The sequence below is a fragment of the Petaurus breviceps genome, unplaced genomic scaffold (assembly GCF_028583685.1).
Source record: "Petaurus breviceps papuanus isolate PSGF00001 unplaced genomic scaffold, PetGlider_PUasm1.0 90683, whole genome shotgun sequence".
In the NCBI taxonomy this organism is placed as follows: domain Eukaryota; kingdom Metazoa; phylum Chordata; class Mammalia; order Diprotodontia; family Petauridae; genus Petaurus; species Petaurus breviceps.
Genome location: NW_027187308.1, coordinates 5,773,569 through 5,833,253, shown reverse-complemented (window position 1 = coordinate 5,833,253; position 59,685 = coordinate 5,773,569). Strand labels below are relative to the sequence as shown.

At 38.2% G+C, this 59,685-nt stretch overlaps 1 protein-coding gene across 4 annotated transcripts; it reads left to right on the top strand.

Moving 5' to 3' along the window:
* The first annotated feature begins 9,042 nt into the window (after positions 1 to 9,042).
* On the top strand, positions 9,043 to 54,880 carry NXPE3 (neurexophilin and PC-esterase domain family member 3). Of its 4 annotated transcripts, XM_069065312.1 has the most exons (8): positions 9,043 to 10,445; positions 13,794 to 13,928; positions 17,063 to 17,164; positions 18,526 to 18,804; positions 36,262 to 37,016; positions 38,747 to 38,820; positions 47,822 to 48,028; positions 54,271 to 54,880. In XM_069065312.1, the coding sequence occupies exons 4-8, from the start codon at positions 18,712 to 18,714 to the stop codon at positions 54,819 to 54,821; spliced, it is 1,680 nt and encodes a 559-aa protein (XP_068921413.1). In that variant the 5' UTR covers positions 9,043 to 10,445; positions 13,794 to 13,928; positions 17,063 to 17,164; positions 18,526 to 18,711; the 3' UTR covers positions 54,822 to 54,880. The 4 variants fall into 4 exon arrangements, with proteins under 4 accessions (XP_068921413.1, XP_068921412.1, XP_068921414.1 ...); XM_069065311.1 differs by lacking the exon at positions 17,063 to 17,164; XM_069065313.1 differs by lacking the exon at positions 17,063 to 17,164 and having other exon boundaries at positions 13,794 to 14,041.
* The last annotated feature ends 4,805 nt before the right edge of the window (positions 54,881 to 59,685 follow it).

Below are 59,685 nucleotides of genomic sequence, written 5' to 3'. Positions count from 1 at the left end.
CTAGGATGGTGAAATGTCAGTTTAAAAAAACAGCTAGGATCATCCTGAAGAAGGAAGAATGTAATACTGCATTTTTCTGATTTAAAGGACTGTCACATGGAAAGAGAATTAGATGAGTTTTGTTTAGCCTTGGAGGGCAGATTTAGGAGCAATGAGTGGAATTAAAAAAAATTTTTTTTTAAATTCATTTACTTTTTGTTTACAACGTAATTCAGTTCCACAGTCCCTTGAGTTTCAAATTTTCTTTACCCCCGTCTCCTCCCGCTTTTCCTCCCCCCCTCCCCATAGTGGCATGCAATCAAATATAGTATCTATAAATACCTTCACATTAAACATTAGTCAGGTTGTAAAGAAGGATTATAACCAATGGAGTGAACAATAAGAAATAAGAAACAAAACAAAACAAAAAAGAGCAAGTAGCTTTCTTCAGTCTGCATTCAGACTGTAGTTCTCTCTCTAGATGTGGACATCTCTTTCCATCATGAGTCTTTTGGAGTTGCCTTATAAATTTGCATTGCTGAGAGGAGCCCAGTCTATCAAAGTTAGTCATCACAGATACGATGTGTCTGTAACTGTGTATGATGTTCTCCTGGTTCTGCTCTCCTCACAATGAGTGGAATTTATAAAGAGTTAAATTTAGGGCATGAGATAAAGAAAACTACTTAATAGTGACCTAAAAGTAGACTGGACTTCTTCAGGAAGTAGTAGGCTTCCTCTTCCCTGGTGGTCTCCAGGCAAAGGCTGAAAGATCACTTGGTGAGCATCTTGTAGAGGGGACCTTTTTCATGTATGATTTGGCAAAATGGTGCCTCCCACCTCAGTCCTCATTCAACTCTTAAGATTCTGTGATAATGCAGGAAATACCAGTCCTAAAATCTGAATCCAGTTTTTTTTTTTTTTTTGCCTTTTGGAGGGCAGTTGGGATTAAGTAACTTGCCCAAGGTTATACAGCTGGTTTGTGTATGTGTGTGTGTGTGTGTGTGTGTGTGTGTGTGTGTGTGTGTGTGTGAGAAGTGTTTGAGGCCAGAACCGAACTCGGGTCCTCCTGACTCCGGGCCAGCGCTTTTCTCACTGTGCCACCTAGCCACCTCTTTGAATCCAGTTTTCTAACAGCCTACTGCTCTTTTCTAGGTGACATTGCCGGTAGGTAAGACATTTATAAATAAATGTTTAAAATTGTGTTTTATTGATAGAATTTGGGTCTAGGAATTTGTGGTATCATGAGCCTGCTGAATCCCTGGATTCCCACTTCTCTTCCATCAGCCCTCCCTTCTCTACTACAACCTCCTTTCTACCAGCCACCTAGAATCAAGCATCGGACAGTCCAACCCACACTTCACCCTCTACAAGCCCTGATGTGGTGGTCATGCTCCAGTGAAGGAAAGCCCTTATTTTCTGAAGCAGCCCATTTCCCTTTTGGATAGCTCCACTTACTTGGGAGTTTTTTCTTATATGTAGCCTAATTCTGACTCCATAATTTCCACTCATTACACCTAGTTTTGTTTGAGACCAAAGAGAACAAGTATAATCCCTCTTGCCCCATGTTAGTCCTTCAAATACTCAAATCTACTTTTCTCCAGGCTAAATGTTCCCAGTTACTTCAAGAAATCTTTACATGGCATGGTTTCTAATTTCATAATCCTGATTGTCCAACTTTAATTGCTCCAGTTTCTCTATATACTTTCCAAAGTGTGGCTTCAGGAACTGAACAGAACACCCAGGGCAGAGAAGAATATAATGCCTCACTAGTTCTGGATGTTACTTTTCAGCACAGCCTGCAGATACTGTTAGAACTTCCACTGTTGCTTCACAGTGAACTTGTAGTCTACTCAAAACCTCAAGATATTTTTCATAAGAATTGCTTCCTAACCAACTATCACTCATCCAGTCCTTGTAAAGTTGATTTTTTGAATCCAAGTGTAGAACTTCACGTTTATCTCTATTAAATTTCACCTTTTTTAGGTTACCCCACTGTTCTAGCCTGTTAAGAGTTTTTAGATCCCAGTTCTGTCATCACTATGCTCTCCAGCTTTGTCATCTGAAAATATCACAAGTATACATTTTATGGTTTCATATGCAGAGCTCTCAATCCTATTGACTTTGACTCCAAAATCTATTTATTTTTCTACTGCCAGTATACCTTCTCTTGACCTAGACCTTCTGTTGGAGTGGATGCATGTTTGTATTACTTTTCTGCTACCCCTGAAGTCAGAGTACAAGCCATCCAGTCTTTTAAAAGGAAAGTTTTAGCAGGAAACCATAGATGTTTTAATTTGTTAAAAAAACAAATTAAAAAAATATACAGATCTCTAACATTGAGGAATTGCTGCTGGGCCTATACCAGTCAGGGCACTGTGACTCTCTTATCCACTAAGGGGACCCTCTTCTCTGGACCCAGGCACGCAGTCTTAATTGGATTCACTCCTGGGGAGTATGGTCTCTAATAAGAAAGTTTAGGTTGCCTTTTCTCACATTTTTTGGGCTCCTTAAATGCTCCCATCCGAGCATCGTGGAAACAAGTTTACTTATAACTTAGAGTTATAGTTGATGTCTAGAGTTTCCCCCAAAAGAAGAGAGTAAAAAAGTACCAAGTGTATGATATAAATCAGTTATTACATGTACATTTTATTCTTATAAACAAAAAAGTGCCAAACATTGAAAACAAACAAAAAAGAAAAGCCCTTACATTACAATATTTTCAAAAAACCCTCCCTTCTACTGCCAGTGCACTTTCCCTCCAAAGACAGGGTTTTATCAAGATATGAGACCATTTGGTCAAATTCCACTTGGTCTTTATGCCAAATAGCTCCTAAATTCCATATAAAGCAGAGGTAATACTAGATTGCACTAGATATTTTCAGCAATTCCTTGAGCTATTATGTAATTATTTCTCTTATTTTGTACATGAACACATAGTTCATTTAAATCAATAGACAAACAAAACCAATGCAACTCAAATTAGAAGAGAAGCAAGAAATTGGAAAACAATCTTGGCAGTAAATTTCTCTGATAAGCATCTCATTTTTAAGATATATAGGAAACTTAATTCAAATTTGTAAGGATAAGCTCTCTTCCCAAACTGACAAATAATCAAAGGATTAAAATAAGCAATTTCAGAGGATGAAATCTAGGCCATAAATAGCTATATGAAAAATGTTCTAAATCAATAATTGCAAATGCAAATTAAAACAACTCTGAGATACCACCTTACATTCGTTAATCATATTTGCAAAGTTGGCAAAAAAAAAAATGACAAAGGCCAGAGGGACTAAGGGAAAATAGCTACATTAATGCATCATTAATGAAGTCGTGAACTCATCCAGTCATTCTGGAAAACTACTAAATTTTGTATGTCCTTTGGCCCAGCAATGCCACTTTGTTGTTGTCCCATCATGTCCAATTCTTCATGACCCCATTTGGAGTTTTCTTGGCAAAGATACTGGAGTGGTTTCTGTTTCCTTCTCCAGCTCATTTTACTGATGAGGAACTGAAGCAAATAGGGTTAAGTAATTTGCCCAGGATCACCAGCTAAAAAGTGTCTGAGGCCAGATTTGAACTCAGGAAGATGATTCTTCCTGATTCCAAGCCCAGTGCTATATTCACTGTCTTTTAAACTACTCCCTGAGGTTAGCAGGATCCTCATCATTGACCCAAGTCTCTGACTTTGACCTCCTTTGAACCTAGGTTTATGTCCCAAAGAATCCATTAATAATCATTACAAAAAGAAATATGATTAGTCTCTCATGTCCTGGTTAAAAGGCAGATTAAATTCCTGAAGGTTTAATTAGCTACCTATATGGTATGGGTTCCAAAAGAGTTTAGGTTCTAGAGGCTAAGATTCTGGGAAATGACAGATCTCTAGAAAAGTGGTGAGCAGCTAAAACTCTGGGTACTGATTGAACTTTCTCTTATTGTGGAGAGAAAAAGTGCTGAGGATCTTTTTTTTACTCTTGTGACTAGGCCTGCCTTTCCTACTAAAATAGCTCTCTCTGGTCTCTAGGCTAAAAAAGAGATTTTATTTTTAATTGAATGAATTGTGTCCTCTTCCTGACTAGTAAAAATAAACAGGTCATGCATGGCAGAACTATAGTTTTGAATGGATGCAGACCCACAGATTACCTTGCATCTAGGGTAGTTTTTCTGGGGGGCCTCCTCCTTGTGGGGGAGAGGGAAGCACCTAAACTGAGGCCCAGTTGAACACAGCTAGTGCATGAAGAGGGGATGGAAACAGCAGAGGTGAAAGACTCAGAAAAAAAAAGCAAGGAGCCATAGAGACATGCAGTGCCCAATTCAAATGTGACAGAACCGGTGGGGAGCAGGTCCAACAGAAATCACATACTGACATCACTAAAGTCCTCATTGACCCTGTAGAAGCTGAAAAATGAGCTGCCTCTCAATGTGTATACTTTGGCCACATGTTTTTTCCCATGTTCTTCCAAGTGTATGCTCTGGCCACACATGTTCCCCATATATGTACCTTCCATTCATTTACTCTAATCATAGGTGTTCCTACATGACAAGACGACCCTTGCCCCAAATAAAATAAGCAGAGATATATCCAAGTAGAGACAGGAAGGATTTATTAAATTATTTCTTCTTGCAAGAAGGGTGGTCTCACTACTAGAGGCAGTCTAGTAGGAGAGGCAAAATACAAAATGCAAAGCTTCGTTATATACCCAAAAGGCCACCCCTTCTCCCCCCACTTTGTACCGTCCTGTTCCTGTTAATCAGAAACTGAGGCGCACAATCTAACCACAAAAGAATCTGCTGGCGTTTGCAGATGAAATGTCAGTAATATCAAAATGCAGAAGGTACATGTCTAGCAGACATGAAAACAGACAAATATGTCATCAGTATCAACTTAGATATGAAAGCTGACAATAGTTTATGAATCATGGGAATTTTAGGACATGGTGACCTGCCCAGAGTTCCACAATAGGAGTTCCGAGGACATGGTGACCTGCCTGGTAACCTGCCCGGAGTTCTGCAATAGAAGTTCCAATTTTATAGTTGTACAGGTCAGATGGTGGTCCATAGAAACAAGTCTGGAACACTTGGGCCTGTGGTTAGATTTGCAGGGTCTGTGCTTTCCCCTCCTATGCTTAGCTAAGCTTAGCACCAGCCCAGGTTACTAAGTCTTTGGTACTTTATTACAATTCTATTCAGATTTCTGGAATGTTACCTGAGAAGCTTTCACTTTTATTCCATTCATTCCTTATATTTGACCCTCCATTGATACACCTTGGCCAATATGTGTGCTATTTCACATGTGTTCCCTCTGTGTGTGTGTGACCACTCTTTATACTTGTGGCATATATATTTGTGGGAGGTCAGAAAGCCAAGCACGCACAGCTCTCCTGAGGACTGCTGCTGTGAATAGCTTTAAGGTTCTGATCACATAGTATAGTGAGCTCTCTATTTATTTAGCAATAAACTAAAGCAAACCATTCACAGAAACCAAAATTCAACATTCACAAATGATATTTTATTTAACAACTTATTACTAAAGTGATCACGTTGTCTTAAACAAAAGATATCATTCAGTCTGAATTAATCAATATAAAGTACTCATCCAAAGGCTTCTTTCATCTTGATTAGAGACTGGCTTCCACTCATCTTTAACTCAGTCATCTTTGAGGAGCAATCATCTTTAAGAGGTACAAAGTACAAAGGTCTCCCACCCCTAGGTCACAGGAAGTCATAATCTTGTCAGTCAGCACTAAGTACCCAAGGAAAGATCTTTCATCTTCACTTGAGGCTGACTTCCAAACTCCATGGCTTCTCTTCCATGCCCCCAGCTCTTGCCATTACAGAGGTTGTGCCCCACTTTATGTGGGAAATATTTAGGCAGCTGGGTGGTTCAGTGGATAGAGTGCTGGCCCTGGAGTCAGGAAGTTCTGAGTTAAAATATAACCTTAGATACTTATTATCTGTGTTATTCTGGGCAACTCATTTAACATCTGTATGCCTCAGTTTCCTCATCTGTCAAGTGGGGATAATAATAGCACCTAAATCCCAGAGCTATTACAAGGATCAAATGAGATAACAATTATAAAGTTCCTCACATAACACCTGGGACATAGTAGGTGCCATATAAATGCTAACTTTATATCTATATATAAATGCCTTGATTGCCACTTTTCTTACTGTGCTCTTTCATTAAATATTTTTTTCACCAAATGAATTGTGTCCTCTTGCTGACTAGTAAAGATAAATATGGTGGGGGCTGAACTGTGGTTTTGAGTGGATGAAGACCCACAGATTACCTTAAATCTAGGGCAGTTTTTGAGGGGCCCTATATATGAGGAGTAGGGGTGCTACATGTAAGACATGATACCCACCTCATGGAGATTACTGTCTAGTAGGGATTTGAGGCAAATACAGATACCAAATAAGGTATAATGTTACACAGTAACATTTTATATACAGTAAGTATATCAGATACTTACAAAATGAAGGGCTATGTAAGGCCTGAAGGGATAGGTTTTGCTAGAAAGACGTAGCATTTGAGTTGAAGCCTTAAAGGGAGATTAGGAATTAGGTAAAGTGGGAGGAATAGGAATGAGCAACGGCCCAGGTAGGAACCTGCAGGGTGGCAGAAAGGGCCAGAAAGTAGCTTAATATGGCTAAGTATAGAGTGCCTAAGAGTAGAGCAATATGAGATACCACAAAGCACCACAGCCAACCTGGTGATGAGATGCTCTGAATTTCACCAGGTTGCTTCTCAGATTACAGGCACACACAGTTGTTTGTCACGGGATCTATACTAGAAACGTTTTCAGGTTGTGGGACCTGTCAGAATTTGTATTCTTCTCTCATAGCCTTAAGGATCTGGAATTATATCCATGCCATAATGGAGCCTCAGAGGAGGACTTTAATGGAAGCTAATTATTACTGGTTCTAACCAATTAGAAGCTACAGAGAAGGGAGGAAGATTACATGCTGTATGTCAACAATGGCACCGTTGAATGTTATAGTAGAAAGAAAGATTATTAAAGCAGAAGATAATCCTCCTTGGGTTATATGTTACTTCTTTTCTGAAAGAAAAAGAATAGCTATCTATACACTAACCCATACTGGAGTATTTTGTGCCACTGAACATCAGGAGCTGAGGAAAAAGAAGTTAGGAGAGAAGAAAGGGAATAGAAAAGGCAAAGGGATGTATCACAGGGACCTTGCAGGGACTCCAGACCCTCCCTGGTCTGGAGAGAAAGGCTCATTTCTAGATGACAGCTCTGCTGGGCAATTATTTGTGAGGTAGTGGGTTCCTGAATCCCACCCCCTCAAACCCTTTGGAGGGGGTGTCTTCAAACAGATTATATGAGGGAAATAATTATTGTTATAAAGGCTATGACTTGACTAAATCCTTAGCCTTGTGAGAACTGCACCCCTAATATCAGAGATAGACCCCTCTAAGACCATCAATAGGATCCTGCTCTCAGGTGGAAAGTCATTCCGTCTTGCTGGGAAAACTGAAAAGCAGTCAAGCAGAAGTCACCTTAACCTATTGGTTTAGTTTTTACAACAGGAAGCAATTATAAAGGACCTTGATACTTCTGAAGATAAATGTGACATCTTAAGTACAAAAGACCAAGAAGGGGGATATAAAACAAATAAGGGGCAGTTAGGTGGCACAGTGGATGAAATGCCAGGCCTGGAGTTGGGAAGATTTATTTTCATTAGTTCAAATCTAGCCTCAGACAGTTTCTAGTTGTGTGACCCTAGGCAAGTCACTTAGCCCTATTTGCCTCAGTTTTGTCATCTGTAAAATGAACTGGAGAAGGAAATGGCAAACTACTACCAGTATCTTTGCCAAGAAAACCCCAAATGGGATCAGGAATCAGACATGGCTGAAAACAACTGAACAACAAAACAAATACATTATGGCTCTTATTTTTGTGATGAAAGGTATCTCATGTAGTATACTTAGAGTTGACTTTCTTGGTTCTCTTTGGCCACACTAGGAGCTTTGGGACCCACTTCTGGCTTTGTGGTGACTCAGAACTGATGATCATATGACACATCATACATGGTATAATGTATTTCGTTGGTCCCTATCCCACCCTGGCCATTGGTAATAGCAGGGGTAGGGTGCTGTGACAGTTAAAAAGAGAGACAGACTGCCTGTAAGTTGTATGCTCTGTCTCTAGACTCTCCATGAAGGGGGTGGATGGAGTGGGTTGAGTTCTTTCCTTTCATCCTACTATTATTCCCATTTGGAGCAACTCAGCTAGGTGATTTCCAGTCTGGGACTGACTGCCTTTTTCTATTTGTTTCCTTTCTTGAGTAGGTGATCAAATATTCTCCTTGAGGTAGATGTGTCCAGGTTGAGAAATGACCCTGAGGATTCAAGAGGTCTAGAGGTCCATTTTTGAAGCTGACTAATGGCAAGGAAAGTTTCTGCTTTGGAAGGGATGACCATAGACAAGAATAGGAATGGTGCAAGGCTGGCTGCTTTTATGCAAATTGTTTGAACATTGCAGAGCCCAAGTATAATATAAAATGCTTAATCAACTGTACTTTATGTTCTGATGAGGTTTACATGTCAGTTTCTCAGTTGATTATAACAGTAGTCGAGTTAGTGAATCTTGCTTTAAGTGATTTTGTTGAATGCATGCTCTGAATCTTGTGTTTAGCATTTTTTTTTTTTTGTGTACGGAAGTAAAATGCCTATCCCATACCTGATTCATACTGCAGACTGAGTACCTTTCTACACTCCCATTTGGGGAAATCTTGAATATGAGCCTAAACTTAAACTTTAAATAATTTGACCCCTCAGCAGGAAGGGTGAAGCTAGGAAAAAAGAGGACTTAGCATTCTTCTCATTAGAGGGAGAACTTTCCCTGGGACTGAACCAAGTGGGGACAATGTCCCTGGATCTACTGTAGAGAGGACCTTTAGAGAAGGTGAGTAGGTGCTTTTTCCAGAATCCTGTGAGCCCAAGAGATGTTTCTCAATGTTAGAGTTCATTAAGATTTATATTATGTAATAATTTAAAGACAAAAATGTTTTGATTTTGTAGTGCTACTTGTACTATTATATGCTATTAATACTTCTTAGTGTTTGTTAGTATTTATCTAGGATTTTTTTTTAATTGCTTGAGGATTAAAAAAGGTGCCTCAGCCTGCACGGCAAGAATTGTTGAAGTAGGACCTAGAAGGGGGTAAGAGGGAATGTTATAAAGAAAGGAGATGAGCACACAAGCTTAGGTTAGCATAGCCTGGGCAGAGGACCACTGCAGCAGGCTGATTTTATTAGCACTATTGATGTCATAGCAACATTCCAAGATTATACAAAACATAAGCAGATATAATCAGAGGCATGTAAAGATTACAAGGGTACACAATTTTTAACTTTATAGGCCTTTGTCCTATCTTCAAGATTAAGTGGCTCATAGAGTTTGTTCAGAGAGTTCCCTGTCCAGCTGCATTCCCATACAAACATACTTGACTCCACGGTCACGTCTCTGCTTTTGCAGGGAACATGTTCCTCACCTACAGCTTTTGCTGTTTATGAGTATAGTGGGATCAAGCTATGGTCCTCCGGTTTCCCGCAAAAAAGGATTTAGATACAGTTTGCCTAGTCCTCTAGGTACAGTTTCTGGCCAGAATCTAGCAAGAGTAAACAACAAAGAAAAGAAAAAAGAAGACAGCCGCTGAAGAGGACGGGCTTCAAATCAAAAGAAGATGCTGTTTCTTCACGTGTAAAACAGAGACTTCAAAGGTGCTCTTCGAGCTCTAAGCATGACTTGACCAGTCACTTGTGCTCGTTTTGGGAGACAGTGGGAAGGGGGTTAAAATAAAAAGCTGCTAGTTCTTATGGAGACACATACAACCAGGAGATGCATTTCTTTCGGAAATTAATGACTCTCCCCGCCGGTCAAGCACAAGCAAGTTGTCCACCCTGAAGTCTTCCGCGGGTGAGAATGAGATGAAGCACACACCCGGAGCCCAGAGAAGGGAAAGAGAGAGCTACTACCATCCAGAAGCAAGTCGTGGCAGCAGCGGCTGCAGGAGGTATGAGGCTAGTAGCTAGGTGGGGAGCAGCTGATAAATGTAGTTCCAAGGAGAGGAGGGAAGGCTTGCGGATTCTTGGGGTGGCGGAGAGAGGGGCAGCAGCAGCAGCAGCGAAGCCTCAGTTCGACTGACTGTACTCATAGATCTTCACCCATTACTGTCAGTCACCACCCCAGGCTCCGCCTCTCCCGAACCCGACCAATGCTAGACTGCGGACGGGTGAGGGGAGACGTATTGGGGTCACAGCAGCTGAGGTACCTGGAAGTAGAAGGAGGCTGGAGGCTGGGGACGTTCTGGGTTGACCCTGGACGCGACCCTGGTTGGTTTTGCGATACTCGAGCTTCCCAGCAGTTATGTGAGGGGCTGCAGGATGGATGGGAGCTGGGGACCCCCCAGCGGCGGCGGCGTCTGCAGCGGCTGCTCTAGGTGGTGAGTAGAGGGTCCCCAAGAGCAGATAAAGAGCTTTCCTTGAACGGTCTCCCCCCCCCCCCCCATCCCCATGTGTAAACTCCCTGAGTTTTCCAGCCCCTTCTACTGTTTCCTTCTCTATATCCCTCCCTTATCGCAGCCGCTAGAGACTCGCGTTAGCTTTCTCCTTCCTCTTTATTCCGACTTTTTGTCCAGTCTCCCTGGGCTAGGGGCACAAGTAGCCCCCGGGGCCCGCTTGCTGCTGCTACTGCTGTTGCTATTGGGGTTGCTGTTGCTGCAGGGCGGGCTGCGGAGGACTGCTGGTGGTTAGAGTCTCACTCTCGCCAGTGACACTCCTGCTAGGCGTGGTGTGGGTGGTTTCCTTCGATATTATAATCTTGAGAAAAGGATAGTTGCAGTGCCGGTTTTATTTACTCAGCTGGAGGAGAGGCAGGGGATGGACGTTAGGAGCTGTGGAATGAAGGCAGGCCTTAGGGCACCCTTTGGGAGGCCAGGACTTTGTGACCATCCCTCACTCATCTAGGACCTTCTGAGATGGTCTCCTTCAACTGCCTTTTTTTTTTTTTTCCTTCGGCAGCGGGAACCCCCTCTGCCTCTGTTTTCTCTAGGGCAAACACGTGCCCTTGCCCACACTGTTTTTCTAAAAGCAGAGTTGTCCCTTGAGGGAAGCAGGGTTAGGGGATGCTGTTGATGATAGAGAAATTTGAAGGAGTGTGTCTGAGTCAGTGCAAGAGTGTGTCAAGGGAACTGAGCAGGGGAGAGCTGTGCCATACTAGAAGATATGGATTGGAAGTATCCTTGACTTACCTTTGTCAGGTCCCATACGTACCAACAACAGTCGACCTGCCTCTTCTACATTTTTTCTTGAGACCTTAGGATAAGCTTGCTGCCAATACCAGCAAGGACTCCTAAAACCCTGCTCAAGTTTAATTGACCTTATTCCAGAAAGTGGGAGGCAAATTATATTGTTATATCTCCTTCCCCCCCCCCCCCCAAAGTGCTGTGCTATAGGATTTAGAATTGGAAGGAACCATAGGGATCATTTCTTCAACTCTTCAACTCCTCCCCCCCCCCACTCCTTTTACAGAAGAAGAAACTGAGACCAAGAGGGTAATTTAAGTAATTTCTCAGGATTACATTTATTGTCTGTAGTAGAGACAGCATTGGAACCCCAGTGTTACTGCTGCCAAGACTTCATGCTATTCCCTGATATCATTATGAAGTTGGATTGTCTAATTTACTTAGTATATTTCCTCAGTCTGCCCATTATCTTGTGTGTGTGTGTGTGTGTGTGTGTGTGTGTGTGTGTGTGTGTGACATTTTTAGGTTGGCAGTTAGGTATATTTGTAAGTTCTTTTAGAGGCACTTCATATATCCTCTGGTCCAGGGATTCTTATTTATTTGTGTATGTCATGGACCTCTCTGGCAGTCTGGTAAAACCTATGGACTTCTCAGAATAATGGGTTTAAATGCACAAAATTAAAAAGAAAAAGGATTTGAGAAGAAACCAATTATGATGAAATTCAGTTATCAAAGTATATATTAAAAAAAAAAAAAGTTCACAGAGCCCAGGTTAAGATCTCTTGCTATAGTACAACTCTTCCTGAAACACAAATCTCTTCAATGATATGTCATTCAGTCTGCTTGAAAATTTCAGTGATAGGGAGCTCACTATCTCTTTGTCAGCCCATTCTATTATTAGGCCTTGTTGTTGTTCAGTCCTGTCTGACTCTTCATGAGCTCATGGATTAAGTGATTTGCCCTTGGACACACAATTAGTGTCTGAAGCTTGATTTGAACTCAAGAAGATGTCTTCCTGATAACAGGTTGGATACACTATCAATTTCACCACCTACCTACCATTATCAGGCTTTCCTTATATTAAAATGAAATTTGTTGGGGCTGCCAGGTAGCACAGCGAGTAAGAGCAATTGACCTGGGGAGCGAATCCAGGCTCAGACACTTAGCACCCACCCAGAAACACCTGGCCGTGTAACCTTAAGCAAGTTACTTAACCCCGATTGCTTTAAAAAAAAATGAAATTTGTCTCCCTGTAACTTTTAATTGTTGGTTATTGTTCTGGCCCAACTGGATTGTCTGATCTCTTTTCCATGAAGCATTTTATACAGTTTGAAATCCTTTCATCCTAAGGGACTGCCTGAGAGGGATGGTACCAAAAAGAAGAGTGTATAATTTCCCTACAGTTTTGTTCAAGGCTGACTTTGTTTCACTCTCCAGTAGTATAGTCTCTTACCCTTCCTAATCATTTAGGTAAAATCCTAACAAAATTTGCTTTCAAGTAAAATTCAAAATATAATAACCAGATACATAGAAGAAAAGACAAGATAAATGCTGTCATAGATCAATGGTTCCCAACTTTAGGATAATACCTAAATTAAGGTCACTGGCACCTTTAAGAGTCATCTGTAAAGCCTCAAAAATCTGTAAAAGATGATAGTATCCTGGGCCATACATAGGCCAGGTGGTCTGTAACTTCTTCTCCTTTACCATTAAGGCCCTTAACCTCCCCTCAAGTTTTACAGGCACAAAAACTATTTGAGGATCCCCCAGGAATGTCCTCAATGATGCTCACTCATCTTGAAGAGGCAACCTTTGGAAGGACCACTAGAGGAGGGGCTCCTGGGATCTGATGAGACCAAAGGCTTATCATGTTCAACAGTTTTGTATTAACTTGGAAAATAGGTAGATGGCACATGCCAATTATTCAGACAGCAAGATGCCAGTAGGAACAATTATTATAGCTGATAATAAAATTATTATTTAAAAAATTTGTGGCAGCCTACAATAATGGGATCAGCACCATGGCTAGTCATAGTGGTGATTTGGTAGTAGGGACTTGGGTCAGCTCCATGGCAAGTTGGGGGCAGATTGTAGTATGTCAATTGGAGGAGGAGAGGCTACTGCCCACAGTTAGAGAATAACTGCTGCTGTGGAGCATTATGACAATTACTTTTTTTTTCTTTTGGGAGAACAACTCCAGATCCAGGATTTAGGAAGGTGAGGGGGGGGTAGAGGAACCTTCTCTGATATGAGTGTTTCTCTTTTTTCCAGAGTGCAGGACTTTGGGAATGTGCCCCCCAGAGTCATGTGTGGTTCTCTCTTGTCCCTCTCTCTGGATATCTAGTGTATTTTGGCTATTCTTGGAACTTCCTGTTGATTTTTGGATTGGTATTGGTGGTTAGATTTCCTATATACAGAAGACCTTCTTGACAAAGCCTACTTCTGATTGTCTCAAAAACCCTGCCTTGGCAAAATTTGAGAGCTTCACAAAAGATGTTTGATGATGATGATGATGATGATAACAAATTCTTTGGACTTTGCCATTAGGATGCCTCAGTTGCTGTCTCACCTTGGAACTTCCCTCAGAACCTGGGGCCTCTTCACCCTGGAACATCCATCCTTCCTCTAAGGCCTTCTCACCCTTGCATGTTTCTCTGCCATGCTGGCCCCCTTCTCCTATTGGTGAGTTCCTCCTAGGGCCTACATTTTGGAAAAGGACCCAGGCCAGCCAGTTTTCATACCCTTGGTGGTTATGCTTTTGAGTTTTTGGAATTCATCATCAGGTCCATGAACAGGTACCCACCTCATCCCCTTTACAACACTTTTTTTGTGTGTTTTCTTCCCCCATTAGAATGTAAGCTCCTTGAGGACAGAGACTATCTTTCCATTTGCTTGTATTTGTATGGCCAATATTTCTTAGCACAGTGCCTGGTACATAGTAAATGCTTAATAAATACTTGTTGTTTTGCTTCCTTGAGAGTAAGGATTTTTTCATCCTTTGCATTTATATTTACAGCATCTAGCACATAATAAGTGCTTTAAAATGCTTGTGGATTGATTGAAATATGAAAGTTTGTACTTGGTTTAAAAATCAGTTACTTAAAAAACAGTATGGGAGAAAATGACTTTTTTTGAGTAAAAATGTTCTGATGATTTTTTTTGGAGCAGTAGGAAATCAACACTGATTTTATATTTTAAAAGTTAAATGGATCTGTAAGCTCATTATTTGTACATACCTTTCAGTAGTATAGCTCATAAACGATCTATGCCTTATTATCCTATGTGACTTTTTTTCCAAGTCATACTATAAATCCTCTATGAGGGGCTGACCTCAAGATAGGGACTTTTCTCTAGATTTCTTAACATTGTATAGATACCAGTGCAGCATTCAGATTATCTCTTATTCCCCTCTATTGTTACATGACCAGTCAACCCCCTTTTCTGGTCATACATCACTTTGATATCTTTTACGCCAGTACTTACAAATAATTTATCATTGGTTATATATTGTTCTTACCATGTGTCTCTTTACTGACTTTTGGGTGACCTACAGTTTTGATTCTGCCAAGATTATAGTTATCCTTGATTTGCAACAATCTAAATATCACTGCAGGAATAGTGACATAAAAAATAAAGGTTTTCATTTTGGGGAAAAGCTTGGGATCAGTGAAAGAACTTTTCAGTTTCCCAAATGTAATCCAGAGTGGCAGTATCATGTGGTACATAGAGAATGGTCCCAGAGTCAGGAACACATTTGTTCAAGTTACACTATTAAGACATACATGCTAGTTGTGTGATGCCTGGCATGGTTCCCCAAGTAGTACTCCAGTACTATAAATTATAGAGTAGGTGCCAGTTTGCCTGGGAAGAAGGAATTTCCTTATTAACAGTTCTCTATACTAGTAAAATGGATCTTCACCACCTCTCCTGCTCCCAGCATCTAGCCTTTTTTCCTCCTATGCAATTCTAGGTCCAGCTAATTGTCCATTTGCAGTGCCTGTGTGAAGTATATTTATGGATGTATCTATTGAATGAGTTGTTCAAGCAAATCAAATAAGGTCAAGTCAACAAACATTTATTAACTACTTCCTATGTGCCAGGTACTATGGTAAGGGCTGGAGATGTCTCTCTCTGTCTTGGTCTCTCTTTGTCTCTCTGTCTCTCTCCCTGTCTCTTTCTCTCTCCCACCATCCTCTCTTCTCTTCCCTTCTCTCCATGTATATCTGTATAATTTTTAGAACTACATTGGGCAGGGGCAGCTAGGTGGCACAGTAAATAGAGTACCAGCCCTGGAATCAGGAGGATTTGAGTTAAATCTGGCCTCAGACACTTAACACACACAAAAAAACTAGCCATGTGACTTTGGGCAAGTCACTTAACCCCAATTGCCCTCCCTTCCACTCTCCCCCCCCCAAAAAAAAGAAATACATTGGACATAAATCCCATAAGGGGAGGTATTAGCATTAAAAGATATTGGAAAAAATTTCTTGGAGAAGGTGAGATTTTAGCTGAGACTTGAAGGAAACCAGGGAAGCCAGGAGAGAAAGATGAAGAGGAAGAGGATCCTAGGCATAGGGGAAAGCTACTGAAAGTGTCTCAGGTCTGGAGATTGACTGTATTCTGTGAACATTAAAAAGGCCAGTTGTCACTGTATTAAAGGGTATGTGGAGGGGAGTGATGCAAGAAGATGGGAAAGATAGAAAGGAGTTAGTTTATGAAAGATTTAAAAGTCCAGACAGAGGATTTTATATTTTATCTTGGCAATAACAGGCAGCCATTTTTGGATTGTGGGGGGCAGGGTTCAATCTGCTCTTTAGGAAAATCAGTTTGATAGTTGAATAGAGAAAGATGGACTGGAGTGGGTCAAGACCTGAGGTAGGGAGACCAGCAAGAACGCTGTTGTGACAGTCCAGGGATAAAGTGATAAGGGCTTGTACTAGAGTGATGGCAGTGTCAGAGGATAAAAGGGGGTGTATGTAACTCAGGATGTACTAGTAAAACCAATTTACAATAAGGTATTATTAAGGATGGAAATATACTAATAAGATGCATTTATTAGTACATACAAACAAATTTTATTGACCATTCAACAATACACGGTGTTATCAACCTCTCTAGGAACAAACTACCAACCTGATTTCTAAAGTGTAACATACTAGGGCTCATGAAAATATTCTTTCTCTGCTTAGCCAGAGGCTATATGTCTCTCTCCAAGGTGGTAAGTTTTCATCAATTAGCACTGTTCTCAAGTGAACAGGGGATGCTCAAACTTCTGAGTGTGGGGAATACGGGAGCCTCTCCTAGTCAGACTCAGGAGCAGGCTGATCCCTGGAGTGTCTGGTGAGTTTTTATGATTCTACTAAGGGTGTTTATAGATTACATCTAGGTTCTGATAGGTGGTCAATTACTTCAACTTATGATGACAGGAAACTATCCATCAGAGCTTTAGTTTCCTAAAATCATTAGCAAACATTTATCAGTCACTTATCACATTTGGTGGATACGCATTCATATTTGCTTACAAAATTGGGGGACAAACACTTCATTAGTTGTTTATCATATTTAGGGAACCCATGCATTGTTATTAGTTATTTAGTAAAAGAGACATATACAGCATCAATAGTTGCTTACCAAATTTTTGGAGTACAATTGTCAAACTATATCACTCAAATGTCATGTGTCATCACCAAATTATATTACTCAAGTCCTTATCTTATTACAGAAAAACAATTTGTATATAACAGCTACTTAGAAAATGGAAGCTAAAGCCAAAGAGAGCTGTTTATTCTAAATTAACATATTTATTACCATTACAGCATCTACAAGAGATATTTGGAAGATAGAACTGACAGGTCTTTGCAGCAGATTGGATATACAGAGAGTGAGGAGCTGAGGATGGTGCCCAGTTGCAAACCTAGGTGACTAGGAGGGTTGTTGTACACTCAACAGTAATACAGAAGTTATGAAGGGAGAAGGGTTTGGGAGAAAAGAAAATGAGTTCAATTTTGGACATATTGAGTTTAAAATGTTAATAGGATATCCAGTTCACAGTTGTCCAAGAAGTTGGATACATGAGACTGGATGCTGAGAAAGAGGTTAAGGCTGTATAAATAGATCTGAAAATCATCTGTACATAATATATAGATAGAAAAGAGCCTAGGACAGAATCTTGGAGAATGCTCACAGTTAATAGGCATGATGCTGGGATGCTTGCTGCTACGGTCACCAAGTTATTTCTGTTTTGTCTTTCAAGAAATCTTATATAGTTATCATGTGGGAGACAAATTTTTTGGAGTAGAGCCTTTAAGACTGAATTTTGCTCTGTCTAATCAAGGCCTTTTTATAGCCAACAACAACAAGAAAAAATCACAGAGAAATTTATATTCTCACCAGATTTTAGCCAGTGATGTGATTGGAATTTTTAAAAATGCAATAAAGATGTTGTTTATTGGATAATTTTTTTCCCTTCAGCCTGTCTCTTCCCTTATTCTACTCTAATGAGAGATCACCTCAATATATTATTCTAATGGTTTTGTAGAGGGAGGGAATAAACATTTATTAAGTGCTTACTATGAACCACAGTCTGTAGTAAATACTTGACAGATAGTATCTCATTTGGATCCTTATGAGAACCCTTTGAAGTAGATGCTGTTATTATCCACATTTTATAGTTGAGGAAACTGAGGCAGCCACATAGCTAGTAAGTGTTTGAAGCCACCTTTGCACTTACATCTTCCTGACTTCCAGGCCCAGCACTCTATCCACTACGCTACCCAACTGCCTGCATGGAAGCTCTCAGATGACTATAAAATTACTAAGGCCTCATGGCTACTAACTACCTCAGATTTGTTGAGACCTGAGCTGTCTGGATCCATATCCAGGCAATCCTTTAATCCCTGCCTACTTCAGCTTTTATGACTCATGACTCTGAAATGAAATTGATTGTTTCCTTGTTCAGAATTAAAACTTTAACATAGTTATTTATTTGATTTCTCATTTTGCCTATGCACTGTGAAATATTTTTTTTGTGACAGTCCCTCCATGATTTGTTGTAATCGTAGGAAAGTCATAACTTCTGTGCACCTCAATTTCTGCATGTATTGAATAGATACAATTGGTGCCTCTGCTCCTATGTACCTATACTGCCTTCCTCACAGGGTTGTAAAGATCAGATGAAATAATATATGGGAAAGCAATAAGCACATATAGGATATTGTTATTATTATTGCTTTAACTTCGATCTTCTGCTACTGACATTTCTTTCTTCTTTCTCCTTTAGGAGCTCTTTGAATGATATTTGCTATTTAAATCTACTATATTAATACAAGAAACTCTAAGTGTCCTAACAGAGAGAAGTAAATGTTACCTGGAAATTTGTTTGTAATCCTGAGAAACAATGACATTGACCCCTGTGGAGCAAAGACGGCATGGTGTCCACCATGACTGATGGAGACACAAGTAGACAATGTGGACGAATTTCTGCAAACCATGGTTTTTCTGCTGTCTCCTGGCAGCACTGACCATTGTGCTACTAGTCCTCAATGTTAATCAGTTAGAGGTGAGTTTCATTTCATTCCAACAGAACAGAGACCCAAAGATTCTTAGGCTATAGATTGGGTGTGTTAGAGGGCAAGGACATGGGAAAATGAAAGAGTCATCAGAGAATTTACTGTGGTTGCATTTCTTTGCTTTAAGATTTTTAAAAAATTGTATCATCAGAGGTATTCTTATGCTCCTTTCCTCATTTAGTTATATGTTCCATGTTCTATGTCATATGATTCCCTGGTTTTGTAGGTATTCAGGACCCAAGATTGACAAAACTGATTTGTACAGCAATGTGTACAGAGGTTAGAGGGACATATAGAAAACTGAGCAACACAGAAAATAGTACAAATAATTACCATATTATCATTCTGTAAAAGTGAAAGGATAGCAGGATACTGAGGGTGGAAGAAATTCTAAGATTGATGAACTGGTTTTCACCAGTGGGTAGAGTTAAAGCGTTTTCCCCTGTTAATTGAAATTCTCTTCCCCCTCAGCAATTTCTTTTTTTTTTCAATTCAATTTTTAATTTATTAATTTGTTTGTTTCCTTTTAGTTTACAGGATTCAATTCCACAATTCCTTGAATTTCACATTTTGTCCCCCTCCCTCCCCCCCCCATGGTGTCTTATAATCAAGTATAGGATTTGTAAATACTTTCACATTGTACAATGGTCAGGTTATAAGGATGGATTGTACCAGCTGGAATGAAAAATGGTAAAGAGGACATAAAATCAAATAAGAGAACGAAAAAGATCAGGTATTTTGCTTCCACCTGGATATAAATTTAGTTCTTTCTCTGGATGCACATTTTTCTCTCCATCATGCGTCTTTTGGGATTGACTTATATCCCTGCATTGTTGAGAAGAGTCCAGTCTATCAAAGTTGGTCATCACACATACGTTGTGTCTGTAATTGTGTACAAATTCCTCCTGGTTCTACTCTTCTCACTCAGCATTAGTTCTTTTAAGCCTCTCCAGGTAAATATGAAGACCACCTGCTCCCTGTTTCTTATAGCGCAATAATATTCCATAACATGCATATACCACAACTTGTTCAGCCATTCCCCAATTGATGGACACCCCCTTAATTTCCAATTCTTTGCCACAACAAAAAGAGCTGCTATAAACATTTTTGTACATATGGGTCTTTCTCCCATTTCTATGATCTCTTTGGGATACCCCTCAGCAATTTCAATCCATTTTATAGAGATCCTAAAAAAAAAAAACAGCCAAACCATACCAAATAAAAAAAAAAAAACCCAACACCAAAACCAAAATTCCGCAGCAAAGGGAACCAAAGGTGCATAGTTTTAATTTAGCTTTTGTTTTTTTTTTTAAACTACCAAGCAGAACAGTAGTAATATGTTAATGCATAGTGCATCTGTTGGAAAACTATCTTCCTTTAACTAACCATTCCTTATTTAATTTCTCTCCTTTCAATCTGGTCAAAGGTAGACAAAGTATACTCTTCTTTGTTGAATTTAGCAAAGACGCTGCTAGTCTTTATTTGGTCACCTCAGATTCTTAATTTCTTTTTTTTTTCTTCTTTTGTTGGAGGTGGGAAGGCAGGAAAATTGGGGCTAAGTGACTTGCCCAAGGTTAAATGGCTAGTATGTGTTAAGTGTCTGAGGTCAGATTTGAACTCAGGTGCTTCTGACTCCAGGGTGGGTGCTGTATTCACTGCACCACCTAGCTCCCCAATCAGATTCTTAATTTCAAGAAATTATGATCTTTCCCTGAAACTGATTGTTTTCATTCAAGAACACCTGATTATGTCTCAGATTCAAGTGAGTTGGAAGACTTTAGACTGACTGCTGCAGTTGGCCTTAGACATGAACTGTGACCTCACTTAATGTCTTTGTGCTTCAGTTTCCTCAACCGTAATAATAATATAAGTTCTTAATATTTCAAGGGAGGATTGTTATGAGGATTAAATAAGATAATATTTGTAAGGTATTCTGCACAGTGCCTGGCTTGTAGTAAGTGCTATGTAATTATTATGAATAATAATTTCTTAATATTTTATAATAGATGACCATGGGGCTATATGCTTCTATACTGTCAAGCTAGGTGACGCAGTGAACTTAGAGTGAGGAAGATCCAAGTTCCAATCCTGTCTCATATATTTTCTAGCTTTTGTTACCTTGGACAAGTCTTTGTAAGCTTCAATTTCCTCATCAATAGAATGGGGATAATAATAGTACCTACCTCGCAGAGTTGAATTTTTTTTTTTTTTGCTGTTTAGAGGGGGAAAGGTAGGGCAATTGGGGTTAAGTCACTTGCCAAAGTCACATGGCTAGTTTTTTTGTGTTGTGTCTGAGGCTGAATTTGAACTCAAGTCCTCCTGACTCTAGGGCTGGTACTCTATTCACTGTACCACCTAGCTGCTCTAACAGAGTTGAATTTTTAACTCAAATGGGTAAAATGCTTTGCAAACTTTAAAATGCTACTTAATTGCTTATTATTAATTATTGCTATTATAGTATATAAGCCTCCATTATCATATTATTAAGGTAGTGTCCTATATATCTGTTCAATGTCATCCTTAATTAGCTCCTGGCACTTAGAACAGCAATGTCAAACATGCAGCCTGCTGGCCTTATGCAATCTACAACACTCCTGAGTGAAGCCTGAACCAGATTAAAATATAATTAGTATCTAATTTTAAATGTGTTGATATATTAATTTAAAATTATGTAAATATAAACATATGCAAATAAAGAATATATAAATATAAATATATTTTATAAATAATTTACATATAGTTTCTTATTTAATCCCTCTTTTTCAATCTGGTCAAAGGTGAACAAAGGAGTTCTCTATTGAATTAAAAACATTTCTTGTTTTTATTTGGTCACCTCAAATTCTAAGTTTATATATGTATATAGAGAGTATAAATATATTTATAAAATATCATACACACATACATACACATCAGTTAGGTAGAGTGCCAGGTATAGAGTCAGGAAGACTCAGTTTTCTGAGTTCACATCTGACTTTAGATACTTACTAGTTGTGTGACCCTGGGCAAGTTACTTAACCTTGTTTGCCTTAGTTCCTCCTCTATAAAATGAACTGGAGAAGAAAATGGCAAATTACTCCAGTATTGTTGCCAAGAAAACCCCAAATAGGGTCACAAAGAGTCAAACAGGATGGAAATAACTGAGCAACAAAATTTTCATTCTCGTATTGTTTCAAGATTCCTGAACTGTATCCAGTTCCTTCCTTTCTTTTTTATAGTTTCTTATCTATTTCTGTGTTTCCTTTTAACATTTTTTCAAATGCAACTGCTTTTGCTTTCACTATATCTTTCTGCTCACACTTTTTTCTCTGCTTATTTATTTATTCATTCATTCATTTATGTATTTACTTATGTATGTATGTATGTATGTATTTCAAATGCCTTATTAACTTCTAGTTTACATCGTTCATTTCTGCAATATTTTGAGTTACAAATTTTCTCTCCGTTTTTCCCCTACCTACCACCCCAAAATAGCAATCCCACTGGATATCCCCTCTTCCAATCTGCTCTCTCCCATATCTTCTCCCATACCCTCTCTGACTTTCCAGTAGGGCACGGTGGATCTCTGTGCCCCAGTGCCTGTATATCTTATTTCCCATTTACATGTAAAATAATATTGATAATAGTGTGTGTGTGTATGTGTATGTATGTGTGTGTGTGTGTATTAAGCATTTGATTTTAAAACTTTGAATTCCAGATTCATTCCTTTCCTCCCTTGTTACCCACCCTTACTGGGAAGATAAGCAATTCAATATAGGTTGTACATGTGTAGCTATGCAAAACATTTCCATAGTAGATATATTGTAAAAGACTGACTATATTTCCCTCCCTCCTATCCCACCTCCCACTTGTTCTATTCTCTACTTTGATTCTGTCCCTTTTCAAAAGTGGGTGCTTCCAACTTCCCTCTCCCCCAGCCTGCCCTCCCTTCCATTGACTCCGCTCTCATCCCCTTCCCCCCTACTCTCCTTTAGGGTGAGATACCATATTTAGTATGTATGTCATTTCCTCCATAAGCCAAATTCAATGAGAGTAAGGTTGACCCATTCCCTTTTGACTTCCTGTTCTTCCCCTCCATTGTAACCATTTTTGCTTGCCTCTTCTATATGAGATAGTTTACCCCAATCTGTCTCTCCCCATCTTCTCTGATTATATTCCTCTCTCACCTCTTAATTTCACATTTTAAGTATCATCCCTTCCCATTAAACTGGTCCTGTGCCCTCTATCTATGTATATCTGTACACATATACACATATTCACATATGTATTCACACACGCCCATATACCCTCCTATATAGACATATATATGTATGTGTATATATATACATATATACACACACACATATTTCTATTCCCTTCAATTATTCTCATACTGAGGAAAGTTTCATAAGTTACAATTATCATTTTTTTAAAGCAATTGGGTTTAAGTAACTTGCCCAAGATTACACGGCCAGTTATTTTGTGTGGGTGTTAAGTATCTGAGGCCGGAATTGATCCCGGGTCCTCCTGACTCCGGGGCTGGCGCTCTTACTCACTGTGCCACCTAGCTGCCCCACAATTATCGTTTTTTCATGTAGGAATGTAAATAGTTCAACTTTGATAAGTTCCTCATGATTTCTTTTCCCTGTTTACCTTCTCATGCTTCTCTTGCTTCTTGTATCTGGATGTCAGATTTTCCATTCAAGTCTGGTTTTTTCATCGAGAATGCTTGAAAGTCCTCTATTCCACTGAATGACCATATTTTCCCCTGAAACATGATACTCAGTTTTGCTGGGAAGGTGATTCTTGGTTTTAATCCCAGCTCCTTTGACCTCTGGAATATCATATTTCAAGCCCTTTGATCCCTCAGTGTAGAAGCTGCCAGATCCTTTGTTATCCTGATTGTGTTCCACAATATTCAAATTGTTTCTTCCTGGCTGCTTGTAATATTCTCTCCTTAATCTGGGAATTCCAGAACCTGGCTATAATATTCCTAGGAGTTTTCTTTTTGGGATCCTTTTCAGGAGGTGATTGGTGGATTCTTTCAACCTCCATTTTGCCCTCTGGTTCTAAAACATCAGGGCAATTTTCCTTGAGGATTTCTTGAAGGATAGGTTCTTTTTTTGATCATGGCTTTCAGGCAGTCCAATAATTTTTAAATTATCTCTCCTGGATCTATTTTCCATGTCAGTGGTTTTTCCAGTGAGATATTTCACATTGCCTTCTATTTTTTCATTTGTTTGGATCTGTTTAATAGTATCTTGATTTCTCATGTAGCCACTAGCTTTCATTTGCTTCAGTTTAATTCTGAAAGAATGATTCTCTTCAGTGAGCTTTTGAGATTCTTTTTCCATCTGGCAGATTTGGCTTTTTAAGGCATTCTTCTCCTCATTGCCTTTTTGAGCCTCTTTTACTATTTGAGTTAGTCTATTTTTTAAGGTGTTATTTTCTTCATTCAGGTTGTTGACTCTCATTTCATAATTTTCTTGCATAGTTCTCATTTCTCTTTCCATTTTTTCTTCCACTTCTCTTATTTGGTTTTCAAAATCCTTTTTAAGCTCCTCTATGGCCTGTAACCAGCACGTATTTTTCTTGGAAGCTTTTGATACAGGATTTCTGACTTTACTGTCTTCCTGCTATTCTATGCTTTGATCCTTTTTGTCCCCAAAATAGTAGTCTAATATTGGATTCCTCTGTTTGCTTTGCTTCCCTCATTTACTCATGTTGCCATTCAATTACTTGACTTTTGGGCTTTTTGCCACAGTAGTACTCTGCTACCAGATAGGGGAACTTCGTACCAAATGCTGGGGTTTTATCAGCTGCTGAAGGTATTAGTTGGGTGCCCTCTCTGAAGCCTCCCCACATGCTGGTAACCTGGTCACACACCCCAGGACCTTCACCCTACCGCAATGCAGATCCAAGCAGGTTTAAGCAAGAGTGATTACTCCTCAGACTGGTCGCTTGGTCCCCCTACAGTTTGCAGTCCAGGAGCTGAAGCTGCTATGTGGTGGTGGCCGCATGGCCTCAGCAGCTTCTTCCTCCAGGACATTAAGGCCTACTGCACTCCCAAACTGCCGGATCCCAAAGTCCACACTACACTGACCTCTCACTTTGTCCTTAGCATCTATGGGTTGATAATTCTGGAAACTGCCACAGCTGCTGGTGATGTGAATTCCCTCCAGCCTGTGGCTGGTCAGGCCCGCCCTGGGGCTAAAACCTCCGGCTTGCCAGGGCCTGTGGTCGGCTCCCAGAGGGCTGCGCTGGCTGCTGCCTGCCGACCTGCTGAGCTGTCCTCAGCAGGAGGTTAGCTTCTCTGTGTCATTTTGTGGGTTCTGTAGCTCCAAAGTTTCTTCAGAGTCCCCTTTTACATGAATTGGGGGAGGTGGAAGCTGGAGCCCCACTGGAAGTCCTATTTCTACTCCGCCATCTTGACTCTACCCCGCTCTGCTTATTTTATTCTAGAATATTCTTTCACTGCCTTAAAGTTCTTTGGTTTGTTCATTGTTTTAGATAATTTTTTAAGTTTGTTTTGAGGATTTGGGATCATCTTGCTTCTTTGGAGGCATTTCTCTATCTCTTTTTGAGGGCACGTTAAGGAAGGAGGTTTCTTCTGATTGCTTGCTTTTCCATCTTTCTGGAAGTTTCCCCATCTTCTTTTTATCGTGCACATTTAGTGAGGCATGGAATTTCTTTATCTTTTTGTGGAATGTATACAGTGAAGCCATTGAGAACAATGTCTGTGAAAGTGCTTTCATCTTTAGTTAGAATGCTCTGTTAATCAAAGATACAGTATCAGTTGGCATTGGGTTGCATAGTACGGTGAAAGCTAGTCTTTGCAGTCAAGGGGCCTGGGTTCAGATTCTATCTCTGATGCCTAGTAGCTTTGACTGTGGGCAAGTCACAATCTCCTGTATCTTAGTTTCCCCACCTCTTCATTGTGCAGTTATTGCAGTCATGTCAGGTTCTTTATGACCCCATTTGGAGTTTTCTTGACAAAGATACATGGGTGGTTTGCCATTTCCTTCTCCAGTTCATTCTACAGATGAGGAAACTGAGGCAAGCAGGGTTAAGAGTTTGCCCAGGGTCACACAGCTAGTAAGTGTTTGAAGCTGGATTTGACTTCAGGAAGATGAGTCTTCTTTATTCCAGGCCCAACACTATCCACTGGGCCACCTAGCCACCCTTTTCTCATTTCTAAAAGGGAGATAATATTACATTTACTACTTTCTTCGCAGGATTTTGAAGAAAGCATTTTGTAAGCCAGGGAGAACTTTCCAAATGTGAATTATAGCTTTATTTCACTTACGTATAATTCAGTGGAGTCCTCAACAGATTATAAATCAGAATTTAGGGTTGGAGTGGATTATAAGGGAACCAGTTAGACATTTTAGGAAAGAGGTTTTCAACTATTTACAATTATAAACTTCTTCAACCCCTAATTTCAGTAAATTTTGGCTAATACTTGAGTAGGCTTTAAAAAGATCTGCCAGCCTACTACAATTCTAGATATGTTTTGTGTCTATAAAAATCAGACCCCTTTACTTTACTTGGCTGACATCCATGACTGTCCTCATTTGTGGAGTTTAATGTGTTGTTTTTTAAATTAAAATGAGGCAGGAGTTCCCAAGCTTTGACTAGATTCTCTCATTTTTAGGGAATTATTTTGGTTATTTTCTTATAAAAAAATTACTCCTTCCTATGTTCTGTTCAATTTTATTTGCAGGCATCCAGTTTAATGTGTGACTGTATTTGTGTGTTTCAGCAGAAATGTTGACACCTCACATTTTGATTGGATGGAATTTATGTTTGCTGAGGGTCAGATCACTATCCTTTTTTTTTTTTTTGCCTTTTTCTCCATTTCTCTTACTAATGTCATGGTGCAGTAAAAAGGGTATTGGATTTGGAATCAGAGGATAAGGGTTCAAATCATGGCTTTTCTGGGCCTTCTTGCCTATAAACTGAGGGATTGGGCTAGGTGGTCTCTGAGACTCTTTCTAGCTGTAGCTCTGTGATTCTTTGGATCAGAAATGTCACACATGCAGCTTATGACTATAATGATCATGGCCAAAGCCTATGACACTCCTAAATACAATCTGAACCAAATTAAAGGGTAATGGAGAAATATTTAACAACATAACTAAAAACACAATAAATCATAGCTAACGTTAATTTGTGGTTTTCTAAGTTAACATGAGGCCTGCAGGGATCCTGGTTAGTGGTCTCTGTTTTTGAGCTTGACACTACTGCTCTAGATCAAGGGTTCTTATCCTGTGGTTCATTAATTTGTTTATTTTAAAAAATACAATGTGTCTTAAAAGTTTTAGTGAAGTTTATGATTTAATACCTTTAAAACTACACTTACTGGATTAAAATGGACAGACTGACATAACTATGTATTGTCTGGCACCTCAACCTTGAAATAAGGGACTGAGTACCAAGAATTTGGGCAAAATCTCTACATCTGTCATTATTGTTGGGTACCTCAAATGGACACGTTTATATTTCATACTCTTCACATATGCAGATATGATAAGATGATGAGGTTTCAAGCTAATGGAGCTTAACAATAAGACAGACTTTTGGGATACCTTGTATTTTAGTAACTGTTTTCAATATAATTGATTTCTTTTTAATTGTATATATTTTATTTTACATTCTTAAAAACATTCTGAGAATGAGTTCAGAGGCTTCACCAGACTGTCAAAGGGGTCCATGACTCCCCTAAAACGTTTAAAACCCCCTGCTGTAGATCTATGATCCTATGATATGGAAAATGATAATTTATAGATACTCTGCAAGTAATAAAGTCTTCTTGATTTCATTGGGTATGTTTCTCTGTCCCCAGTGGAGCTTTTTTTTTTCCTTTTCCTTTTTAAATAGTATTTTATTTTTTCCAATTACATGTCAAGATAATTTTCAACATTTTTTTACATAAAATTTTGAGCTCCAAGTTTTCTTCCTCCCTCTATTCCTCCCTCCCTAAGAAGGCAAGCAGTTTGATATAAGTTACATATGTGCAGTCATGTAAAAAGTATGTTCACATTAGTCATATTGTGAAAGAAGAAATAGAACAAAAGGAAAAAAATGAAAAAATAAAGTAAAAATAATATTCTTTGATCTGCATTCAGACTCCATCAGTTCTTTCTCTGGATGTGGATAGCATTTTCCATAATGAGTCTTTTGGAATTGTCCTAGATCATTGTGTTTCTGCGAAGAGCTAAGTCAGTCATAGTTGATCATTGCACAGTGTTGCTGTTACTGTGTACAGTGTTCTCCTGGTTCTACTCACTTTATTTTGCATCAGTTCATTTAAGGTTTTCTAGGTTTTTATGTAATCGGCCTGCTTGTCATTTCTTATAGCATGACAGTATTTCATTATATTCATATACCACAACTTGTTCAGCCATTCCCCAGTCGACAAACATCCCCTCAACTTTCAGTTCTTTGCTGCCACAAAAAGAGCTGCTATAAATATGTTTGTACATATAGGTCCTTCCCCCCACCCTTTTTTAATGATCTTTTTGGGATACAGACATAGAAGTGGTATTGCTGGTTGTAAGGGTATGTATACTTTGATTGCCCTTTGGGCATAGTTCCAAATTGCTCTCCAGAATGGTTGGATTAGTTTACAACTCCACCAACAGTGCATTAATGTTCCAATTTTCCCACATCTCCAACATTTATCATATTCTTTTTCTGTCATAATTGTTAATCTGATAGATATGAGGTGGTATCTCAGAGTTGTTTTAATTTGCATTTCTCTAATAGTGATTTAGAATATTTTTCATATATCCATAGATAGCTTTGATTTCTTCATTTGAAAACTGCCTGTTCATATCCTTTGACCATTTATCAATTTGGGAATGGCTTGTATTCTTGTAAATTTGACTCAGTTATGTATATATTTGAGAGATGCCTTTATCAGAGACATTTGCTGCAAAAAATGTTTTCCAGATTTCTGCTTTCCTTCTGATCTTGGTTGCACTGGTTTTGTTTGTACATAACCTTTTTAATTTGATATAGTCAAATTTATCCATTTTATATTTCACCATGCTCTTTATCTCTTGTTTAATCAAAACATTCTTCCCTTTTCCATAGATCTGACAGGTAAACTATTCCTTGCACTCCTAATTTGTTTATGGTATCACCCTTTATGTCTAAAACATGTACCAATTTTGACTTTGATATATGTTGTAAGATGTTGGCCTATATCTAGTTTCTGCCATACTGTTTTCCAGTTTTCCCAGAAGTTTTTGTCAAATAGTCCAGTGGAACTTTAAAGGGGTCAAATGAAACTTGTTATGTGTTGATAAGTGGGAGAAAGGATAGTGCCATAGATAACCTTTAGGACTGATGAGACTGGAAATTTCAGTTCCAGGAAGCTTTGAGCTGTGTTGTGCTACTTTGAACAGGCTATTACTTAAAATAAGATGAATAGCTAGTCTGGGGAAATCAAGGGACAAACTTAGTGGGATGGAAAAAAATGAGAAGTTTGTACCTTTCCTTTCTCCATAGTATGCATTTTGTCCCATATCTACAAAGACTGCTGAATCTTTTAATCCTTTGACCCAATTTAATGAAAGAATTTCTTTGCTTATTACCCACCACATAGATTTTTATTAGTTTAGATTGGTTACGGTATAGGAGACAGAGTGATTCAACCAATAAACCACAGACTTTGTAGTCTATCATCCTCCTTTCTATTGAGTGAGTAATCTTTGCTAAGAGATCTGACCTCACTATTTTTACTCTTCTGTGAAATGGGAACAACCAGATTGTTAAGATAATTCTTATGAAGATCTGGTGGTAAAAAAGTTTGTGCCCTCAGTAAGAAATAAAATGATTCTATTAGCAATTTCTTATTAGACTAATTATCTTGAAATCTTTAATCTCTCTATAGTCTCATTTTCCCTTGACTAAAATGTTTGTACCTCTGTTACAAGGAAATAGGCTTTGCAAATTCCACACTCACAATTGTTGCCAAGTTTGTGAGGTGTCATCAGATCATCCAAACATTATTAGGACAGGGATAGGGACTGGACTTGTGATTTCAGTATTATAAGAAATTCCTTGTTGAGAAAATTCCCTGTTCCAATGTGGGTCAAGCACTTTCTGTACATTGCTTAGATAATGACAGGTTTCCTGTCATTATCTAATCCTAACTCTCATTGCCCAGGGTCACATAGACAATTTATGTCATATAGCACAAAAAAAATTACCTCCTAACCATGCTGTTTGCCTAATTGTTTTCATTTCTGTTTTAGGTTTTTTTTTAATCCTGGGGCTTTGGTACATAAATATCTCCATCATCTTTCTTTTCTTCCCTCCCTCCCTCCCTCCCTCCCTCCCTCCTTCCCTCCCTCCTTTCCTTCCTTCCTTCCTTCCTTCCTTCCTTCCTTCCTTCCTTCCTTCCTTCCTTCCTTCCTTCCTTCCTTCCTTCCTTCCTTCCTTCCTTCCTTCTTTCCTTCCTACTCTGTCTGTGTCTCTCTTCTGTCTTTGAAATAGGCAAGAATTGTTTTTTCTTCTTCTGAGTTTGACATGACATTCAATATGGATCTCAAAGTATTTATGACCTAATTCAGGAATACTTAACTTTTGTTTTATCTTGGATCCCTTTGGCAGTCTGCTGAAGTCTGTAGTCCCCTTCTCAGAATAATGTTTTTAAATTCGTAAAATATGTAAGGTTACAAAGGAAATCAGTTATATTGAAATAAAGGGTTTTTTTCCCCATCCAAATTCATGGACCTTCAATCTATCCATGTATCACTTTGGGGTATGTCAACTGCAGTTTAAAAATCCCAGTTCTAGTCCAAATCCCTCATTTTATAAATGAATAAACTGAAATAGCCTTTCGTGCCAGCAGTCAGTAATAGATCTGGGATTTGATCCCAAGAATTCTTACTCTAGGTCCATTAATTTAATAATGTTATGGTAAAACCTCAGTTATATAGAATCCTACTATCTTGGGGTTCTCAGTTAACCAGAATTGTTATTCTGCATGCATAAAAAAAGAAAAAGGCAGATAACAAGAAAATAAATACCAAGGATTTATTCTAAAATACTACTTCTAAATCTATGTTCTGGTTTCAGGACATATTTATTACAACTTCCTACACTTTCTCCAGCTACGCAGTGAAAGTTTACATACAGAAGGATGCCTGTGAAGTACTGTATAATCCTCAGTCAACAATAACAACAACAACAATATAGCTAAAACAAATAGGTTATGATAAAAAGCCTACCAGGATATCTTTGGGAAAGGAAGAATACATTCATAGGCAGACCTACTTCCTTAGCAACCCTAGCTGTTGTGGTCCTCAAATAAGAAGTGGCCCCAGGATAAATGGTCAATGAGCCAGGGTTCTCAACCTGGCATCCACAAGTTTATTTTAATACTCCTTTGACAGCTTATTTCAATATAATTGATTTCCTTAGCAATCTTATTTTATTTTATTCATTTAAAAATACTATTCTGAGATGGGATCCATGCCTTTGCCAGACTGCCAAAAGAGCCCATAACACAATAAAGGTTAAGAGCTCTAAGAAAGGTTAGGAGCCCTAACTCTAGGGCTAGAGTGTTTCTGGGACTAATGAAAGGACTGACTAGAGTGAGGGGAGGGAAGGTGATAAGAAAGCCTTTGCAAAATTTTCCTTAGAGCAATAAAGCTTATTCTGCTTAACAGATGTCACCATCAATAGATTAAGATGGCCTTCACCTAAGGGAATTCCCTAAGAAGAGCTAGCCTGATTGAAGGACCATTTACTACAGGGCTGTCAGAGTGTTTTGGAAATGTCCAGAGAAACAGATGTGCCATATCATCCTTTTTTGTTTGTTTTGCTAAATTCACATTTTTTTAAAGCTAGAAAGAAGGATGGAAATGTTTTGTTAATCCTAGTGACAGTATTTGCTAAGCCTCTGGAATGAACATTAAATAAAATCGGTAATCATCCTAAAAACAGTTGAATTGAGCATTGGATGGAGGGGGATGAAGAGGGTTTTTCAAAAAAATAAATCCCATCAAGAGGAATCTGATAGGATAAAAATGAATAGAAAAGTGGATAGGGCTTTTTGTAAGACTGTGGTCTTACATTTTTATTTTCAGAATGAGGTTAGTTTGGCCAAGATGAACAGTGTCATGCATTGGAGACTCCTGAAATTTCAATTATAAAGACAACTGGTAAACAGAATAGCTCCCCACCGCCTTTTATCCATCCATATTCCCTATTTTCTGTACTCAGCAAATTAGATTTCATAAAGGAATTTTATCCAAGTGTATTCTGTAGGCCAACATTACCTAGTAAAACAAAAATCATAGAATTCCATTAAAAGAATTTAGACTATCAGAGTTGGAGATCTCAGAACTCATTTAGCCTGCTACATAGCTAAAATCACAAGTCCACTTCCCAATATATCTGATACATGACCATTTCATTAGTCTTTAGTCTTTTACCTTTCAGAAAGCCAAATTTTCTTTTTGGCTTTCTTTTAGTCTTTGAGACAACCCATTCCAGTTTTAGACATTTCTATTTGCTAAGAGGTTGGTTTCAACGAGTGCTGAGTATAATTTACATTCTGGGTCACACAGTTAACTCAGAATGGGGGAATGGGAGCCCAGTTCCACTTAACTCTAGGCCCAATACTCTATCCTTCTCAGTGTTTATCAAGGTGAGAATGAATTGTGTCACAACTTTATATATACTGGGAAGGGCAGCTTTGATATGCTGTATTTATGTGATTTCAACCAATTTTAGCCAAGTGAAGTGTTAAATTTCCAGAGATTACATGTAAGTTCTCTGGACAGGAAGGAAACTATTACAAGAAAACTTTTAAATTTCTCAACAAATTATGTACAAAATATCCCAATTTCCTTCCCCTATTTTTACTTTCCCTGCAAAAAACAGAGTCCTGTTTTGATGACCAACATTATTAAGAATATTACGCACACACACATTCTTTTTTTTTTTTTTCTTACTATGAATGAGATTTCTCTCCTTGGGCATGTAAGAATTACTATTTTATTGCATTATACAGTCTTTGTACTACTTTCTTCCCTCTAAAAGAATACACCAACCTCCTCCTCACTATGGGCTATCATGTGGTGTTTTTTCTTTTAACTGTAGAAGACTGCCTCTAGTTACCTGAGGTACTGATATTCCTCTTTTTGGCCTTAATTACCTACTAGTTCTAATTATCTGTTTGGTCTTTGAACTCCCAGGGGACTATCTCAAGCCTGCCCTAAAAAGAAGAAAACCTTTATAGTGTCCTTAGTTTGGTCTCTGCAGGGAGCCCCTGGGACCTGGGACAGTGTAAGACTGCCCTTTTGGACAATAGTTGATTTACTTGGTATCTATGAGCTTACACCTACATTTAAAATTTCTCCAGGACTTAGGTAGCTGGCTAGCTATGACTGCTTAGGTCAACAGGCTAGGTTTTCTCCAGATGTGAGTAACCACCTTGGAGGTATTATTAAAGGAGATGGAGGTGAATATAGCATCCCCTGGATCTCTGCACAATAATAATAATTATGATAGCTAATGTTTATATAGCAGTATCCTTAGAGTTACCTTGTGTTATTGGTGCTATTACTATCTCCATTTTACAGTTGAGAAAATTGAGACTTAGAGATTTTAAGTGAGTTAACCAGGGTCACATGCTAGTAAGGGTCTGAAGTAAAATTTGAACTCAGGTGTTCTTTGACTAGCAAGTTCAGCGCTCTGTCTACTATACCACCTCTTGACTAGGTGTAATGGTAGTTTTTCTGTTTTTAGGGCCAACCCTACTGTAGGTGGTTGCTCTTATGGTGTGCTGAATCATCCGAGCAAAACTGTTTCCTTGGTTATCTGAAACCCTTTTAAATGTCAGTCTTAAGAAGACTGTCTTTTATGCTGGATTATGGTTTCACTTTATCTGGGTTCATATCACATTCACTGGCTAACACATTAACAGGAATTATTTTAGTTTATCTGGTAACTAGAAAAGCTTAGGTTCCCCCATGGCTTCCCTCTCCTCCATCTTCTAGCCAGCATGCTACAGTGGTTAGAGCATTGGACTTGGCATCAGGAGCACCTGGATCAGATCCTGGACAAATCACTCGGTTTATCTGGGCCTCAGTTTCCTCATCTGTAATGACCTGTGAGATTCCTTTTCCAAATCTGCGATCAGTCCTGTATTCCACTGCAGTCTATTCCTCATGCTCTGAGCTCCATACCTACTCTTCTTGTCCTTTTCCTTTCCTCTTCAGTTTCTGGGATGTGTCCTAGCTTGTTAGATCATTGAATTTGCTCTGTCATATAATTAATAGTATACTTCAAATCTTACAAAGCCTTTGATGTTTCCTTCTAGACAGTATGATACTAACTCAAGCTGTGGACCCTAGAGAATGGTGGGCCATACAACATCTAAAAGTGAGGGGAAAACTGAGATCCTTTCCAAAAGTTACATACTTGACTTTTAAAATAGGAGTAAAAGCCAATGGAAAAATCTTCTTAGACTTAATTCCATTTTTTCCTTTTGAGTTACTTTTAATTGATATAATAATGCTACCTACTCCATCAAAGCCTTACACCTGCTCCAACTTGCCTCTCTTTGCCATACAAGGACTATACTTCCTTACCTCTATTTCAGAGAATCCTTTTCCTTATGGACACGGCTCAAGCTCTGCTTTCTATTTGAAAACTTTCTAGATCCCCTCAACTGCTAGTTTCCTTCATTCTCAAGATTCTATTTAACTGCTTTGTATTCATTTTAAAATTCTCATTTATTATGTATATATTTATATATGTTCTTGTCATTCCCATTAGAATGCGATGTTGTTAGGAACAGATTCATTTATTGTGTTTATATTCTCAGCACCTACACAGTGCTTAGGTATGTAATAGGTGCTTAATAAATATTTGTCAGTTCATTGATTTAAATGAACTAAGTGTAAATGTCCAAAATAAGAGAAGTTATTTTATAATACCTCAGTTGCTGAAAATCTTTGCTACAATCTGGTATTACCTCTGCTTCATATGCAATTTGGGAGCTATTTGATAGCAGGGGATTTGACCAAATGGCCTCACACGTTGAGAAAATCCTGACTTTTGGGGAAAGTACATTGACAGTGGAGGGGAGAAATGTGGACCTTTAGTGAATTACCACATTTTCATTCATGTCTTGGGCATGATGGGGTTTGCTAGATTGCTTGATGCCTTTTAGAAATCCAGAGAAGGATTTATCATATCCAAAAGACATTCGTCATAAATTATCAAAACATGTCTGTTGAATTAGCAAGTAACAAAATTGAATACAGCATTTAAAATACCTTGAAAAACTACACTATAAAAAGAGAATTTCTAAGAAAGATAGCTAATGTCTTCCATAAAATCAGATAATAGTGTTTCCTGGGAAATTAGACTATGGGATTATAGATTTTGGAGTTAAAATGTGCCTTGAATCCAACTCTTTATATGATGAGGAAACCAAGGCAGAGAGAGGTTAAGTAACTTGCCCAGGGTCATATAGCAACTAAGCATCTGAGGTAGGTTTTGACCTCAGCTCTTTCTGATGCCAAGTCCAATGCCCTATTCATACTGTTTCTCTTTTGATTATAATCACTTTGCTTCTAGATATATTTATGAAAGATTGTTCATGATAATAATATTCACATTGGAATGTAAAGAGCTTGGTATTAGTTGGAGCTCTGTCACTCTAAGTAGCTATGTGATAGGGCAAGTATGTCACCTGGGCTGTGATTAACTAATCATTTACCTCTGGTGACACAGACAGGGAGCTAGGAAGTACTGGCCAGGGGACGGCTCCCTGCTGTCAGTCAAAGGACATAAAAATTTGTAGTATAGAAAGTTGTAATTAGAGCAGAGATAGCCTTTCACAAGAAAAGTGAGACCAGGAGAAAAAGAACCACGGTTCCTGCTGGTTTGCATTTGACCAAAACAAACTCCACATTCCCTTTAAGGAGAGAAGTCATTTCCAAGTAGCTAAAAACTAAACTATATATCTATAAAGCATCAAATCATAGATCACAACTGAAAATGACCTTGGTAGGTTTAAGACACCATGGCATATATAGTCAGTAGAAAGAAAACAGGATTTAGAATGAGATGACCTGGGTTTAAATACCACTTCTATCATTTATTACCTGTATGACCTTGAACAAGTCATTTAACTTCAGTTTCAACATTCTCTTATTCCACAGATGTCTAATATAAGGGTGGTAGCAGACATTCCATTCCTTTTCTCCCATCTTGAATGAATAGCAATATATTAGATATCCCCATAAAACTGGACCTTTTCTAAACATCTTAAACTCAGGAGACACCTTTTATTCAAATCACCAATCCTCTTTTCAAACAATAATTTTTCCAAAAATTTATTAATATTACTTTAAAATTTAACCTCAACAATGTTAGAGGTTTACTTGACTGAATACAAGGAATTTTTTTGTTTTGTTTCTTTGTGTTTTTCTCTTCAGCACTTGGATCATGAAAGTGTTTTAGCTACTGTCATTGATAGCAGTGGGCAGGATATTTCCCCTCAAGCAACAGGAGTTGGCAGAAAGCCCTACTGCGGTTATGAACATCAAACCTTGTCTAAGAGGGAGCGTTTGGAAGAGGACTCTTTGTTGGCAGCCTTGCAGAGCCATGAGCCATATATGGATTTGGTCCCATTTGTGAAGAGCACTGACCCCTCCTCTAGCTATTTTGTGATATTGAACTCTGGAGCATTCTTCAAGGTGGGGAGCCAGCTTGAGGTGCTGGTTCAAGTACAAGACTTCCAAGGGAGACCCAAAAAGTATGGTGGAGACTACTTACAGGCCAGAATCCACTCACCCAAACTGCAAGCTGGTGCAGTGGGGAGAGTTGTAGACTACCAAAATGGATTCTACAAAGTTTTTTTTACTTTGCTTTGGCCAGGCAAGGTGACCGTATCTATAGTTCTGGTTCATCCCAGTGAAGCAGTCCAGGTCCTTCACCATCTACAGGAGGTGAGGCCAGATAGGGTCTATTTTAAAAGTCTCTTCCGGTCAGGGAGGATTTCAGAGACCACCATATGCAATGTATGTCTACCAGGAAACCTTCCTGTGTGTAACTTCACAGATCTCTACACCGGGGAGCCATGGTTTTGTTTCCGACCAAAAAAACTCCCTTGTAGCAGCAGAATCAACCATTACAAAGGAGGGTACCTCAAGGGTCTTCTAACTACTGCTGAGAGTGCTTTCTTCCAAAGGTATGTGGTATAAAATGAAGCAATCACTTCTGATTTGGGCCAGTTCTTTACAAATCTACCCTTTGTTATTAGAAATGATTATTAATAATCATTATTATTAACAAAGATTATTAATGTATCAATATAGAACTAGAACACAACATACTATATAAGAAACATAATATTAATACAATATGTTATATGTTACATGTAATAATACATTAATATTAATATATTATTACATGAATAGAGTAATAATTATTAGTAATAACTATTAATAATAGTTTTCCTGCTATGGTTATGTTTTCCTTAAATCTCACCATACATAGTACAAAATAAAAGGTAAGCATGAAAGAGCATCCAGATTTATAGTCATTACTATATACATAAATATACACAAATGTATACATGTATACGCATCTCTATATAGATATATATGTGCTTTACATATGTATATTATCTATTTTCATGAAAATTAAGTGGATCCTGGTAAATCCATTTGATCTCTTTTTGTTACTATATGTACCTCCTGTTTGATATTTGTGCATATGAAAATAATTCATTTAGAGCATATTGGTACTGATTTTTTCTAAGAGAAATATAATATAATGTTCATTATATCTTTATTGTTTAATGGTGGGAAGGGAGAAGGAAGATTGACTTTGTTGGTAGTTGGAGGCGGCTGGTCACTAAAATAAAATTACACTTGTTAAAAAAAATTAGAGTTGGATTTTGCTCCTTTCAACTTTCTTTGTAAAATCGAATTTTCCTTTTTCCAATCATCGGGCATTAATTTTCTGTCCCTTCCACCTCTGAAAAAAAAAAAGGATTTTTTACAAGGTTTTGTTTAAACCTTGTAACAAATATACAAAACAAATTCCTGTTAACTTCTCAAATATGTGGTGTCTCATTCTATGATGATGTGAAGTTGACAGGGAGAGCGCTACTCACAGGATCATGTATTGGGAACTAGATGGAAACTTAGTTTTACAGATTTTACAGATGAGCATCTGAGGCCCAGAGAACTTAAAGAGACTTGGTTAAAATTACAGATATTAAATCACAGAGATGGAATTTGAATCCAGGTCTTTTGACTAAAAAACTATTATCCTTTCAATTGTATCTCTCCATGTAAATTCAATAAACTGTTTTTGTAGTTTGAAAATTGAATTAGGGGCAGCTAGGTGGCACAGTAAAGAGAGTACCAGCGTTGGAGTCAGGAGGACCTGAGTTCAAATTCGGCCTTAGACACTTAACACAAAAAAAACTAGCTGTGTGACCTTGGGCAAGTCACTTAATCCCAATTGCCCTCCAAAAAGCAAAAGGAAGGAAGAAAGAAAGAAAATTGAATTAAATATTTTTAAAAGACTGCTTGACCTCATGCACTGTGCAATGGGAAAGCACATGGAAAACCCACAATGCTGCATTAAGGTAACTTGACAATTATATCATAATAGTTACAACTACAAACAAATGGGCTTTAATTTTGGGTTCAAATCCCAGGTGTGCAAAATGCTTTCTTCTTATCTAACTGGGAAATTTATTTTTTAAATACATCCTAAAAACTAGCTGATTATTGTGAACAGTGTATTACTTAGAGCTATATTTTCATATTTCATTTGTAAGTTTATCTGAAAGTAAATTAAGTTCTGTGAATTCATATCTATGCCTTTGCAATTGAAGGTAAGCAACTGGGAAAAAACCGAGTGTTTACCACTCTCAACTCATAATTATTTCTTTTCCTCTTCAAGTGATATCAATATAAAAATGCCAGTTCGATCCAGTGGACCTGATTGGGTGACTGTGATTCCCCTAGGAGTAAAAGGTAAAGAAGGATTGAGTCCAGTGACATTTCTTTTAATTGTTAAATTGAACGCAGAAAATAGAATATGTATTTTTAATTTAACTTACTTGGGGCTCTTTTTTCATTGCTGTCATAAAACTTTTTCTCTCTCTGTTAATTTGTTTGTTCTCTGGCCACAAATAAAGATACAATTGAAGATACTGAAAGAACATTTAAGATTAAACAGAACGAAACATTTTAGACCTTTCATGTAAACTCCTAAATCTTGTTGTCACTGTTTATATGGAAGGCAACTTAATTTCTTCTGTTCCACATGAGCATCTGAAGGTGCCTGTGAGATATGTGGGAGAATGGAAATTTTTCAAGGAAAAGTGGTATTTAAAATGATAGTATTAACGAGTAAAAAGAAAATAGCCCCAAAGATTGTAACAAATGAAATGTATTAATTCAAAATAAGTATTATTAGTTGTAGAGACTTTGAAGAGGAATGCATGGATATTATCCAGGGAGTTTCCATATATATATTAAAAGTGACAAACTTCATTGTGCAAGAGGATAAATGAGTAATAATGTTATACACGATATCATACGTAACAAGGATCCTCAGCTGTTTCCTCCCCCCCCCCCCCAATCTTCTGAGCACATCAGTTTATTTAGTAATATTTATCATTTGTCCAGCAAACTGGGACCAGACCTCTTCATTAGGCCTGGACCCAAAATTCAGGGGGGAGAAAGACTTATATACATTAAAAACAATCAAATAATACCAGTTAATTAAAAAGAAACAATATAACATTAGGTAATCTGACTTCCAATTGGATGAAAGATTAGAGACTTTCCAAGTTTGGAGGGGGAGTAGGTACAAATCTTTGAATTCAGAAAAAGTTGTGTCCCTTTCCTCAAGTATCTAAATATTCAAGGAACCTTGGAAATAATAACTGATTGATTGGGAGGGGCCAGTTTTCAGATAAGATATATGGGTTGCCCTCAGTCATTTCCTAATGAGTAGCAACTTTTGGTTTCCTGTTGAAAAAGAACTTACTCAAATAAAATTTACCTTTAATGAAAATGGGTTAGTACGATTTTAGGGGGGTGGGGTTCAAAAGATTCAGGAAATCCAGATCCAGTCTGTCTTAGATGAGAGTTTAATTTGGATCTTGAAAAAGTGCTTAGTGATTGGCATGGCATTAATGAAGCTCCCTGAAAAAGGCCTCTGGAGAACAAAATTCTCTCTTCCCATACTAGGGATATCTTTGCTCAAAGGGTTCAACCTAATCTCTGCCCTCATTAAGATGCTTTCTTACTCTTATTTCTCTCACATGCTATTCACTTTCCAAATGATCTGATTAATGACAGATCCTTCAAATACCTTCTCTAACAGGGTTCTTTAGTGTTTCCCCTCACTAATAGAATCTTTAACAGTCCCCTCTCTAAAGGATCTTCCTGCCTCAGACTCACTCACTAATTGTGTTTCTTGTCCTCCTGCTTACAGGACTTCTCTAACATATACACAGACACAGACAGACAGACAGACACACACAGAGTACATAAACCCCTTGACTCTTTACCTTGTCTCATTTCTTCGACCATCTCCATCCCCACTTTTACCACCTCCTTTCATCTGTATTTAGCTTGGAAGTATTTTTTGAAAACTTTTCTTCCTGCTTCCCAGAGAAGTTCCAGAATGAGATGGCATTGCCTGCCAGTCATGCCTACCTACTGTTCTCTCCACCACATACTCTATAAAATAAATCAGTCAAATTAGAGGTTTCCTAGGACCTCTTCCAGCTCTGATTTCCTATGATTATATGAGTAAGCTCTCTGCTCTCTTTAGTTTGAAAGAGACTGCCATCTTTCCTCAATTTGTGAGGAAAACTCCTAAGAGGAGTCTAAATTTTGGAATGATTTGGTGCTTTATGATAGGAATATCTATATTCAGATACTGAGTCTACCATATATTATTTAGTATGAAGTATTAGGAGGGATGGACATGACCTCGGGAACTCGTGGAGATGAGAGTGGGAGTTTTGATGAAGGAACCAAACCAAGATGAGGATAAATAGGATAGTTTTGTAAAGGAGAAGTTGGTAGTGAATGTAAATAGAGTTGACAAGTGCAAAGTATAAGCATTGCATTGTAATAGTAAATTTTAGCATGAATGAGGTTGGTTGGGATTACCTGCATGACATGTGTTCTAGTGACCACCAGGGAGCACTGTAGCTCAAACTAATGTATACTTATGAAATGGTGATTTGGAAGACACTCACAATCTGGCATAGTGGTCATAGGGTCACAACTTTTTTTATGGCCACATCACTCACGTTTGACCTTAACCCTAGGGCACACCTAATGTTCCCCTCAAGGTAGGTCAGGATGACTAGCCACAATCTCGAGTTGTTCCAAGAATGGTCCCAGAAGACAGGATCATAAGATCCTGGAATATTGTAACTGGGAAAGGACATTAGAGTGAATCTTCTTCCTTTCACAGCCATGGAAATTCAGATGTGTTACTTGTCTACACAATTAGTGGTGTAGGAGGGGTTAACAAGCAGTTTTCCTTGAGGTAACTAGATGGTGCAGTGGGTAGAATGCTGGGGTCTCTCTAGTAAGGAAGACCTGAGTTCATATTTAGCCTCAGGTAGTACTAGCTGTGTGACCCTGGGCAAGTCACCTAACCTTTGTCTGCCTCAGTTTCTTCAACTGTAAACTGCCTCGAAGGGTTTTTGTGAGGATCAAATGAGAGCACATTTGTAAAGTGCTTAGCACAGTTCTTGGCACATGGCACATGCTTAATAAATAAGTACTTGTTCCCTCCCGTGCAAGTCTGGTGCTCTTGCTCCACAGCCTCTCAAAGGCTTCTGTGGAGTGTCTGATCTTCAGCTTGGGGTGGGGGCCTGCATTTAATGCAATTCAGTTCGAATTCATAAAGCACTATATGCTGTGGGCAAGGTATTCTACTAGGCATTAGGATAGTGATTCCTAAAAGATGTGCCACAAAAGCCCCTTCTTCAGAAGACTTCTACGTTCCTCAGCCTCCACCCCACACCACCCTGAGCCGAAGTTCGCTGCCACTGTCTGCTTCTCCTGGGCTGGTGTTGGGAAGTTGGTAGTTGCAGCTTTATCCCCAGAAGTGTTCATTTTGCCAACTTAAATTTTTTTTTACTTTTTTTTTTTTGGAGTTGGGAAGGCAGGGCAATTGGGGTTAAATGATTTACCCAAGGTCACAAGACTAGTTTTGTGTTAAGTGTCTGAGACCAGGTTTGATCTCAGGTCCTCCTGACTCCAGGGCTGGTGCTCTATACACTGTGCCACCTAGCCGCCCCCTCAACTTAAATATCAAATATGCCACAATTTCTCATGGCAAAGAATGTTGTGCCATGTACACAAGAAGTTTGAGAACTGCTGTGCTAGGGATACAAAGACAAAATGAAAGACAGTCCTTGTCCTCAGTGAGCTTACATTTTATGGGGAGGATACAACTTTTTGTTGTTCAGTTGTATCTGACTCTTCATGACCCCATTTGGGGTTTTCTTGGCCAAGATTTTGGAGTGGTTTGCCATTTCTTTTTCCAGCTCATTTTACAGATGAGGAAACTGAGGCATATGGGGTTAAGTGACTTGCCCAGGGTCACACAGCTAGAAGTGTCTAAGGCCAGATATGAACTCATGAAGATGAGTGCTTGTCTTCAGGCCTGGCACTCTATCCACTGTGCCACCTAGCTGCCCCATATAACTTTCATCCAGGTAAATAAATACATTATAGTTTGAGAGGGGAAGAGAGCACTAAGTCCTTAAGAGGACTCAGGCTGGATCAGAACTTCCATAGCTAGATTGTGATCAGGAAACAATGCAAACTTATCATGATAATAGTAACAACTGGGGCCAGAAACTCCTGGGTTCAATTCCTACCTCTGACATATACTGGCCGAGACCTTGGGCAAGCCCTCAGTGCCTCAGGCAGTTCTCTGAGACTACAGTGTTGCAAAGAAAGTGTTGATTTGCTTGGGTTTTCTCTTGGTAGCAGTTACCAGTGCCCCTTAGGTCTTCAGATAGCAGTTCAGCATTTTCATATTCCTTACTAGTGGTTTCAAGGTTTCCTTTGACATGATCATCGTGATCTTTCTCTTGTATCACCAGAAATGTGTATTGTCCAGCAGATTTGTCAAGTGTTAAGAGGTTCTCCATCATATATTAGATACATGCCCTGGAAAGATAATTTACCTCTCTATTGCTAGTGTAATAGCCACTCTTGGTACTACAGTACCAGAAAGAAAAATCATGGGCATCTAGGTGGTACAGTGGATAGAGTGCCAGGCTTGAAGTCAGTAAGACTGAGTTCAAATCTGGCCTCAGACATTTATTACTTGTGTGACCCCGGGTAGGTTATTTAACCTTATTTGCCTCAGTTTCCTCATCTGTAAAATGAACTGGAGAAGGAAATGGCAAACTACTTCAGTGTCTTTGTCAAGAAAACCCTAAATGGGGTCACAAAGAGTCAGATGCAACTGAAGAACAACTCAACAACAAAGCCCCTCAGTGGGTACCTTCCACCATCACTACTAATCTTTTATTTTTTTGACCCTTATTGCTTGATCTCTCTCCTGATGGCATCTGTGGATCATGTGAGGATAGTCTGAATCTCAAGTAGCTGTTTCTTCTTTAGAGTATTCAATTCCTCAAGAAGAGCCTCACATATTACTTAGTTTTTTGTGTTTAATTATCCCTCTTACCTTTTTTCTTCCTCTTTAATCTTCCTCCTTCCTACCTTATAACATAGATCAGGATTTCCTTCTGATTGTTTAGCTTGTTTTTACTCTGTTTATTCCTATCTTCTTGACTTTCCCAAGGAAAATTTCCCAAGTTAATTTGCTCAACTGTTTTTGATTGGCAGTTAGCAACTTTCTGCCCACGACCTAGTGCAAAGACATTGCCTAATCCCTTGGGCTTAGGAATGGATAGGATATAGGCCATCGATGAAAAGGATTCACTCTAATGTGTCTTCCAGTTACAATATTCCAAGAACCTTTGATTCTGTCTTTTGGGAACCCTATTGGAGCAACTCTGGTCAGTGGCTAGATATCCTGACTCACCTTGAATGGAACATTAAATGTGCGTTAAGGTTAAGGCCAAACATGAATGAGATAGAGGGATGAGGGCCTGAAGGAAAGGGAGACAGTATTATGTCAGTATTGTTTTCTACCATGTTTTATTGCATATTACTATATATATATATATGTAAGTCTGCATAGACATGCACACATAGATATGCTTACATATACATGCATATGGAAACTCTCAAAGAATTTTTGCAGCTTCTCTCTTTTAAAAATATTAAGAAGTCATATTTTCTCAGTTTTTGTTTAGTCTTTGGTCTTGCCAGAATGGAAAACCTTTTTTCAGTACTTAATCAGTATCTTCATCTGAAGTCCTTTTACCATTCTTTTTAAACTGCCTTCTAAAAGGAAACTAAGTCAGCATTCAAGGAGGAACTTTATTCTCCCTCAAGACAGAATTATTATTGTTGTTTGTCCTTCATTCTTGCAGAGGAAGAGGTAGCAATAACCCAAGGACTGGGCAACTAGATGGCTTGGTGGATAGAGCTTTGAGCCTGGACTCAGGAAAACTTGAGTTCAAATGTAGCTTTAGACACTTACCGGCTGTGTGACCCTGGGCAAGTTACTTAACCTCTGTTTGCCTTAATGTACTGGAGAAGGCAATGGCAAATCACTTCAGTATCTTTGCCAAGAAAACTTTGTGGACAGTATGGTCTACAGAGTCCCAATGAGTGGGACACATCTGAACAACAAGAACTGGAAGACCATGATTAATTCACTTAAAAAGCTGTAATCTAGTGAGTGGTGAGCTTGATTAATATAGGCTTTTTATCCTGTTCTGGAATAAAATGAGACATTCCTAGGTCATTCAAGAGTTAAAAGGTTTACTTAGCCATAGCATAGAAAGGATGTCCAATAAGGATATTCCAGCATTTAGTTTGGGTAGATATTCCTCCTCCCCCACTGGAAATGGATCATATGGTCAGCAGGGCGAGGTGTTTCCTGGGACTTCCCTTCATTCCAGAGTGACCCTTTTTCATGTCTTAAGTGACTAGGAATATATGTTAATTTAATGGCTACCAGGAAGCTGTATGTAGGGTGGTACAGGCTATGCCTTAATGCCTCCCACCCCAAATCGAGTTTCAGGCTGGGGCAGAAATCAGCCCTACCCATGTCGGTAGGGGAAGTGAGGAGGACCCATGGGTATACAGTGGTCCTAGCAGTACTTGCTTCCCTTCATCCATGTCTTGACTGGGTTACAGAGATAATTGTCCAGGATACACCCAAAGTTGTTACTTTTGTGATAGAATTGTTGCTTGGATTTTGTCTTCCTGCTTAATCTTTTTTTTTTTTAAGCAATTGGGGTTAAGTAACTTGCCCAAGGTTACATGGCCAGTTTTTTTTGTGTGGGTATTAAGTATCTGAGGCCAGAACCGATCCTGGGTCCTCCCGACTCCGGGGCTGGCGCTCCTACTCACTGCGGCACCTAGCCACCCCCCCCCCACTTAATCTTGATAGTGAAATTTATCTTTGTTCTTGAACCTTAAAAATGTTAATTCAAAAATGGTTTGGGTAGAGAGTTTTTAAAAATTAAAAAAACCCATAGCTTTTAAAAGGCAAGATGGAACTCTTTCCCTTTTGATTTTTATCTGTCTAAACATAGATACTTAGAATTAATTTCTTAAATTTTATTTTATATTCAGATCTGCATTCTCTTTCTTCCCTCTCTGTACTGTTTCTCAACAAGAAAAACAAAACCCATTATAAACATGTATAGTCAAGCAAAACAAATTTTCAGAAGTCTCATTCTGCACGTCTAATTAATTTAGTTAATAAATTTAACTCTGGGAAAATATGCTCAAAATGCAGAATACTGGTTTTTTTCTTCCACAAAATACAAAGTCAGTTATATTATGTGTTAAATAGGATTTTGTGGAATGGATTGGGAACTGAACCATTACTTAAAACTTTATACTTCTGGGCAGGTAGATGCCTTAGTGGATAAAGCACTGATCCTGGAGTCATGAGGTCCTGAGTTCAAATTTGACCTTGAATACTTATTATCTGTGTGATCCTGAGCAAGTCACTTAATCCTGATTGCCTCAAAAACCTTACTCTGGGAATTTTTACTCTGAGTTCTAAACAGCTGACTTATAAATGAATCACAACCTAATTATAGTTTGACTGAAATAAAAATATTGCATCCAGAATATGACTCCTGCCTCAGATGACCATTGGGGGGCAATATAGGCATATGTTTTCACTTTTCTGTTATTGTCACATCCCTGAAGAATGAGTGTCATGTACAGTAATTTATTTGATTTGCTTGACTTACTTCTGATAGTAAATATAATTAACATTTAATTGAAATAATTATTGTTTCCAATGTGAAATGCAGCATTCTTAATAATAATGCACCTGATATATAGTAGAAAAGCAAGCCTTATTCCTGAATAATGCCTCCAGTTAACCAGTATGAAACCTTAGATGCCTTAGATGTGTAAATTTAGATTCTGAGTTTATGAACAATTGTCACATGTCTAAGGAGGAGCTTTCACTCTATATCTGGCACAATAGGACATCTTTAGCTAAAGTTCTTCGGAAAGAATGAGAAGCAGAAGAGTTCTAAGTAGCACAGATGGTACCAAGAGCTCTAGGTAATAGTTGAGCAGTTATACATTTGTTTCTGTGAAAGAAGATATATTACATTTTATTTGCTGACTCTTAAGAGTTTGGATTTCAAACACTAGACAGTAGGTAGACATTCAGAGTGTCTTTTAGTGTGGAACTCGGATTCTGGAAGGAAGCGATGTAAAAGAGAATTCAAAACTGCTCATTAAAAAAAAACACAACTATTTCAATGAGTAATATAAGCAACCAAGTGTAAACCTGCAACAAAAATCCAAGGAAAAATAAAAAAATGTCTTGGAAGCATTTTTGTTTTCAAAGTACATTGAAATGTATTCTATTCATACCCCCTTCAGTCATCTGAAGCTAGAAGAGTACGTGGTTCTAGTTAGGGGAAATTTTCTGAAGGGGGCAGTTGATCTGGACATCAAGTGATAGGGACTGGTAGGATATAGATGGACGGAGGAAGAAGGATAATACATAAATACGGATGAGCAAAGAGAGGAGGGCATAGGATATAAATAGTAAGGGCATGAGTAAGTCCAGTTTCTCAGGAGCACAGAGTATTGAAGAAAAGTACAGTGAAATTACATTGTAAAGATAGGCTGGAGATAGATCATGTTTGAATAGATAGATTGAATGTCAGGCTAAGAAGTTTGATGTGTATTTGGTGAACAGTGAAGGTTTTGAGCTGTGGAGTGATATGATCCCTCCCATCCACCAGAAGGATGTAAGGTGTATATAGTATAGATTAGATAGAGGCTGGACTGGAAGCATAGAGACTAGATAAGAGGCCGTTGCTGTAATCCAGGTGAGAGACTACATATGTATAAAACACTGGACAATAGATGGGCTACAAGAGACAGTTTTATGCCCTCATCACTGGTTTACTATGGACTAGTTATATAATTTCTCTGCAATTCAGGTTCTCTATTCGTAAAGTACCTGTATAAGTTGGCATCTGCCTCTGGTGAGAAATGAAACATTGCCTGTCAAATGTTTTGAATCTGATGCTTCTATTCACATAATTGCTTCTTTTGATCTTCTTCCATTTCTTTCAACCATAATGAGAATGTACATACCCAGAGGAAAAATTCAACTGCTTTTATCTTCCTTTCTCCCCAGAGCATCATCATACTCACTTCACACCTGTAAGAACAATACTTGCGTGTAATGCAGAGCCTTCTGTGTGTGACTGGACAAAGTGAGGGGGATTTCTTTTAGGTGTTAGAGCAAGAATAAAAAGTTACATGTATATCAACACATCTATGTCATCACACTGGGAATTTTTGTTCTGGCGTCTAGGAGATTTTCAATGCCTTTTTTTTTTTGTCTTTCCAGAAGCAAATGACCCTGAACCCTCTCAAAGCATGGAAAACTCCCCTTCTGGCTATTATTACAAAAACCAGTGGAGGCCTAGAAAGTTCAAGATGCACCAGTTTAATGAGCCTGACAACATTACAGAATGCTTACAAGGAAAAATGATCTATTTATTTGGTGACTCTACCATAAGGCAATGGTTTGACTATCTGATCACATTTGTTCCAGGTTGGTACTTTGGTTTTTCTAGCAGATACTTCTGCGATATAAGGAATAATTGTACATATAGCCAGGTATTTGGGGGCAGGATGGGGAAAGCATTCATGTAGGATAGAAAGGTGATGGCCTTCCCTCCTCACTAGAGAGGTGGGGAACTATGGGTACAGAATGTTGTACATGCTGTCAGAAGAGATTGTTGTCTTAGCTGGTTTTGCTTAACTGATTTTCTTTGATACAGGAGGAGGTTCTTAGGGTGAGAGGGGGAGAAGAGAATATTGGGAAGTGATTGTGATAGTAACAAAAGACATAAATAAAATGTTTAAAAAAGCAGAAAATAGTTGAAAGTTATCTAGTCTCAGTTCAAGAAAAAATGTCTGGTAGCTGATGTTACTAGGGGAAAATACAATGTTTTGCAGAGAACTGTGAGTCAGAGACCAGAGTTCTGATTGTAACTGCTGCTAACTAGATCTGTGACCTTGAAAGAGTCAGTTTCTTCCTCTTTGAAATGAAACGAAAACATTATAAGAATAGTATAGTTCCTCACATGCATATAGTTCTCTATTGTATATAAATGCTTTTCTCATAACAACTGTGGTGGGGAGGGCTGAGGGGAGGGTTGATTTAGTTCTTTTACTAAAATCATTCCAATACCCTCAGGTAGAAGGAATTTTCAAGGTGCTTTTAAAAACAGTCCAAAAGGTAAGAACCAATAAAAACCACTGGCAAAGAAGTTTAAAGAAAAGCAGCCATTAAGGAGATTACCTAGGGTCTCAGGAGCTTGTCAACAAAGTCTCAAAAACCTCTTTGATATTTCTGTTGCCCAAAGGACCCATAGCTGGCTGTCAGATCAGTCCACCTGGAAGCAAAGTTATACACAATTTCCCCGGGTCTGCAATCACAACTTTCTTGTTTACAACATTGCTGTCTGGTATTGTGAGAGTGTGGAGGGTTAACTCACACCTACCTAATTTCTGTCCCACAACAGTAACCCTGTGAGGTAGTCAGGGCATTATCCTCATTTTACAAGTGAAGAAACTGAGGCATAGAAATGTTATATGAGGGATGGCTAGGTGGCTCAGTAAATAGAGCACTGGCCCTGGAGTCAGGAGGACCTGAGTTCAAATCCAGCCTCAGACACTTGACACACTTACTAGCCATGTGACTTTGGGCAAGTCACTTAACTCCAATTGCCCTCCAAAAAGCAAAAAAAAAAAAAATGTTATGTGATTCATTCATGATTATAGCTAATGGCAGTCAGGATAGGAACTCAGACTTTCTGGGTGCATGTCCTGTGGTCTGTTTTTTTTAAAAGCAATTGGGGTTAAGTAACTTGCTTAAGGTTACACGGCCAGTTATTTCTGGGTGTGGTGCTAAGTATCTGAGCCTGGATTCGATCCCCAGGTCATCCCGATACTGGGGCCAGTGCTCTTACTCGCTGTGCTACCTGGCTGCCCCATGTCCTGTGGTCTTTCTTCTGTACTCCATGGCTTTTCAGATGATCTCTTAGTCTAAGTTTCTATGATTTAATTATGCAAAAATGTTGGCATCTTCTAGACCTTTGATTGGTTCATTTCCCAGCTTTACTTGGGAAGCAAGCAGGGAAAAGCATTGACATTAGATTTGTAAGCTCCTTGAGGGCAGGGATTGTCTGTTGGCTCTTTTTGTATCCTGTTGCTTATCATAGTGCCTTGTTCATAGTAGGTACTTAATAAATGTTTATTGATTGATTGACAGTTTCATGGTGGCTCTCTGCCTGGTCCACCACCATGTTTTCTCTTTTTCAACTGCCCTAATGCTGTAGATCAGCTAGGGAGAGGATTAACACGTACTAGAGAAATCTCTGGCATCTGCATTCTTCTAAAGGCCACAGAGCATCTATCCAGGATCAAGACTAGACATAGTAACTTTTTTTATTTGCCAACCACATGTCTTTTTTTACTTCTTACCTCATGGTGCTTTGGGTAAGTGGAAACGCTGCCCTCCATTAAATAAGATGCTAAATGGTTTAGGAGGGCTGTGTGTGTAGAGAATGAATTTGGGATTAGATTGAGGATGTTGTGAATTCTAAGGTTAGTTTTGAACCTCTTTCTAGTCTGCTATGTGTGGTTATCACTTAATTTATTGCATCAGAATGCTTATTGAAAGAGGCATACTCTCTGTTGCTTGGGGGGAAAAAGCTGCAATTACTAATTTATTTTTACAAAGGGAAGGAAGAAGTAGATCCTACCATAAAAGGAGAAAGAAACTCAGGTTTTTTTTTTTTTTTTTTAAGATAGTGATACAGCCTAGTCTAGTTTCAGAGAGCACAAAATCGAGAGTTCAGAGCTGGGGAAAACAGTGTGTGATTCCTCTCTGTTTTCCCTCCCACACATTCATTTACTCAATCAATCATTAATCACTTTTCCCTCTCAAGTCTCTCTCTGAAACATCTCTTACATCTGTCTTTTCCACTCTACTGGTACCATCAAAAATCAGCCTTTCGATCTCACTTGAATTGTTGCAAGCATCCTCGCTGGTTTCCCTGTCTCCTGTCTTCTCTTTCTCTAATCCACCTACACACAGGTTTCTGTGCACAAGGGTGTGGGGAGTTCAAGGGGGAGTGAAGGGAATAAGCATTTATAGAGGACCTACTATATTGCATTTATTATGTGCTAGGCACTATGCTAAGCAGTTTACAATTATTTCATATGATCCTCAAAATAACCTTGGGAGAGAGGTGCTATTATTTTCTCCTCATTTTTACATTGAGAAAACTAAGTCAAACAGATGTTAAATAACTTCTAGGGTCACCTAGCTAGTAAGTGTCTGAGGTCAGATTTGAACTCACACATTTGTCTCCAGATATAGAGCTTAATCTGTGTCACCTAACTGTTCAAATGACACTTGGTGCAGGAGCACTATCTTCACTCCACTGCTTATCAGCCTTCAATAGCTCCCTATTACTTATCAGATATATAACAGAATCCTTTACCTTATATTCTGTATCCTTCACAATCTGGCTCTGACTTATTATTTCAGATTTAACTTTCATGTACTTTAGGCTCCTGGACAGCTATGTGGCACAGTGAACAGAGTGCCAGGCCTGTAGTTAGGAAGACTCATCTTCCTGAGTTCAAATCTGGCCTCAGACACTTCCTAGCTGTGTGACCCTGGGCAAGTTACTTAACCTTGTTTGCCTCTGTTTCCTCATCTATAAAATGAGCTGGAGAAGGAAAGGGCAAACCACTCCAGTCTCCTTGCCAAGAAAACCCCAAATGGGGTCACAGAGTTGGATATGACTGAAACGACCTACCAACAACAATGCCCTAGACTCCTGCCATCTTTCAAAGACATTCCATGCTTTCCCACCTCTGCTCATACTGTTCTCTATGTAATTCCTTACCTCTTTCCTGATTTCTGTATGTTGGCAGCTTACCCATATTTCAAAGCCCAGTCCAAATGCCTTCTCCCTCAATGAGGCTTTTTCTGATTTACATAGCTGATAGTATTTTCTCTTATATCTGATCTGAAAACACTTTAAAAAACTTCATATTTTAATTTGTTTTAAATTCAACTGTGCCACATATCTCAGCTCTGTGTGATAGATTGTCTCAATTATCAGGATAATATATAGATTATCCTATAGAGACCCATAGGCTCACAGATCCAAAGCTGGAAGAAATCTGAGATTATTCCAGCAACTAACTTTTACAAATGAGAAAACAGAGGCCCAGGGAAGGAAGTTAAGTGACTTGCCTAAAGTAACACACGTTAAAAAGCTTTGAAGGTAGCATTTGAACCCAGGTCTCTTGGTTTCAGAGCCAGCCCTTGTTCTGCTATTCCACAGCACCTTCTTTGGGGTGTGTCTTTCTCTCCACTACCTAGTACTGATGGGTACTGTTTGTGGAATGATTGAAAACATGAAAACCATCAAGAAACATTAACTATCTACAGTGGAAGTTTGTTTATAGTACAGGTGCCAGGTACTGAACAAAGTCTGTTGTCATAGCCCAGGTCTGGTAGGAGGTTAAAAGCCTTTAGCTTTCTTCCAAAACTGGTTGGTCTTTTCTTTTGTGACTGAGAGGCATCAGAACCATCTTGATTGGTTTTGTGTTCTATAGCCATCAGTTGTTATCTAGGTAAAGCATAGTCCTGGTAATCAGACATGATCCATTCAGAAGGAAGAATGGGATTTATTAGTTTTGGGGGACTTCAGCTTTTATTCCGTTTAAGTGTGGCTGGAAGGTAAACAGTAATGAATTAAGTGGGAGGATTAAGAGAGGCCAAGGACTGCCCAAGACAACATTTCCTAAACTAATTTGGTCACAGAACGCTGTTGTGTTTGAAACTGACTTAATAAATACTGATCCAGGGAGACTGAGAGTATGAAAGGTTCCACAAATCAAATGGGATAGCTGGGTAATCTTGGAAGCATAATAGAGGAAATGAAGTTTATTTTCAATGACCCCCCCACCCTTGCCAATTGATGTCAGTACTAAATGTTTTTATTATGGACACCTTCTTAAAGGCATTAAATTAAATATCTAGGATTACAAAGGAAAACAATGATATTGAAGTACAGTTATCAAAATATATTAAAATAGCCAAGACTAAGAACTCTTGGATGTAGGGATTCAGAGGAGGAGTATTATGGCATTGCTGAGGGCTGGGGAAACCTGAGGTTTTGAAGAAGAGATACTATGTGCATTGGACCATGACGAAAGGGTAGGGTTTAGATAATGAGACTGGAAGGAGTAAAGTATTTCTTTTAGCTTGAGAGTTACTGATCTTTTTGCACCTGTTTGAGAGACAGATTTCTCTTTAGGGAAATTGACCTGGCCACAGTGTGAAACCAATAGATGAAAGACATGTCATTATTTCCTTGTTTCGTTTTCTTTTTCCTTTAATTAGTCTTTTGTTTTTACATCCCTCCCCCAGCACCCAGCAAGCCAGCCCCTGTAACAAAGAAGTAAAGAGAAAGAGAACAAAAAAAAGCAGTTCAGCAAAACCAATCAGATGTTGACCATGTCTGCCAGTATATGAAGTAGTCCATATCCATAGTCCCTCCCTTTGTAGTGAAGGGAAAGAGGTTCATTTTCTCAACTATTCTCTAGGGTCAAGCTTAAGTATAGTCAGACAGCGTTCATTTTCATTGTTCTTTCCATTTACATGATGGCAATCATTCTTTATATTATTTTCCTGGCTCTGTTTATTCCACTCCAAATCCTCCTTTGCTTTTCTGAATTCATCATGTTTGTTATATTTTATGATGTAGTAATAGTCCATTATATTAATGTGTCACAATTTGTTTAGTTATTCTACAATTTATACTTTCCTCCATTTTCAGTTCAATGAGCAGTTCCATAGCATTTGCTGTGTGCCCAGCACTAATTCTCTGCCCTTATTTAACACTAGTGCCTTTCCTCTGTTGAATATTTCCAATTTGTCTTGTATCTATATTATTTCCCCCATTAGATTGTGAACTCCTTGAAAGTAGGGACTGTCCTTTGCCTTTCTTTGTTTCCCTAGGGCTTAGCATGGCACCTAGAACATAAAAGATTCTTAATAAATGCTTATATAAATAAATGGTTAATAATAAGCCTGTCTTACAAAGTTTACATTTCACTTCTTGGGACAATGAAATGAAAGTAGCAGGCAGATTTTCTTGAATGCAGTAACCGCCTAATACAGCAAGGTTTCTTGGTCTGGTGGACAATGTTACACTTAAATGAGCTTTTATTTTTTCCTCTAAGGAGGAGCTATGGATGCAGAAAACCTCAGTGGTCACATTTCTTGCAATTGAACTTTTTTTTTTTTTAAGTAAGTTCAGTCTTCAACTATATTAGAGTAATAAGGTAATAGGTTTAAAGGGGTTAGTAGCATCGTAAATTTAGAACTGCAGGGGACCTCAGAGGCTTATCGATGATACTAGCTCCTTTTTTTTCACGAAACTGTAAGTCATGTGACTCACCCAAGGTAACATGTAATAAGTGGCAGAACTAATAGTTGAAAGCAGGCTTTTTCAATCCAAATTAAAGGCTCTTTCAACTATACCACCCCAGTGAAGCATTTTCTTCTTCCATTTCCTTTGTAAATAAATAAATACTATCCAAGCAAACCCTTCCTCTTCACATTTTAGAAGTTCCTAGTGGACAACTTTTATTTTGTTTTCATTCAGATAGACATTCTTTGATTTCTTTAGGTAAGTGGGGTAAGAGAGAAAAGTATTCTATTTTTATTGTTGAACATCTTTATGCAAATATATGTTTCAGATTTGGTGGAGTTTAACCTGGGCAGTCCTAAAAATGTGGGCCCCTACCTCGCAGTGGATTTGAAACACAACATTTTGCTGCGATACCGCTGTCATGGGCCTCCCATCCGATTCACTACTGTCTTAAGCAACGAGCTACACTATGTGGCCAACGAGCTGAACAGGATTGTGGGAGGGAGGAGCACCGTGGTGGCCATAGCCATATGGTCTCACTTCAGCACCTTCCCCTTAGAAGTTTATATCCGGCGATTGAGAAACATTCGCCGGGCAGTTGTCCGGCTCCTAGACCGAAGCCCAAAGACTGTGGTAGTTATCCGAACAGCCAATGTCCAAGAACTGGGGCCTGAAGTTAGCCTTTTCAACAGTGACTGGTTCTCCTTTCAGCTGGACACCATTCTAAGGAAGATGTTCTCGGGGGTAGGCGTGTACTTAGTGGATGCCTGGGAGATGACGCTTGCCCACTACCTACCACACAAGCTGCATCCAGATGTGGTGATTGTCAAGAACCAACTTGACATGTTCTTGTCTTTTGTATGTCCAGCGAAGACTTAACTTCTCCCTTTGGGGAGTCCTTCTAGGGGTATTGTTGGCATTAAATTGAGTGAAAAGTGTTTCGTTCTTGTGTTCATATATTTCCTGGGTTTGGCCTGGCAGGTAGACTTCCAAGTATTTTATATTGTCTATAGTTATTTTAATTGGAATTTCTCTTTCTATCTCTTACTTATGGGCTTTGTTGGTAATATATAGAAATGCTGATGATTTATGTGGGTTTATTTATATCTTGCAACTTTGTGAAAGTTGTTAATTATTTCAAGTAGTTTTTTAGTTGATTTTCTAGGATTTTTTAAGTATATCATCATGTCATCTGCAAAGAGTGATAGTTTTGTTTCCTCACTGCCTATTCTAATTCCTTCATTTTCTTTTTCTTCTCATTGTTAAAACTAACATTTTCAGTACAATATTGAATAATAGAATGATAATGGGCATCCTTGTTTCACCCCTGGTCTTATTGGGAAGGCTTATAACCTATCCCTATTACAAATAATGCCTACTGATGGTTTTAGAGGTACTACTAACCCATTTTAAGAAGAGCTCCATTTATTCCTATGATCTCTAGTGTTTCTATTGAGATAATCATATGATTTCTGTTGGTTTTGTTATTGATATGGTCAATTATGCTGATAGTTTTCTTAATATTGAACCAGTCCTGCATTCCTGTTATAAATCCCACATGGTCATAGTATATGATCCTGGTCATATATTGCTGTAATCGCCTTGCTAATATTTTATTTAAAATTTTTGCATCAATATTCATTAGGGAAATTGTTCTATAATTTTCTTTCTCTGTTTTTGCTCTTTCAGGATTAGGTCACATTTGTGTCATAAAAGGAATTTGGTAGGACTTTGCCTATTTTCCCAAATAGTTTAAGTGGTATTGGCATTAATTGTTCTTTAAATGTTTGGTAAAATTCACTTGTAAATCCATCTGGCCCTGGGGTTTTTTCTTAGGGTTCATTGATGACTTATTCAATTTCTTTTTCTAAAATGGGTTTATTTAATTATTCTGTTTCCTCTTTTGTTAATCTGGACAATTTATAATTTAAAAAAATATTCATACATTTCATTTAGATAAATGCCAGATTTATTGGCATTCAATTGGGCAAAATAGCTCCTCATTATTGCTTTAATTTCTTCTTCATTGGTGATGAAAGCACATTTTTCATTTTTGATGCTTGCTTTTTGGTTTTCTTCTTTCTTTTTAAAATCAAATTAGCCAAAAGTTTATCCTTTTTGCTGCTTTTTTTCTTAAAACCAGATCTTAATTTCATTTATTAGTTCAGTGTTTTTTTACTTTCAGCTTTATTAATCTCATCTTTGGTTTTCAGGATTTCTAATTTGGTGTTTAATTGTGTATTTTTAACTTGTTCTTTTTCTAGTTTTTTTAGTTGCTTATTGAATTCATTGATCTGTTCTGTCTCTATTTTATTGCTGTAAGCATTTAGAAATGTACATTTTCCTCTCAGTACTGTTTTGGCTGCATCCTGTAAATTTTGGTATGTTGTCTCATTATTATCATTCTCCTTGATGAAATTTTTGATTGTTTCTGTGATTTGTTCTTTGACCCTCTCAAAGTTTTAGTTTCCAATTAATTTTTAATCTATCTTTCCTTGACCTTTTGTTAAATATAGTTTTTATTGCATCATGATCTGAAGAGGATGCAGTTAATATTTCTTTCTTTCTGTATTTGATTATGAAGTTTTTGTGTCCTATTACATGGTCAATTTTTGTGTAGGTGCCATGTACCACTGAGAAAATGTATATTCCTTTCTATCTCCATTCAGTTTTCTCCAGTGGTTTATCATCTTTAACTTTTCTAAAATTCTGTTCCCCTCCTTAACTTCTTTCTTGCTTTTTTTTTGGTTAGATTTCCCTGGTTCTGAGAGGGGAAAGTTGAGGTCCTCCACTAGTATAGTTTTACTGTCTCTTTCCCCCTGTTACCATAACTCATTTAACTCCTTTAGAAATTTGGATGTTATACCATCTGGTGCATATATATTTAGTATTGTTATTAATTCATCATCTATTGTTGTCTTTTAGCAAGATGTAGTTTCTTTCCTTGTCTCTTTTAATTAGATCTATTTTTGCTTGTAATTCTTCTGAGATCATGATTGCTGCTCCTTTTTTTTACTTCAGCTGAAGCATAATATATTCTGCTCCACCCTTTTACCTTTATTCTGTGTGTGTTTCTGCTGCAAATGTTTCTTGTAAACAAAATATTGTAGGATTCTTGTCTTTAATCCACTCTGCTATCTACTTCTGTTTTATGGGAGAGTTCATCCCATTCACATTCACAGTTATGATTGCTGTGTATTTTCCCCGATCCTATTTTCCCCCTGTTTATACTTTTGTCTCTCTCCCCTTTCACCCTATCCTTCCTCATGTCACCTCCCTCATTCTGCCCTCCCTTCTATCAGCCTCCCCACCCCATCTTTTCTTGTCCCCCTCCTCTCCTACTTTCCTATAAGGTAAGATAGATTTTTATACCCAGCAGAGTGTGTATGTTATTTCCTCTTTGAGTTGTCATTAAATTGAATGAAAATGTCCTTTTCATCCTTTACTCCATATGGAAGCTACAGTTGGAGAAATGACTAAAAAGGCTCTACTTCATGTAATAGCTTTATATGATAGTAAGGAGAGGGCTTTTATAAATTCAGGTATTAATTCATGCCTTTTTAGCTGTGGGAATACCATCTCAAAATAATGGCAATAATGTCATAAGTATCCATTCACCATATCAACATTGTGACCAAAGAGCAGGGGTTCTTAATTCTGTGTGTGTGTGTGTATGTGTGTGAGGGATAACTTTAGCATTCTGTTGAAGCCTATGGATTCATTGTCAGAATAATGTTTTTAAGTGTGAAAAAAAAAATACATAATATTAGAAGTAGTTTTCAAAATATAAAAAAGTCACTGACCCCAAGTTAAGAAGCCCTGCCAAGAAGATAATTAATATATTTGTTCAGAAAACCTTTTTTTGCAGAGGACTGCTGTTCTCAAGAGTGTAATATGTAAATTAGTCTAGGTGATGAACAGACAACTTTGGTTACAAAAGGAGTATTTCTAATCTCAACATCAGGGATAGTTGAGCACCTTTGAGTGCTATGAGTGAATGTTCTTATCCAGTATCTTAGGAGATAAGGCTAAGATATAGTTTTTGTGTCTTCTCTGAGCATGCTGGAGAACATTGGACTACTTTGTGTTGGGAGATCCTCTTCTTGATCTCTTAGTGAAATGCCTTGAAAAAGCCATTATGCTTAGTAAAACTTTTATTTAATGATCTTTTAAATAAGAAAATGTATATTTATACATACACACACACTATTTTCTGCTTTTCTGTTATACAGCATATGCTATTATCAGATAACTGAAGCAAAAGAAAGTTAATAATGTGAAGACAGTGATCATAAAACAAATACTCTAAATTGATGCTTGCACTGTGTGATTATGTCTAATAGATTCAGTTACATATGCCACAATAATTTACTCAACAATGACCAGTGGCTGCTGTCTATTATTAATGTTCTCAAGTTTTAGACTTTTTAAAGATTTATCCTTCCATAAAGAAAGCTAATGATTCACATAAAGTTGTGGTGACAAATTCCATAGATTTAAAAAAGAAACTTTATTTATTTATTTTTTGTCTTTATTAATTTGTTTGTTTACTTTTAGCTTACAAGATTCAGTTCCACAATCCCTTGAGTTTCAAATTTCCTCCCCCTTCCTCTCCTTGCCTCCTCACCCTGCAATGGTGGCATGCAATCAAGTATAGGATCTGCAAATACTTTCACATTAGACATTAGTCAGCTTGTAAAGAAGGATTATAACTGATGGACTGAACAGTGGGAAAGAGGAAACAAAGCCAAAAAAGAAAAAGAGCAGGTAGTTTGCTTCAATCTTCATTCAGACTCTGTAGTTCTTTCTCTGAATGCAGACATCTCTCTCCATCATGAGTCTTTTGGAGTTGTCTTATAACCTTGAATTGCTGAGAAGAGTCCAGACTATCAAAGTTGGTCATCACACATATGATGTATCTGTAATTGTGTACAAATTTCTCCTTGTTCTGCTCTCCTCACTCAATTATTTTTAATTATTACTATTATTTTGGATGCCATATTGAAGTTTGAAACCACAGTCTCTTTTGAGGCAGAAAATTTAATGTGCCTGGCATATACCCTCTGTTGTTTGGCAATAAAAGCTGCTATTTCAGCTTATTACTAATTGGGGTTTTTTTTATCATTGAATCATATGAATTATAACAGTAACATATACTGACTTTTTAAATTAATGAGATTAACTCATTTGGGACCAGTAACCTTCTGGGCTGTGTCCTTTAAATGCTATGCAAGATAGACCATCTTTTTACAGTCAGCAATGTAATACTGCTGGGGGAAAGGCCAACAAACAAATATACCAAGATACTGATAGTGAAAAGAGAATGGTTATGTAAAGATTAGGAAATAATCTCTGACCTTCATTATAATATTGTTTATAACCTTGCATTTAAAAGATATGGAGAAACTAGAAAGAAGGCATAAAATAGTTGCTTAATTAAGTTAAAACAGGAATAATAATAGCTGACTTTTGTATATATAGTGCTTTCAGGTTTGCAAGATTCAAATTTTTTTCTAAATGGATCTTATGAAGAAAAGTTGGAGGATGGGGGTTGTTAGAGTGAAAAAAAAGTTATTTAATTGTTAGAGCATATGAAGGCGATGCTACTGATCACCCTACCTGCTGAGAACTAAACAAAAGGATTTAAGTAAAAAATGCACTTAAATCAGAAAAGATTTCAGGATAGACTTAAACTAGCATTATTTTTAAGAATAAACATATTCTATTTTTATTTCCAAATATA

Bases quoted from the DNA above. Each gene is read 5' to 3' on its own strand.
- NXPE3 (XM_069065314.1), top strand. From the start codon at position 18,712: ATGTGGACGAATTTCTGCAAACCATGGTTTTTCTGCTGTCTCCTGGCA. The intron at 38,821-47,821 runs GTAAAGAAGGAT...TTGTCTTTCCAG, and splicing joins GATTCCCCTAGGAGTAAAAG to AAGCAAATGACCCTGAACCC. The intron at 48,029-54,270 runs GTTGGTACTTTG...TATATGTTTCAG, and splicing joins TCTGATCACATTTGTTCCAG to ATTTGGTGGAGTTTAACCTG.